The 72,089-nt window shown below is 38.2% G+C and overlaps 1 protein-coding gene across 1 annotated transcript; it reads left to right on the forward strand.

Annotated features, from left to right (window-relative positions):
- Nucleotides 1–5,918: 5,918 nt before the first annotated feature.
- Nucleotides 5,919–59,723, forward strand: Btc (betacellulin). The gene is made up of 6 exons (XM_070013025.1): nt 5,919–6,280; nt 35,656–35,754; nt 48,218–48,335; nt 52,981–53,127; nt 54,543–54,653; nt 56,460–59,723. Exons 1-5 carry the CDS (start codon nt 6,217–6,219, stop codon nt 54,649–54,651), a joined length of 537 nt encoding a protein of 178 aa, XP_069869126.1. The 5' UTR covers nt 5,919–6,216; the 3' UTR covers nt 54,652–54,653; nt 56,460–59,723.
- Nucleotides 59,724–72,089: the final 12,366 nt, after the last annotated feature.

Raw genomic sequence — 72,089 nt, forward strand, 5'->3', positions numbered from 1 at the left:
AGGAAAATGAACCCTTAGATGTGTATTTTAATGTTTTTTTCATTCATGCATGTGTTTCTAACGCATTTATAAGATTATCTCTTGGTTGCTTTGTATGTCCCTCCCCCACAGTATAACCCCTGCTTTCACTATATTTGATGTCAGTATAACTTGTGGAGGAGATGGGGAAAAACCAGTTGTTTAAGGATACAGGTGGACCTGTTGCAACAATGAGAAGTACAAGTTGTCATGTACAAAACGAGCTTTACAACGTCGGTGCGGGGGGGGGCAGAGGGGAAGGGGGGAAAGGAGAAGGATTGGGATTGGGGGGAGGGGGGAGGCTGGGAAGGGATGTGAAGGGTAAACAAAGGAGGAGGCTGCAATGCTTGGTAAAAAATGTACACATTATCCTGCCCATGTAATTGTAACTCCTCTGTACAGTATGTTCACAAATAAAATTAAATTAAATTAAAAAAAAAGAATAGGGTCCCCATGATTGTGTTTACAGCTTTATAAGAAGGAAAGAGACTCAACTAGCATTGCATTGTTATGTGACACTTTCTACCATAGGAAAAAAAGCCTTCATTACATGCTCCTCTCAAGCCCCATGTGCATTCAGCCTTCGGAGTAATGAGATAAATACAAATTTATTCTGTATAAGTTATCTAGTCTATGGCATTCAACTGTAAGCAACATAAAAATCTAACACATCCCTCAATAACATATTATATCCTGGGTTCTATGCTATCTTGGTCTTTAGAGTTCAAGGAGAGAGGAGAAATCGAAAGAATGGGAGAGCAGGGAGGGAGGGTGGCTAAGGAAATTTGAGGTAGCACAGCAATAAAACATCTGTGGAATTTTAGCCCAGTGTTACTTTCTTTCTTTTTTTTTTTTTGTCGGTTGTGGGACTTGAACTCTGGGCCTGGGCACTGTCCCTCAGCTCTTCAGCTCAAGGCAAGCACTCAACCACTTGAGCTACAGCACCACTTCCGGTTTTCTGGTGGTTTATTGGAGATAGGAGTCTCACGGTCTCTCCTGCCCGGGCTGGCTTTGAAGCGCGGTCCTCAAATCTCAGCCTCCTGAGTAGCTAGGATTACAGGAGTGAGCCACCAGCGCCCAGCTCAAGTGTTACTTTCTCAGGTGACCCTTGATCTGTGTATTTCCTTCCTCCCATTTTCCATACTAGTAGGAGAAGGTTAGTAGGAAAGCCATTCTCTTCTAGTGTTCTATGTATCTTGTAAAATTTAACAATATAACGATTAATTTATGGACTGAATAATTTCTAATGCACAAGATTATTTTTTCTTTGGTGATAGGTATGACTGTGATTAGCACAAAGTGTGCATGTCATTGCCATCCCGTATTATAGATGGGGAAACTTGAGACTCAAGAAGTGAGGAATTTGTGATTCAGACATTTGGTGACACAGCTCCAGTTTGAATGAACTGAACAGATTCCTAAACAAACATGATGCTCCTTCTCTGTTGTCCCACTGATGGGAATCTGGGACACAGAGGAAGGGGTGGAACCACTGTAGAAAGTGTATTACAAAAGGATGTTTAGGACCTTACCATTTTACAGAGTTAAAGTTGCGCCATTTTGCTTCTTGCTTAAACTTGGGCCATCTTTAACCAGTAGTTGTGTTTGAAGAATGTTTGTGTATGTATGAGTATGGTAAAAATAATCATAACAGTAAAGTGAAACTATCATTGAAACTATTATATTTAATATCCCACAAATGATTATCTTTGAGATTTATTAAATTTGTTTTAAGCTGTCATTTAAACAAGGTAGCAGGTCAAACAGATTGACCCAGACATATAAACCATTAGATACCCCAAACACTAAATAGAAAAATATCATACAATGGCAAGAAAAGAAAGCAAACTTTTTTTTTTATTTGTTGTGTTTCTGGGTTAAGAAAATTTTGGCCTGTGCCAAGGTACCCTAGAGTTTCTCCTATTCCTTCCTGTATTGTTATCAGGGTATCAGCTTTTACCTTGAGGTCTTTCATCCATTTGCAATTGATTCTGGTGTAGGGTGATAAATAAGGATCTAGCTTTAGTTTTCTACAGGTGTTTATCCAATTTTGCCATCACTGTTTGTTGAAGAGATTATATTTCTTCCTTCGTTCTTTTGGCTCCGTAATTGAAGATTAGGTGGCCATAGGTTTATGGGTTCATTTCTGGATCTTCATTTTCATTCCATTGGTCCTCAGGCCTGTTTTTGTTCCAATACCAAGCTGTTTTTTTATTACTATAGCTTTGTAATAGAGTTTGAAGTTTGGTATTGATATTCCTCCAGCACTGTTCTTTCTGCTAAGTATTGTTTTTGCTATTTGGGGTCTTTTATGACTAGGATAGTCCTAGCAGATGAGCAGAATTGCTCAATAGCAATGTACATATGGCCATATGAGAGGATGCTAAGCAAAATGAACTCCAAGGCATGGAAACAAGAGGTTTTTTTTTGTTGTTGTTGTTGTTTTTAATATATTGTGTGATTTTTTTCTTTTATGTTTTTTTCCCTATGTCTCATCCCCTCTTGTCACTGTATTTGATTTTGGTACCCTGGATTTTGTATATATATATATTTATCTGAATTAGTGAAGGAGAGGAGAACAACAAAGGACAGAGGACAAAGGGCGAATCAATGCAACAGCGATACTCACAAGACAATATGTTGGAGATGAACTGTACAACTTGGAGGGGGATTGAGGGGGAAGATAAGTGGGAGAAAAGAGAGGGAAGGGTAATACGTTCCACAAGAAATGTACTCACTACCTTATGTATGTAACTGTAGCTCCTCTGAACATTACCTTGACAATAAAATCAAATTAACAACAAATAAAGAAAATAAGAACAATAATAGCCTCTTTCTCATAGAAAAATTAGGTTTAAAAATAGAGCCAAGGGCTGGGAAGGTGGCTCAGTGGTAGAGTGCTTGCCTTGCATGCCTGAGGCCCTGGGTTCGATTCCTCAGTGCCACATAAGCAGAAAAAGCTGTGGCTCAAGTGGTTGAGCGCTAGCCTTGAGCTGAAGAGTTGAGGGACAGCACCCATGGCCAGAGTTCAGGCCCCATGACCAGCAAAAAATAAATAAATAAAAAAAATAGAGCCAAGTAAATACAGATTTTGAGCTGTGATTTTTTTATTGGTATTCCCTTAGAGACTACTTGGATAATTTCAAGTAGAATGTTTAAAAAATTCTCTGTATATATCACACACTATTAATTTTATTAATCTATAATGCATAATTTCTATCATTGCTATAAAATGCAATATGTTCTTAAAAGTTTTTCATTACTTTCATTCACTATTGAATTAAGTCATGTCAATGACCACTGGGTAATTTTCCTAAACTACTGATCTTATAGCTTGTAGTGATAATTTGGAGAATGTGTTGACCTAGAACGAATGCATCTAGAGTTTTCGTTTACATCATCACATGTGTATCTGTTGATGTATGTTGTGCCTCACAAATAACTACAAGCTTATTTTGTCCTTATTGGAGGAGAGGAAGGAATGACCCACCTGGAAGCTGCCTTTGTGTGGGAAGAGAAAAAGGCTGATGCTTAAAGGCCCTTCAAAGGAATCCACTTGAGCTTCATACCAGATTTGGAAGGGCTGGTTATACCTGCCTAATGCTGACACGGGAAATATACTACTGAGGCAATCTTTGTTTGGAGATACTGAGCTTAGAAGTTCTACTGTTGAATTCCACTGTAAGTCTGATTTGTTCCTTTCTTAATCTAAAGCATTAAAATGCATCTCAGTTACATGAATAAGGACATGGGAAGATCATTTCCTACTTGGAAAGTTCATTTTCTACTTTCAAACTTGGTGGATTTACCTTCTTTCATAAGCAAGTGGAGAGTAGGGGAGGGATGGAAAAAGGAGGGAGGGAAAAGGAAGTGGAGGAGGAGATAAGGGAAGAAAGGAAGGAAAGAGAGGAGAGGAGAGGAAAGGGAAGAAATGAAGGAAGAAAAGGAGAAAAAAGGGATAAAAGGAGGATAGAAGTATAAAAGGTAAAAGAGCAAGAGAAAGAAAGGAAAAAGAGAGGAAGAAAAAGGAAGGGAAGAAAGAAGGAAAGCAAGAAAGAGAGAAAGAAAAGGAAAAAGAGGAAATTCAATCTTGAAGGGATTGGATCTTTCTTTGGTGCCAGGAAACTCTCAGAATGCATACTTTTGTGACCACTTATTTTATTTCTGGCAGTAAATAAACCCCTCAGGGAAGATTTTAATTTATCTGGCTTATTCAGTATATTAAATTACACTATTTCATACTCTGGTGGCCTGAAAAAGTTAATTTAACATCTGAATGGTGTGAATGATGAATACTTACACGAAATCTTGGCACTTTACGATATTCAACATATATTTAATAGTTTTGCTTAGGTGTGTTTTATTTCTTATTGGTATCTAGGGAAAGGAAAGCAGAATTGAGTGTTGGGGTAACAGGACCATTATTGACTAAGATGTCATCTCATAGTAAGACATATTTTGACAAAGAGCCTTAACACTGGGAGGCAGAGAGAGGGAGAGAGAAAGAGAGAGAGAGAGAGAGAGAGAGAGAGAGAGAGAGAGAGAGAGAGAGAGAGAGAGAGAGACAGACAGACAGACAGACAGACAGACAGACAGACAGACAGACAGACAGACAGACAGACAGACAGACAGAGACAGAGAGAAAGAACATCAGAAAGGAAACAGAAAGAACAGAAGTCCTGAAAAAGAGACATATGCTTATGCCTTTTTTTATCTGGGGCACAGTGACTTTCTACCTCTTAACCTCAAATTTCTCAAACCACCATGTATACCTGCTCCAGCAATACTTTATGAGCTATTCTGGAAGGATGGAAATGGGGTTGGAAAATCAAGAACTTAGTTTTATTCTTCTAGATATTGTGGTTGTCTGGGACAGTAAAATAATTTGAATTGGTTTTGAAATGCAATATCACTTGTGGAAGAAAAGTGCATGACAATTTGTTTTAAACGATGGGATGGACAGAAAGAGGCAAACACCTGCTCTGCATTTTATATGTGAAATAAAGTCCATGGGACTTTTAGATAGGATAAAAACATGACTTCTACTTGCAGGAGGATACCTACACATACTTACATATATGTTTCTCTGTATCTGTCTGGGTGCTATCCTTTAGCTTTTTAGCTCAAGGGTTGCCCTTTACCACTTGAGCCACAGCTTTGCTTTCAGATTTTTACAGGTTAATTGGAGAACAGAGTCTCATGGGCTTTCCTGCCTGGATTTTAACTATGATCCTCAGATCTCAGCCTCCTGAGTAGCTAGGATGACAGATCTGCACAAAAACACTGGCGCCTTTTGTTTTCCAAGGAGGCAAATATATTAATAACATATGGTAAAATTGGGTGCTTCTTTGAGAGTGTGCATGTGTCTTTGTGTTCGAGAAATTGCTTGGTGCACAACCCCTAGATTTCACCTTTCCATAACACGGAGGTGTGGCTAAGCAGCAAAAAGGCCCTTCTTGTTTTTATAGCTCCAACTAAAACAAAATGAAAGTGAAAAAAGACAACAAGAACTCTTGAATTATCTGCCTGTGTAGCAGATAGGCTTGTAATGTGCCAGGTGCCTGAGGGTTGTTGCTAGTGAATGTTGGCTCTGTCTGTCCACTGGATCAGCTGAAATGAAGATGTGAGAGTTGTGGAATGCAGTTGACTCTCTGATTCTCCCTCCGAGGGAGGGATCTGAGAAGACTCCAGGCTGAATACAAGCCCATCAGGCCCATCTTAAAGCCCTGCAGGTACCTCAAGTCTACCAGGCCTTTTCCCCGGGGGAGGGGGGGGGGCGGGAAATGAACTGTGCGGTGCGACCCAGCAGGGGGAGTGGGTGAGCCGGGCCCCAGGGCCTCCCGAGTATATCCCTGGGTGTGGGGATGGGTGTGGGGCAGTTGGGGTGGGAACAGCCAGAAGGTCACCCCCTCTGAGTCTTGTGCCTCTTTGCTGGGGTGTGTGCCGAGGGATCGCGGATAAATAGGAGCCTCCCTCCTCTCGGTCCAAGCCCTCTGGCTGTGCGCCTGCCGGGGTGTTTCCCTGCCCGGTAGCCAGGGTGCCAGCACGGGCAGTAGTAGTTTCGCTTCCTCCTGGCTCCAGGGTTCGTTTCCAGGCACCCTCGCGGGTGCCCAGGGCCCGGGAAGGAGGCAAAGGAGGAGGAGGAGCAGGGTGTCTTGTCCTCTAGGGGCTGTCTGGGCCCCCCGCAGAGCCGGGTTGATGGACCAGGTGACCCCGGGCAGCAGCACCAGCTCCCTGCCACTGCTCCTGGCCCTGGCCCTGGGTAAGTGACCGCGCGCTGGGCACTGGAGAGCGCAGCAGGAAGGACGCCTTGATCCGCGCTGGCACGTGGACAAGAGGGCACGCTTGGGCTAGCCGCGCCGGGCAGACAGCTTTGATGGCTGAGAGAGGGCGAAGGTGCACCTGGGCTGCACCTGCTGGAGGTTGTTGGCCAGTGAGGGAGGCCTAGGGCGGAAGGGAGCCCGGGCCCAGCTGCTGGGGCTGCGCTCGGGTGGCACAGCGCCCGCCTGGGTGCGCTTGGGGCTCTGGGGGCCGCCGTGCAGGGGAGTGAGCAGCGCTGGGAAGGAAGCCCGCTAGAGAAGGCGCCTGGGAATCTAGCCTGGGGATGTGCGCGGGATCTAGAGGAAACCAACCCGGTGGAAGATCTTGGCGGGCGTGGGGGTGTGGGGTGTGTGCAGAGTCAGGAGAAAGCGATCTGTGCAACAGACTGGGGAGACGCTGACGCCGAAGAGACCAGCCATAGCTTAGGAGTGACTTATTTAAGGTGACTTATTCCATGTGATTCCGCCCCACCTCCTCCCCTGGAGCAGTCGGGGAGGACCTGGGAGGCAATAGACCCCACTTGGGCCACCTGATTCTCTAGCAAAGATAAGGGAGCAAAGAGAAAAGACAATACAGCTCAGGACTTCAGCAGTCAGTGCCTTCTTTTTGTAAGGGAGCATCGTGGAAGAGAAAATTGTCTTTTAGGGTGTAAACATTGGGTGAGAGAAGAGAGGTAGGTGGGTGGAGCAGGTGAGGGTCTGGTGACTCCAACCTCCGGGCCTTTTGCGGGGGGGGGGCGGGGAAGGGGAAAAGGGGGAGGGAGATTGAGGGAACTGGAGCTTTAAAGGTTGGTAGCACAAGGCTCCTTTCACCCCCTGAGGTAGACAGCAAGAAGGCCCTAGGTGGGCCAATCTACCACCTATGGTCTGCGTCATGGCTTGTGAAGTGATCTGTTGTGGTCTGAGCTGGAGTGTAGGGTCAGGTGATGGGAAGTAGGTTACCCAGCCTGAGCTACCATGATACTATGATATCTCCTGCTTCTAGGGACCACCACACGTGGGAAAAGATGGGACTGCCCCTACGGAGGAAAAAGAGGTGGCATCTAAATGCCAGTTTTCATTAGTCTTTGGAGTGAGAACCTGTTGTGAACTTGGTTGTAGATAGATCAGAGTTAGGTCCAAGGTTAGAGAGAAAGGACTGATTCATTATTCTTGTGGAGAAGAATTCAGTATCCACATAGTGATAAAGAGATGTGGAAAATGAAGAACGATCCACCAAGAGATCCATGCTTGGAAGCAGTGCTAAAACTTTTGTCAGCATCCCTGGGATGCAGCTGGCACTCTCCTCCTCTGTCTTGTCTGATTTGGCCAGCAGTGGAGGTACTCACCCAGAATCGCTACAGTCAGCAAGATGCTGAAGTATGTAGGAATGGGGATGGGGAGAGGATCCAAGAGATTCCTGAGATGTGATTCTTGCCCTGAAAGAACTTACATCACATTTGGGAATGTAAGACTGACAATAAGAAACAGCCAGGCAAGCTCATGAAACTAGAGAAGGTAGAAAAGACATGAGTGGGAATACCACTCCTGCATGGCAAGACTGGAAATGGAAGAGAAGGGTGAGACAGACAGGGGAACACATTTAGTAAGGACTGGTAGTGGGATGGAGATTTCTGGCCTACCAGAAAGAGGAATCTATAGAATGTAGATAAATTATGAAGAACACACAACAATCTAGATGAAAACTTTGTGGCAAAAATCAATCAGTACAATCAATCAATAAACATACCATCAGAAGGCTTGAAGAGGGAGAAATGATGCAAACAATGGGTTAAAGTGCATGAGTCTGGTAATGGGGAGAAATGTGGGAAGAAGGGAGAGAATTATGGGTCAAAGGACCTGACTGTCTCCTCAGTATTCTTCAGGCATGTGTTAATTAGGGCCCAATTAGGGTGCTGGGCCAGCAGAAGGTGGTAGGAAAGAAACGATTATTCAAAATCGATGGATATTTTGACCCCTTTATCTCACAGTCTTTATTCTACTTCTCTTCAAAACTTGTCAAGAAACAGACTTGAGGAAATAAAACAAAACTGGAATCCAGTGCAATTCATACTCGGCCTACACTAAATGTAGAACAACCTTGTGGAATGATTGGCTTGGGAGACTCAGGTCTGTCTGAAGTCCTCTGAAAGGCTCTTATTTCTTGCAAAATGCTAACAGGCATCATTTGCTGGCATCACGGTTTTCATTAGGTGCTCTTATTTCTATCACATGCGCTTTACTTTTAATTTCTCTTCTTAATGTAAGCCACATGTTATTTTATTTACTTTTGAAAAGAATGTGATCAGTGCAAGTGTGTGTGTGTGTGTGTGTGTGTGTGTGTGTGTGTGTGTGTGTGTGTGTGTGTGTGTGTGTGTGTGTGTGTGTGTGTGTACATGTGTTTGACTGTGAAAAATGCCCTGAAAACTGGCATTGGGTAGAAATGAAACCTCATTCCTGCTCTTCTGTTTAGTGACTCTGACCTACCTGTAAGTTACAACCTTTTGGGTACTGTCTTCCTTATTTGTAAAATGAAAGAATTTTAATAAATGATCGGGTCCTCATAGTCTTTTCAAAAAGTAAACAAATGACATATGACGTAAGTTAGGAATGGCATGTGTTTGTTATTAATGCAGATGCTCTTTAAACATACCTAGCATTTAGTAGATAGGTCTATACAGGCTAATTTTTATTCAAATATATGCAAATTATGCACTACTCCCTGTGGGAAATTTTCTGAAGGGAAAATTGGGCTTAAATATTAACACAAAGATGTATAGTAGTTGAAGATTAAGTTTATGTAATACACACAAATTTAACATAGATGCGATCCATATGTTTATATTATACTTATATATGCAACTATATGCATTTATATATGTTCATTATATATATTTATTTAGTGTTATTGCATTAGGACTTTTTATTTAAAGAAATTTTCACAGAAGAAATACTTTTTTTTCCCAAAACAGGACTTTCCAAAGAGAGCTTGCATGTCTCAACTGTATTCTCTTATTTGCTTATTAATCTAGTTATTAATAGAAATTGACCCCAGTATCTGATAGAGAACCACTGAAGTAGAGATTCCTGGTTGTTATGTTTTCAGCTTTGTTATGCATGAGAAATAAACCCATTAATATTATTTCCATCTCTGAGCATTATGGGTGATGGCCTTTAGTAGTGGAGATTGAATTCAGGGCCTTCCACTTGCTATGTAGGTTCTACCTCTAGAGTCATGCCCCCAGACTGGGATGTAGATTTAATTCTTCTTCAGGTAAGAGTGCAGTTCTTTTTGAATATCACCTCTTCCTTCACTTTTCCCCAGTTTCTCCTTCCCATCCTTACTTAGACTTAGTTTTTATCTGAGTATGATTCTTTAAATGACAAAGATGCTAATCCATAACTTCTTCTCTGCCAAAAGAAGGGAACACCCTGTAGTGATTTCATTCTGAGCCATATTTTCATGTGCTTGCTTTTTAAATGGCATACCATGAAATCCTAAGCCACGTTCCAGTAACTGAATATCTTGTTAAATTTAGTGATGGTAGTTTCTCATTTCCTTCTGATTTATTTTCTGATAGTAAAGGTTGATGTTGGATAGTTTGAATTTATATCACACACAAAAATCCTGTTTGATCAAGGACTGGGCCTATGTTTTCTGGTTAGTTCCCAAAAGCCCTTTGAAGATGCAATGTAAGAAGAGGATAAAATAGTAATAAGTTTATGTTGAGGTCTATAAGGAAATGCAAAGTTAGCAGAGAATGTGTTTGGTTTCACTGCTACACTTTCACAATAGTGGGCTTCTTCTCATCAGCAAGGACTTTGGAGGTGTGAGTGAGGTCATGTTGCTAGTGCATTCTCCTCATTCCACAGATATTTATTGAATATCTATTAATTTTTTTGGATGATGAAGCTTGAATAGATCTGCATGGCAGAAGGCACCTTTCAATACAGGTATTTATTGGACAAAATCAGGAGACTTTATGGGAGAGTGTAGGTTCTGACGTATTCCCGTAAGGTTTATAAGTCAGATGTTATCAGATCTGGCAAGTATTTGATACTACCATTTATACAAGCTTAAAAAATCTCATAAGACATCTACTCTAGCAAGGTCAAACCACTTAAAATGAAGTAGTACTTAGCACTCATTTGGAATGAGAGACTTCCTTCATTTCTGTGGAGCTACTAAAGCTATACAGTGCTTTTGTTGTCATGCAGCAAGTTGATTTCTAAGTTCTCTGATTCTGTTCTTACAGCTAAACTTGCTTTGTGCCTAACTTAACAACTATATGTTTGAAGTTTACCACATAGCAGATGCCACGGGTCTCTCAATGTAGTTTCCAAAGGGGTTTTACAACTAATTTGGTGAGTTTTTCTTCATGATCCAAGATTAGTTATATAGCTAGTTCTATTATAGACACATAGGAAACACTTTACTAGATGTGGTGTGTGCTTTAGGACATTAAAAATTAGTTCTCCTTTAGGGAATTAATTTTTTTTTTTTTGTCAGTCGTGGGACTTGAACTCTGGGCCTGAATGCTGTCCCTCAGCTCTTCAGCTCAAGGCTAGTGCTCTACCACTTGAACTACAGCGCCACTTCTGGTTTCCTGGTGGTTTATAGGAGATTAGAGTTTCATGGACTTTCCTGCCCGGGCTGGCTTTGAACCGCTATCCTCAGATCTCAGCCTCCTGAGTAGCTAGGATTACAGGCGTGAGCCACCAGCACCCAGCTAGGGAACTAATCTTTAACCCTTGATACATTTCCAGGAGGCAAATGTTACTTTGAATGACCCAATTTTGCAGATATAGAAACTAACACCTTGAGAGACTTAGTAAATCACTAAAGCAGATTTACATTGCTGGGATTCAGACTCCTGTCTGAAATCCTCTGAGCATTGTTTTTAATGCTATACTATCCTACCTTCATGCTTCATTTGTTGTTATTAATGGATTTTATGCTAGGACCCTGATACTGGATACATAGTCTGTAGATCAGATGGTCAGGAACGCTCTCAAGTCAAATTTAAGACAAAAGCAATTTGATTAAAATGGTATAGCTTTATATGGCTAATGACTAGCCTTTCCAGGCATACATGTACCTAAAAAAAAGAATTTTTTTTTTGTCAGTCATGGGGCATGAACTCTGGGTCTGGGCACTGTGCCTGAGCTCTTCAGCTCAAGTGAGCGCTCTACCACTTGAGCCATAGCACCACTTTCAGTTTTCTGATAGTTAATTGGAGATAAGAGTCTCATGGACTTTCCTGCCTGGGCTGGCTTTGAACTGCAATCCTCAAATCTCAGCCTCCTAAGAGGCTGGATTACAGATGTGAGCCAGGGGTGCCCAGATTTTTAAAAAAAGAATTTTAGTAGCTCAAGTGAATCTCTAATGGTGAGAATTTGAAGAAATAAGGAGTTATGCTGTATAAATGGTTGGTGAACCATGGACTATTTAATCTTCATTCATATCAATTTAAGCAATGCTACTTGATCAGCAAGGTCAAGTCAAGTAACCATGAAGTATTTTCATTCATTCTTCACATTTTTTCTAGGATATGCAATAATTATTTACTGACCTGTAGACTAAAGGTATTAATTACCAAACAGGATGGCTTCTCCTTTTGAAGTACAGAGTCAGTTGTATAAAAGAAGGACTTATTGTTAAATATTTTCCTCTTGGCAAAATTAAGAGTTTAGGGGCTGGGAAGGTGGCTCAGTGGTAGAGTGCTTGCCTTGCATGCCTGAGGCCCTGGGTTCGATTCCTCAGCACCACATAAGCAAAAAGAAAAAAGCCGGAAGTGGTGCTGTGGCTCAAGTGGTTGAGCGCTAGCCTTGAGCTGGAGAGCTGAGGGACAGCGCTGCCCAGGCCCAGAGTTCAGGCCCCACGACCGGACCCCCCCCCCCAAAAAAAAAATTAAGAGTTTATTAATTTTTTGGCCCTTTACTTTGAAAGATTGCATAGAAGGTCTGGCACATAATAGGAGCTTATGACATGCTAGTTACATGAATGAATGAATGAACGAATGAATGTGACTGTTGGTGAATATATCCGGCCACTAAAAAGGCAGCATGTTGGCAAAACAATGGCCTATGTTTCCGAGATGTTGTGGAAGGAAATGTTTCTTCATCTCTGTTGCATGGGCCATGCTGCTGACAGCATGAGAAATCTTTTCACCAAAGAACTTTCCTTTTTTGGTTTAAGTGGGGGAAGGAAGGATATAGAAGCAAGGTATTCTCCAATGGTTCATTAAAAAATGCTCTATGAGCTGTCAGATGATTTTCTCTCTAGTTTTTTGGTGCCAATCTTCGGGCTTGAACTCAGTGACTAGCTGTTCTGCCCAAGCTTTTGTGCCCATGGGTAGCACTCTACCACTTGAGTCACAACTCCACCTCCAGCTTTTTGGTGGATAATTGTAGAATAAGAGGCTCACACTTTCCTGCCTAGGATGGCTTCAAACTACAATCCTTAGATTTCAGTCATCTGGGTAGCTAGTATTACAGGCATTGATTAGAACTTTTTTAAACATAATTTTTTCACTGGTGGTGAGAAAATAATTTGTTATATCTATGGGTTTCTGTTTAGTATTACATAGAAACAAGCTTTTGATGTATCTTATAGACACTGAAATTGATTTTCTTTGGAGGCTGGATGATAGCTATCAGTTCTCTGGATTCTTTTTTCTTTAATTTAAAGTTTACTTTATTGTAAGGGTGATGTATGGAAGGGTTATGGTAACACAAAAGTAAGGTATTAAGCACATTTCTTTTCGAACATTGTTTAGTCTCCATCATTTTCTCCCATTTCCTTTCCCTTCAGTCCCCTCCCCAAGTTGTAAAGTTCATTTCCAACATAGTGTCTAGTGAGTATAGCTGTTGCATTGGTTCAGCCTTTGTCCTTTGTCTCACCATTTTGTTATTCCTCTTCCCTTCCCCAAACCAGATAAAATGATGCTAATTGAAACAAGCTCCAATATGTGGAAACAAGAGGGTTTTTTTGTTGTTGTTTTACTTTGTTTTTGTTTATAATGTACTGTGTAAAGTTATTTCTTTTTTCTTTAGTTTTTTTCCCTTTGGTTTATCCTCTGTTATCACTGTTTTTGATTTCATTACCCTGGGTCTTGTATATATGTTTATCTGGGTTCTGAAGATTAAATGCAAACCCTTGACACACAGCTCCCTGTTCTCCATCTTTGTTTTTTTTTGTTTTTTGTTTTTTGTTTTTTGTCAATTGTGGGGCTGAACTCTGGGCCTGGGCGCTGTCCCTCAGCTCTTCAGCTCAAGGCTAGCACTCTACCACTTGAGCCACAGCGCCACTTCTGGCTTTTTTCTTTTTGCTTATGTGGTGCTGAGAAATCGCACCCAGGGCCTCATGAATGTGAGGTTAAGCACTCTACCTCTGAGCCAATTTCCCAGCCCCTGTTCTCTATCTTTGAAGTGAGCTGCATGATGGAGACTTCTCTGGAATAGGGCAGACCAGTGGCCTCTGCTGTGTAGTACAGAAAATCATGTTGCAAGACTAGGATGTTGTCTTCAGAGTGGAGTGAAGCAGTATTAGGGCACTTGGACTCGAATTACCCACGAGTGCCTTCCTATTGAAATGTCATCTGGAATTTGGCACCTGATTGGTTTTGTCTCCCAAGGTGACAGACACAATCTTGCTAGGTACTTAGATACCTGCTTGACCTACATTATGGACATAAAAGTTCCTTATGTTTTAGGAATCTTCATGAATAAGTATTTTTACATCTAGTATCTAATTTATATTCACAATAAAAATAAGAAAAGAGCAGTTGTGCAGTGTGGAGTTAGGCACTGTACAAAGATGCTAAAAGTTCATTTCAAAGCTGGACACCTGTAGCTTCTAATTCTGGTTACTCAGGAAGTTGAGATCTGAGGATCACAGCTTGAAGCCAGCTCAGACAAGAAAGTTCCAGAGATCTTTATTTCCAATCACTAAGAAGCCTGAAGTGGCGCTATGGCTCAAGTGGTAGAGGTCTAACCTTGAGCACAAAAGCTCAGAGACAGTGCCCAGGCTCTAAGTTCAAGCCCTAGACTAGTGCTCTCTCTCTCTCTCTCTCTCTCTCTCTCTCTCTCTCTCTCTCTCTCTCTCTCTCTCTCTCTCTCTCTCTCTCTCTCTCTCTCTCATTCTCTCTCTCTCTCATTCCTCTCTCTTTCTCTCTCTCTCTCTCTCTCACACACACACACATACACACAAATGCAAACACAAGCATATGTCATCTGTCTACAAGCTGCTTCATTTGTCATCTAAGAGTTAGAAATCCTTATTATTCCCATTTAGAGAGAAGGATAGGAAGCAAAAATGGATTGTGTGATTTATGTCAATTTCAATCCTAATTTTCTGCAATGAAGAGCTTGGAGCACTTGCTTGACATTGATATTAGACATAAAAGTCAGCCTACAGTTTCAGCATAAAATAAAATATTTAAGAGATGATTTTAATATTTGAGTTAATCTCCCCAAAATTTCATTGTCTCATTTATTTGAATTATGTAAACAATTAACGTAATTAAAAAGAAATGGAACTATCATTTTGGAAGAATGGATGAGGATGCAATGTTAAAATTAGTTTCTAAATATGAGAAAAATGGAAACTAAATTGATTTTATTTTAGGACACAAACCACTTTTTTCACATTTCTGAAAGTGAATGGTCCTGCATAAATTGTTCCACAATAATTCATTGTAACATCGAGATGATTACTGAACCTCTCTAGATTTCATTCTCTTGTCTATATGATAATAATGATAATAAATGTCATCAAGGGACCAAGGGAGATGTTGAGGACAAATTGAAATAACATAGGAAAAGATTTTATTAGACTAATTGGAAAGTACATATTTGGTATAATACTACTAATCTCAACTTTGTGAACTTGTAGATAACTTTAAAATTACTTCCTAGCTATGATCTAATAAAGAGAGTTAGAATCACTGTGTTGACTAAACCAAGTAAGTTTTGGAGGCTGTGTTTTTTTTTTTTTCTTGCTTGCTATTTTTTTTTAATTTTATTTTATTTGAGAACATACTGTACAGAGGGGCTACAATTACATGGGCAGGATAATGCATACATTTCTTACCAAGCATTGCAGCCTCCTCCTTTGTTTACCCTTCACCTCCCTTCCCAGCCTCCCCCCTCCCCCCACCCAATTATACCCCCCTCCCCCACCCACACCGACATTGTAAAGCTGGTTTTGACATGACATTTTGTACTTCTCATTGTTGCAACAGGTCCACCTGAATCCTTAAACGACTTGTTTGTCCCCATCTCCTCCACATGTTATACTGACATCAAATATAGTGAAAGCGGGGGTTACACTGTGGTGGAGGGACATACAAGGCAACAAAGAAATAATCTTATAAATGCGTTAGAAACACATGCATGAAAGAAACGAAAACATTAAAATACATATTTAAGGGTTCATTTTTCTAACATCACATTATCTGACCTTTTCCGCTTGACTCATACCTATACTAGATATTGCAAATAAGGGAAACCATGGGACTTTTGCTTCTTTGGGCCTGGCTTACTTCACTTAATATAATTTGTTCCAAGTTTTTCCATTTCCTAACAAATGGGGAAATGTCATTCTTTCTGATGGAGGCATAGAATTCCATTGTGTATATATACCACATTTTCTTGATCCATTCATCTACTGAGGGGCATCTGGGTTGGTTCCATATCTTAGCTATGGTAAATAAAGCTGCAATAAACATAGTTGTGCTGGTAGCTTTAGTGTGGTCTTGTTTGTAAACATTTGGGTAAATGCCCAAAAGTGGGATTGCTGGATCATAGGGGAGATCTATGTGAAGTCTTTTGAGGAACCTCCATACTGCTTTCCAAAGTGGTTGAACAAGTTTACATTCCCACCAACAATGAAGTAAGGTTCCTTTCTGTCCACATCCCCTCCAGCATCTGTTGTTGTTAGACTTCTTGATTTTTGCTGTTCTAACTGGAGTGAGGTGATATCTCAATGTTGTTTTGATTTGCATTTCTTTTATGGCTAGGGATGTTGAACATTTCTTCATGTGTCTATTGGCCATCCTTCTTTCTTCTTCAGAGAAGCTTCTCTTTAAGTCTTTCGCCCACTTATTTATTGGGCAGTTGTTTCTTTGAGGATTTGTTGTTGGGTGGTTTAATTTTTTGAGTTCCAAGTATATTTTAGATATGAGACCCTTGTCCGTTGTATGGCTAGTAAAGATCTTCTCCCAATCGGTGGGCTTTCTATTGATCTTGCTAGTATGTCATTTGCCCTGCAGAAGCTCTGCAACCTTATGCAATCCCATTTGTCCAACCTTTCTTTGATTTGTTGTGCTTCCGGGTCTCTATTCAGAAAATTTCGGCCTGAGCCAAGGAGACCTAGGGTTTCTCCTATTCCATCCTGTAATGTTTTCAGAGTGTCTGCTTTGAGTTCAAGGTCTTTGATCCATTTGGAATTGATTCTGGTGCAGGGTGATACATAAGGATCTAGCTTTAGTTTTCTGCATGTAGTTAACCAATTTTGCCAGCACCATTTACTGAAGAGGCTGTCTTTCTTCCATTCTATTGTTTTAGCTTCCTTATCGAAGATTAGATGGCTATAGGTCTGTAGGTTCATTTCTGGGTTTTCAATTCTATTCCATTGGTTCTGAGGTCTGTTCTTATGCCAATACCAAGCTGTTTTGATTACTATGGCTTTATAGTAGAGTTTGAAATTTGGTATTGATATTCCTCCAGCAGTGTTCTTTCTGTTGAGGAGCGTTTTTGCTATTCGGGGTCTTTTATTGTTCCATATGAATTTTTGGATTGCCTCTTCTATTTCCTTGAAGAATGAGGGTGGAATTTTGATAGGTATCGCGTTGAATTTGTAGATAGCTTTGGGAAGTATTGCCATTTTCACAATGTTAATCTTGCCAATCCAGGAGCATGGGAGGTTTTGCCATTTTTTAAGTTCTGTGTTGATTTCCTTTTTCAAGATTTTAAAGTTTTCATCATAGAGGTCCTTCACTTCTTTGGTTAAGTTAATTCCTAGGTATTTTATTTTTTGTGGGGCTATTACAAATGGAGTTGCTTTCCTAATTTCAGCCACACTTTTCTCATTGTTGGCATATAGAAAAGCCATTGATTTTGGGGGGTTAATTTTATAACCTGCTACTTTGCCAAAGTTTTGAATCAGCTTGAGTAATTTGGGAGTGGAGTCTATGGGATTCTTTAAATACAAGATCATGTCATCTGCAAAGAGGGAGAGTTTTATTTCTTCTTTCCCTATTTGGATCCCCTTTATGTCTGCATCTTGTCTTATTGCTAGGCATTCTAATACTAGATTGAAGAGAAGTGGAGAGAGTGGGCATCCTTGTCTTGTTCCTGAGTTAAGAGGAAATGGCTTTAGTATTTCACCATTGAGTATAATGCTGGCTGTAGGTTTGTCATATACAGCCTTTATTGTATTGAGGAATGATCCATGGATTCCTAATTTTTCCAGAACCTTCATCATGAAGGGGTGTTGGATCTTGTCAAATGCTTTTTCTGCATCTATTGAGATAACCATATGGTTCTTATTCTTGCTCCTGTTGATGTGATGAATAATATTAATTGATTTGCGTATATTGAACCAGCTTTGCATCCCTGAAATGAATCCTGTTTGATCATGGTGTATGATTTTTTGGATGAATTGTTGAAGTCGATTGGCCAAAATTTTGTTGAGAAGTTTTGCATCAATGTTCATCAAAGAAATGGGTCTATAGTTCTCTTTCTTTGATGAGTCCCTGCCTGGTTTTGGGATGAGGGTTATGATGGCTTCATAGAATGTGTTCGGTAGTGAGCTTTCTCTTTCAATTTCATTGAAGAGTTGGAGGAGTATTGGTGTGAGCTCTGCTTTGAAGGCCTTGTAAAATTCCGCTGTAAAACCATCTGGTCCTGGACTTTTCTTAGCTGGGAGGTCTCTTATTGCTGTTTCTATTTCAATGCTTGATATGGGCCTGTTAAGCTGGTTTAACTCATCTTGGTTTAGTTTTGGCATGTCAATATTTGCTAGGAAAAGGTCCATTTCTGTCAAGTTCTCAAACTTATTAGCATAAAGTTTTGAGAAGTATTCCCTTATAATGTTCTGAATCTTGGTTGTTTCCGTGGTGATATTTCCATTCTCATCTCTGAGTTTATTAATTTGGGTGTGTTCTCTCCTTTTTCTGATAAGGTTTGCTAAGGGTCTGTCAATTTTGTTAAGTTTTTCGAAGAACCAATTCTTTGTTTTGTTGATTCTTTCTATAGTTTTTTTGGATTCTAATTCATTTAATTTTGATTATTTCTTTCCGTCTACTGGATTGGGGTTTATCTTGCTGCTCCTTTTCAAGGAGGTTTAGATGTGTCATTAAATTGTTAGTTTCCGATCTCTCCAATTTGTTGATGTAGGAGCTCAGAGCTATAAACTTGCCTCTGAGTACTGCCTTTGCTGTGTCCCAGAGGAGCTGGTAATTTGTGTGTTCTTTTTTGTTGAATAGCATGAACATTTGAATTTCCTTTCTAATCTCTTCCATGACCCACTCATGATTCAGCAGTGTGTTGTTCAGCCTCCATGTGATACCGGACTTTCTTTGGTGGCTTTTGGTGTTGAGTTCTAATTTTATTCCCTTGTGGTCAGAGAGAATGCAAGGTATAACTTCAATGTTTCTGAATTTAGACAAGTTTGCTTTGTGGCCTAAAATGTGGTCTATTTTAGAAAACGTTCCATGTGCTGCTGAGAAGAACGTGTATTCTGATGCTGCTGGGTGAAATGTTTGGTAAATGTCTGTTAAGTCTAGTTGATCTATGCAGCTGTTTAGATCTGCGGTTTCTCTGTTGAGTTTTTGCCGAGTTGATCTATCTAGTGGGGAGAGTGGTGTGTTAAAATCCCCAACAATTAATGTCTTTGGATCTATATGGGATTTGAGGGAAAGTAGTGTTTCTTTGTGGAGGCTGTGTTTTGATCAAAGGGAATTGGCACATTATTCACCCCTAGAGGCAAACACAGGGTGGTGGTGGGGGTAGGGGGGTAGGGGGTGGGAGAGTACGCATGTGTCTCCACAACCATGACCTTGCTTTCAAAATTATTTTGGACAGTTTCTCTAGAATGTAAGCTCCAGGATGGCCAAGGATTTGTCTTTCCTGTTCACAATTATATTCTGTGTCTGAAATAATCCCTTTCTGTAGTGTGTGCGCGCGCGCACACACACACACACACACACACAGAGCTTTGACAACCAGAGCCTTAAAAACCCCTTCATTTTATCTCACAACTCCTTATATTCCATCTTTCATGTCTTCATATTTGCTAACAATAGCCTATTGTTTGGTAGACAGCTCTTGACTGAGACATGGCAGCTGAACCTGGTCTACAAAGTAGGCTGGTCTGGTATCAGATTGGCTGATGAAATGTAAGTTTCTACCATCATCAGCAAGATGCTAATGCCAGTGGTGGTTTCTATAAGGAATGTTTCTACCTTTCATGAAAGATTCTACCGCCACTACTCATAGTCCTGTTCATACTCTGAGACCCTTCCAGAACAACAGCTCAAAGATGTAATGAATTGAATGTATTAAGTCCAGCCTCCTCACAAACTTTTACAGAAGGGGTTAGGAGGGTTTTGCTTGAAAACAATCTTACTAGCTTCAAAACATAAATTAGATAGCCTCCTTATGTACATGTGTTAAAATTGTTTCTTTAGTGCACAAATTAGTTTCAGTCTTATGTGCTATTTTGCTTTTTGTGCCTGAAACAAATTGCAATTCAAATTCAAAGCAGCATTTTAAGAAAAAATAAATGGTTTTGCAATGAAAAAAAGACTAACTTATCTAAAGTGGGTTTCTCTTGCTCATGGCACAGTACTGGTTGTCTTGGTGGAAAGTACTTTCATTATCTCTAAATCATATAATGATGAGAAAAATCTAAAATTTTTTATTATTAAAATTTTTGGTATTTCAAAGTATTCTTAGTACTATTTTGAAGTATGTCTAAAGCTGTTAAACATCAATGACTTAATAAAAATTGTTGAATGACAAATAATTGTCCTCCTTTAAAGAATTTATGGCATATAGATTAAATATTCATTACACATGAAACATTGAAAAATGATTGATTCATGATTTAAGGAATTGCATAGTATAAATTGCATAGTATAGATTAAATAATGAATTTAGATAAGGGGAACTTATTATGGGCTGGAATGATGGGAAAATTCCATGAATGAATAGTGACTTAATTCTTCCATTATAGGTAGTAGAGGAAAAAAAATGGGGGAAGAATGGAAGAATTTCTATGTAACAGCAAGTGCAGATCCCTGGTATGCACAACAAAAAGTTAGTTTTGTATAGTACTAAGGGGAATGTTGATTGAATTAAGGGATATTTTCAATAGTCAGGATCCTGAATTCTTGATGTGATGCCATGTCTGGAAGATTCCCGAAGAATTAAAGCCTAATGATTTTTATAATCATGATAAATGCATGCTTTCATAGCAAAGGCAAGTTTATTTGACAATATTATATGACCTCTTACCTGAGAGATTTGTTTATGGGTTTAGTTCAATGGTCTCTATAGATTAATGATGAGCTAGTCTCACATTTGTCCAAGGTCTAGGTGACCAGTCAGTTTCATGTTTCATGACTCTATTTATCATCTGTCTGTCTGTTTGTCTTGTCTGTCTGATTATGTAGCCCATACTGGATACAAACTTAAAATTCTCTGTCTCTAACTCCTGAGTCCGGAGAATACAGATGGGCACCACTATTCCCAGCTTTTTGGGTGCTTAACCACACATTGCTAAGATTTGTGAGATTGAGGGTGGCTTATCATGAGAATGTAGCTTCATCTTACAGTACCAAAAGCACCTGTTAAAAGAGAATATGTTAATATCAGAAATTAAAATGATTTAAATTTAATGACAAATTTAACAAAATGGGTCTGTGACCCCACATTATGTAGAAAAGGGAAAGAATACTGGAATGAGCTTCATGCTACACCCCTCAAACTTTGCCCTATCCCACAGAAGCTCCATTGTCCAAATATAACGATATGAACACTGCTTCTACCTCCTGTCAGAGACCTCTGTTGAAAGCACCAATAATGAGTAATGAGTGACTATTTTGATGTTTTTTTAAAATAGAATAGTAATCCAGTGAAAATGATTTTAGCAATTTTAACGTTGATTTTAGCAAATCTGGAATGATAGAAGGGAGAAATGCAGTTACTATTTCAAACCAAGAATTTATTGAATATAATGTAAATTATGTATAAGGAAAAGGAAATAAAAAATTAAAGCTGTCTCCAAGACTGATAATCTGAGAGAAAAGGATTTTATGCTACAGCGTAGAACTGTAGAGGTAGATGTGAAATTAGAACAGTAGAACCCAAATATAGCTCTTCTCCCAAGGCATGTCAAAAGTACACAATATCACGCCTCTTCCCAGACATACTAAAATCTTTTCTGAAAGAATTCCTAGGAGAAGAGCCAACATTTTATTGTGGAATAATTTAAATATATTATTTAGACAATGTTCTCTCTGGGAGGTGGAGTTTAATTCTTTACTCCTTTTTAGTGTAGGCTTGATTTAGTAACTTGCTTTCAAAGAAGTGTATGATATTGAAACAGCAGCATTTCCTTTTTGAGGACTGAATGATATTTATTCCGCTTTATAGACCTCATTGTCTTTATACATTTGTATGCTGATGGGCATTTATGTTCTGTCTGTACCTTGGCTTTTAGGAATAATGCTGCAATAAACATTCCAAATAGTGTTAGGCCACGAGACCCATAGTAGTAACAATGCCATATTATGAGAGTGAATTATAACCTGCAATAGAAGGTAAGAAGAGGATTGTAAGCTTGATTTGAATCTAGGATGAAACTAGATCAATGTCCCATGTCCCACTTGTCTTGGCAGAAATCTAACAAAAAACATGCTTCTTGTTCTTTCTTTGATATCTACCCAGTAGCAGCTAACATCATAAAGTTCTTATTGAGCAATTCTCTAGACTAATTGAAGTCACCATTGGGAATGTGCTTCGAGGATGTTGTAAGCAGGCATTGCAGAGTGTCAACTGGTGCTGTGACTGTTTCTTAATGAGTTTTATTTTCATAGGTCACAGAAGAAAATCAATGGAATCATTTCACTCTATACACATCAAGAAGGCCCTTCATTCTTAACACTTTTTTGACTAATTCTTCACTTCAGCTGGACAGCTGTATTCATTTTCTCCCAAACACATCATGTTCATTTCTTTGTCATTGTTTAGGCTCTAGCTCAGCTCCTGACTTCTTGATGAAACTTGATTGTTTCTTCGGCTTAATACATTGCTTCTCTTGGCAATTCCAATAAATTTGTTTTCTATAGTACCTGACACTTCCAATATCCTGTGTAATATTTTTCTTTCTTTATATTTTGGTCTCTGGAAATGGTTATATTGTTAAAGATAATAATGGGCTAATGCCAAATTGGGTTGGCTTACCTTAAGTCCTTTACAAGACCTAAATTCTGGAGCTTTTTCAGGTTGGGTAAACATCTACCTTGAGATCTGTCTTCTTTACTTTCCCATTATTAAAGTCTGATGATTGTTTTCTTACGGGTCAGGAGCTACGTTATCGCTGGATCCAGAGGCCAACTCCATATGCTGTCTCACTTTTCACTTGGATAATCCTCCTTGAAAACAAATTGTCTTCTTTCCTGCTTCCTTTTCCTGTTCGCTGAAATATGAAAATTCAGGGAACTCAGAGATATTTTTATTAAAAGTCTTACACAGTCTGACAGCTTTGGTCTTATCAAAAAGAAATAGCATTCAAAAAGTCAAGTTTTGACAACTGATGAGCTAACAAACTACATTATTGTGGGGTTCCCATTCAATTTAGTCATTCTTCTCACACTTTTAATAATGGCAACAGTAAAACTTAAAAAAGGAGGTTGATTTACTGGCAAAGGGATTATTGTGGTGTTGACAGTTCTCAGATATATGAGTTATTTTGTAATTGACAAGTTGTTAAATTGCTTCTCTCTGAGCTTTAAAAATATAAACTTGTAGAGCAATTCTATCAGTTAAAAATAGCTATCATTCTTAGCCTACATTAAAGACAAAGAGTTTGTTTCTTCCATTTGGAATAGAGTTTCTTGGTGGAGGAAGGAAAAATTCATACTGAAGACCCTGTTACTTTTTTCCCTCTGACTTTCTGAAAAATACAGTGGTATACTTTATATTCCACTTAGTTGTTAGATAGTGTGGTCTCAGATCTGCCTTTCTAACTATATTTATACCGTTGACTCACAGAACCAACCAATCGAATCAGTAATCCCAATGGGCATTAATGGTGAGCTGAATCACTCTACTGAGTGGACAAAGAAACCACAGATGTGTGGTTGTCATAGTTCTCCTAACCAGTGGAGGCAGATTAGACTCATGTCTCGTTCAGTCTGGTAGAGAGAACCAACACACTGGCAATGTGCATGACTACACTGCAGATCACACTGCAGAAATATGATATGTATGGGTATACACATATATTTATGGTTTGTAGTCTATGTTACAAGTCTCTTTTATTCTTAAGTGAAATTTCACTCTAAATACAGAAATTTGTCAATATCCAGTTTTGTTTGAATCAGAATGAGTATAATTGTATCATATAGCTTCTGTTTTTGTTTGTTTTGTTTTGTTTTGTTTTTGAGTACTGGCCCCATACAGAACATTACCACTGAAACTGCATATTTTTGCCCCTCTTTCTTTTGGGACACAGCTTTATTACAGACAGGTGAGTTTGCTCTTGTAGCTTCCGTTTACAACATGAATTCTACAGCTCAGTGATTGAAGAAGAATCAGAATCTCCTATCTTGTAATTAAAATTCAGATTCACGATTCATACCCAGCTCTAGTTGACTACAAAGCAGTTCTTTCCCCTTATACTCTAGTTAACAATCCTTCCAATTTCTGTTTGTGTTCATGAATTGATCAACTCTCCTTTGTTTTACAAGTGGGTTTTCCAATTGGCCACACAGTGTGGTTCAGATCTTAAACTGGGAATGAGAGGGCAGGAAATTATTGAATGTAGTTTATATAAGTAGCAGTTTGCAGTATATTTAAGATGTCCTAAATCATTAGAATGGTGACAAATGGACATTTTGTGATAATGTTGTATTTATTCTTAAAATGCAAAATGTACTTGGCTTTAAACATGGAAAATTCAGCTCAGAGATGAGGCAAATACAACGTACGTGGCTGTTTAAGTTGGTCACATCTGATTTTTTTAAATAGTTGACCCAGCTGGTGTAGCTCTTACCTCAGCACTAGTAGTGACGGGGTGATGGCTTGTCATGAGCCTGGTCAGGCTACTTCTTTTTGAATGCTTGTATTGTTCACTCTGACTTCATCCCCCATGCTAACTGACAGGGATAATACTTTAATACATTCTGTAATTATTAACTTGAGAATCTCAAGTGCATAAAAGTAAATAGAATTTTGACTCACTGGAGTAGAATTGGATTTTGTTCCCCACCTTTTTTTTCATGAGTTTTATGAGTGAAGTTGATGTGTAGAAACTAACATTAAAAATAAAGATTCAAGTTCTAGTTAGTTAGCAAATGAAACTAAGAAAATCCCTTGGCTGTATTCTGTCTTTGCATCTGAGACATGCTATAGATTGTGCAAAGTGGGGAAAGATGGATGATAGGTTAAATGAAGGAATCAGGAATTAACAAAATTGTGAAATATTTGAGTGACTTTTAAGAAGGAAAAAGTGTTAAAAACATCTGCTTAGGTAAAAAAATAAGAATGGAAAGAAAACAGAATGATAGCAGAGGGTAAAAACAAACATCTATGCATTATTTCCCAACAGTATGAGAACTTTACAAGCTTCAGCTTGTGGTAGTTAGGGTAAAACCTCAGTGTTTAATGTGACAACTAGAGAAGGCTTGCATGCCAGGGGGCCTCATTTCTAGAAATATGGCAGTTGAGCCCCGCTCTTCTTTCTAGGCCAGTCCACATGGGATGACACTTTACTTCAGCCTTGCATTTAAAGGAGGATGCAGGGTCTTAATCCTGTTCAAAAAAATGTAGTTAAAGGAACCAAGATGTTTAGTTGGGGAAGAAAAAGCATTTCAGGGAAATTTAGTAACTGTCTGACTTCAAATATTTGAGAATCTTTTAAGGAAGAGAGAGCTTATGCTTATTTACAGGGAAAATCAACTCAACAAAATGAAGCATTTACAAAGATTTAGAAATAGGTGCTAAATATATTCTTTGAATGAATAAATGAATGACTGTGGTAGAAAGAATGGATGGTATTCTTGAGATGGCATATCTTGGAGGAGACTAGTCTTTTTACTGCAATTCTAAGTGTGAGTTTGATGAACTCTTCTAAGGGATAATGTTTCGGGAGTTGAAAGGTGGCTTGTTAGGCTATTAAAAAACCTCTAGCATTCTTAATATTTCTGATTTAATATAATTAGTGACTCTTTTGAATAGAACTCTTTTGTCTTCCACAAATAAGTACCATATTTTCCATAAATACAATTCATTTTTCTTCTGATAAAGATAATGATTATTTTAATGGTATATGCTTTAGAATTTGTATATTTTTTCCTTGATTTTTATGAGCTCGGTAATGGGATGGGAGGAAACCAATTGGAGCTTAAGTACTCTTGAGAGAAAAGGTCAGAAACATTTGTTATTTCGCTATAAGCCATGTAATGCATTAAAGGGCAAATCTGTTCATCTTTTCATGAGATAGTGGTACTTTTCCTAAAAGTGATTTTTGAAGAGTCACAATTTGACCCTTCAGAAGATTGCCTAGTGACTTCAGCTTAAAGACATATTCTAAGTGAAAGGTACCTTTTAGATTAAAAATATGTAAAAAAATAAGATACAGAAAATAACATTGGTCCTAACTGTGGGCAATCCTCCTAACATCTAAGGCTACTTGACAATGCCCAGCCATTTTCTACTGTGATTGGTTGGCAGAGGAGTAGAGGTGCTATTAGTATGTGCGAGGTTAAAAGCCAAAGATGCTGCTAATAATCCTCTATTGTACAAAAGATGAATCCAGCTCAGAGTGTTAGTAGTGAGACGACTGAAAAAGGTTTTAGATGCTTCCATTCATTTTAAACCAGGACTTAGATTTTCTGGAATAATGGAAGTCAGATGTATAAAATATAAAATAGGCTTAAACACTAATTTTCCATTTTCTCAAAATAACTATATTTTCCACAACAACTACTTCTGACAGTAAATGATTATGCATTGCACAAGAAGCCCTTTTGGATGAAAATTTCGGTTCCTATTCATCTCTCCAGTAACATTGGCTTTTCCGTCAATTATCTCTCATAAAAAAAGATCCCCTCCTCTCTCAGTATATATTAACTAATTTCCCTCTTTTTGGTCCAATATCTTGAAAGAGTAATCTACAATTATTTTCATATTATTTTTGCCACTGTGATTTCTGATCAGCATGGGAGTTTTGATCTGCTCTGTTTCCGACCTGGGCCAGTTCACCCCTCCGTAGGCAACCTGGTGTTCCCGGCTCCTGGGAGGTCACCATATTGATGCCGAACTTAGTGTGGACACCCAATGGGCATGGTGCACTGCAGCCCAGAACTCCTGGACTCAAGCGCTCCTCCAGGCCTTCCGAGTAGCTGGGATTACAGATGCGCACCACAGAGCCTGGCTGCCACTGTGATTTCTCTAGAAACATATCACAAGTGCAAATCCAATGCCCACATTTCACTTCTCTTTAGTAATATTTTATTATATTGTAAAGGTGATGTACAGAGGGATTAGTTATATAAGTAATGAAGACATTTCTTGTCTAACAGTGTTACCTCCTCCTCCCTTGATTTCTCCCAGTTTCCCTCCCCCTCCCTCCCCTCCCTCCTATGTTGTAAAGTCCATTTTCAACATAGTGTCTTGTGAGTACCGCTGTTGCATTGGTTCACATTTTGTCCCTTGTCTCATCACTTGGTTATTCCCTTTCCTTCCTCAAATCAGATAAGCACATATATAAGACACAAGATACCAAAATCAAAAACAGTCATAACAGGGATAATTCAAAGGGGAAAAAAGTAAAAAAAAAACTTTACAGAGCATATAAAAAAAAATCCTAAACAACCTCTTGTTTCCATGGCTTGGAGTTCATTTTGATTAGCATCATTTTATATGGTCATAAGCACAGTTATTGAGCTATTGTGATCCTCTGCTAGGACTATCCCAGACATATACTAATTATTACAATAAGGGAAACCATGGGACCTAGGTTTCTTTGGGTCTGGATTACTTCACTTAATATGATTTTCCCTAAATCTTTCCATTTTGTGATGAATGGGGCAATGTCATCCTTTCTGATAGAAGCATAGAATTCCATTTGTGTATATATACCACATTTTCTTGATTAATTCATTTACTGAGGGGCATCTGGGGTGGTTCCATATCTTAGCTATGGTAAATAATGCTGCAATGAACATAGTTGTGCTGGTAGCTTTAGCATGGCCTTGTTTGTAATCATTTGGGTAAAAACCCAGGAATGCGATTTCTGGATTATACGGGAGCTCTATGTTTAGTCTTTTGAGGAATCTCCATACTGCTTTCCAGTGTGGCTGAACCAGTTTACCTTCCTACCAACAGACCTTGAGGTAAGAGCAAACATCCTGAAAATATTACAGAAAGGGATAAGGGATACATTAGGGCTCCTTGGCACAGGTCGAAACTTCTTAAATAAAGATCCAGTAATACAACAAATCCAAGAAAGGTTGGATAAATGGGATTCCATTAAACTATACATTTTCTGCATAGCAAAGGACATAGCTTGCAAGATAAATAGAAAGCTCACAGGTTGGGAGAAGATCTTCCCTAGCTACACAACAGGCAAGGGCCTCATGTCAAAAATATACCTAGAGCTCAAAAAATTAAAACCCCCATTAGCAAATCCACAAAGAAACAACCACCCCATTAATAAGTGGGTTACAGAATTAAAAAGAGACTTCTCTGGATAGGAAATGAGAATAGCCAATAGACACATGAAGAAATGTTTGACATCTCTGGCCATAAAAGAAATGCAAATCAGCTGGGTGCTGTGGCTCACACCTGTAATCCTAGCTACTCAGGAGGCTGAGATCTGAGGATCACGGTTCAAAGCCAGCCTGGGCAGGAACATCCATGAAACTCTTATCTCCAACTAACCACCAGAAAACTGGAAGTGGTGCTGTGGCTCAAGTGATAGCACACTTGCCTTGAGCTGAGGAGCTCAGGGACAGTGCCCAGGCCCAGAGTTCAAGACCCACGACTGCCAAAAAACAAAAGTTAAAAAAAAAGAAATGCAAATCAAAACTACATTGAGATTCCACCCCACCTCAGTTAGAATGACCATTATCAAGAAAACAAATAATAGATGCTGGTGGGGATGTAGCCAAAAGGGAACCCCACATTTTACTTCTTATCTTTATCTGTCAATTACATTGTATTCAGTTTCTTTTGAAAAGTCATACTTCTTTAGGCTGTGTGGCTCAGTCTCTGCAGAACTCTTCTCTTTCTTTCTTCCTTTTTCTTTTTTTTTTGCCAGTCCTGGGGCTTGAACTCAGAGCCTGCGGCACTGTCCCTGAGCTTCTTCTGCTCAAAGCTAGCACACTACTACTTGAGCCACAGTACCACTTCTGGCTTTTTCTGTGTATGTGGTACTGAGGAATAGAACCCAGGGCTTCATGTATGCTAGACAAGCACTCTACCACTAAGCCACATTCCCAGCTGAGCTCTTCTCTTTCTTCCATTCTGTCTTATTAGTATGCTTCAGGATTCCATTTTGATCAATTTTCTTCTTTTCACTTTTTTTTCTGAGCAGTCTGTTCCCATGGAATTAAATGCCAGCTTATTTCCTATAACCCTCAACTATAGAATATGTATCTTTGACTTCTTTCTCTAGAGTTCTGAATCTACAGATCCAACCCCTATCCTGTGTGTCATTGACATCTCAAATTCAATATCCCATACAAAATTTTTCTCTCCACATCCAACCTATATTATCTTCCTGTAGACCTACTATCCCTGGGACTGGTCATGATATAGCTAATTATCTAATTTCCAAACTCTAAGATCCTCCTTCATCATCACTTTCTACCAAGTTGTTTACCTTTTACCTTGAGAATCTCTCATATTCATTTCTTCTCCTTATCTACTGCTGCTATCTTGATTTAGGTGTACCTAAAGCATCCATTCTGATATCAGCATCATCTTTCCAAAATAGAAAAGGATGATTATGTTGTGTCTTACTTAAAACTTTCCACTGACCCATTTTAGCTGCATCACAAAATCCACACTAACACTCCAGGTGGAATAAATTTTTTTTGGTACTGACTTGCTGCCTGCCTTCCCTTTCATTATTATTCCCCTTCCAATCATCCCATACAGCATGCAGTTTCATGCCAAGTTTACTTACAAGCTGGAGCATTTGTTTACAATGCTCTAGTGGTACTACATTATTTTTAAAGTTAGCTCTATTCATAACAAGGAAGTAAACATACAGAGATTTTGAAAAATAAACAATTTCCCTAGAGAAACAACGTTTGAGTCTTTTAGTTATTCCTTCTGTCACTTATCACCTTTCTGTTGTTAAATAATTCGCTTATAATGCTACTTCTTGACATATCAAGTTCAGATCTTACCTACTGAGGTAAGATCATAATTCCAGTAGTCACTTACAAGACTGATACTCAAATTATGTAAGAAATGTCATAACACAGACTTGGATGAATCACTACCAATTTCCCCAGACAGTGTATGTGGGCTAATTACTAGCCCTAATTTTAATATTATGTTTTTGTTAAATTATCCTTATTAAGATTAGCATAATCATATAAATATCATTCACTTTTGATACAAATAATACACTGTAATTATCTTGCTTGCACATTTTTCCAAGTTATTAATTGATGCTTTAAAATAATTTATTATCCATTAAAAGCTCATCATCCTTCAACTTCTCTGTGAAGCCTTCAACACTAAGCAGAGTTGATTCTACATTTAATGTTCCTGCACTCAGTGAATTCAAATTACATGGTATCTTGAAGATCTGGGTGTGTATCTTACCAGAATGTGAGCTCCTTGATGTTGGTGATGCTATCTTAATCACCTAGCCTTCAAGGTCTTGTACCACTGCCAAACATATAGTGCTTAATATGTATTTGTTGAGTTATAGCTGGAACAGGAGGGCTCTTTCTCTACAAAGTACTTTGTAGTATTTGGTAGCTGGCTTTGTGAACAGATCTCTCATTTAAGAGTCACTTCTTCCAGACTACAAACTGAAATGCCTGTGAGGGTCCCAGCAGGTAAATGAGTACAACAAGCATCAGGGTGTTGTGGTATTTAAAAGATCATCTGCGTTTTTTTAATTGCCAATTGTTGTGAAGAAAACATAAGTTACTAAACTTTCTATTGCAATAGAAGCAGAAAAATGAAAGTTTGGCCTGAATTGCCTTCATTGAGTTTTTTAAAAAAATCTGTTCAGATCAAGAAAATGGTTTTTCAGACTAGATCTGATGTATACTCACCTGAATATGTTCAGGTAGGCATTAGTGGGTGTGGCTCCAGTGCCCTTACTTCGTTTGTCTGCTGCTTTGATCTGAAGATGCCTGCACCTCTGAGTACAGTAGCATTCTTTAGACAATGGATACCAGCATGTGGAAGGAAACTTAGCAGAAGTCACCCAGGCCATAAGCCAATCTTGTCGCCTGTCAGAATGTTTTGGGAACTAGATAGGGTTTCTGTATTTTCAAGTAGAAATGGAAAATAATGAGTTAAATTACAAGCTACGGTAGGAGACAAAGCAACTAAAGGTAATATTAAATAGAATGTGTCAAGCCATGTGATTTTTCTTATACAACATATTTTCATATTTCTGAGAAGATAGTTCCACCTCCCAGTTGGTATATGTTGCATCTTTGAGATTTAACATTTTCTTTTCTTTTAGTTCTACTTTCAGAGAAGATTAACCTTACATTTGAGGATTTGTTCTTTTTACCCATGAAGAAAGCCTGTATACATAGTTTTAGAAATGAATGAATTGGTTTTTTTTTCATTTTCCACTAAAATTGCTACTGGATTTTTTGGATTTGATGTTCTTATCAGCTTATAGATTTATTCTTTATCTATTATGTTTTGTATTGGGCACTGGGATTTAAAAGATGAGTAGTATACAACTCTTATGTTCAAGAAAGCTCCAAATCATTGTTTGCTTCTGTTTGCTGCATAAGATCATATATAATGATGTTTATCAAAATGAACTCCAAGAAATGGAAACAAGAGGGTTTTTTTGTTATTTTACTTTTTGTGTTTTTTTCTCCTTTGTCATTGTTTTTGACTTCAGTACTTTTGTCTTGTATGTAAGTTTATCTGTTTGGGGGAGCTAAGGAGGAGCACAGAATAGTGGGAAAAAGGGTAAAGTAATGCAGCAGTAATATTCACTAGACACTTTGTTGAAGATGAAGTATACTCAAAGTACTTTTAATCACGTACAAGTATAATTATTTGTTTTTTACTATCCATTGGATTAACTTGTAGATTTATAGACATATTCTAGCTATTACAAATCAGGGAAACCATGCAGTATATTCTTCTTTGGGTCTGACTTACTTAGCTTAATATAATTTTTTCTGTCTTTCCATTTCCTAACAAATGGGTCAATGCCATTCTTTCTGATGGAAGTATAGAATTCCATTATGTATAAATACCACATTTTATTGATACATTCATCCACTGAGAGGCACCTGTGTTGATTCTATATCTAAGCCAGGGTAAAGAATGCTGTGATGTGCATGGTTATGCTAGTGGCTTTAGTGCAGGCTAGTCTGTGGTCATTTGGGTAAATGTCCAGGAGTGAGATTGCTGGGTCATGGGAAAGCTCACGATCAAGTAAACAGTACTCTAAGCATTCACACAGTGAGAATAAAGGAAGATATCCTTAGGGGAGGATCATAATGGCTTAATAGCTATGTGCATATGATCATATAAAATGATGACTATTGAAAGGGACTCCAAGGAATGGAAATGAAGTTTTTTTTTATTGTACTATTTTCAGTTCTTTCTTTCTGTTTGTTCCTGTCTAGCTTATTCCCTGTTGCCACTGGTTTTATTTCTGTACCCTTTGTCTTGTATATAAGTTTATCTGATTTGGGGAAGAGAAAGGGAATCACAGAGATGGTGGGACAATATGTGAACCAATTCAACAGTGATACGCACTGGACACTATGTTGGAAATGAACTTTACAACTTAGGAGAGGGAGGAAGGTAGGGAGGGGAAAAAGTGAGAGAAAATGAGGGAAGGGGCAACACTGTTCAAAAAGAAATGTACTCATTACCTGACTTAAGTAGCTGTAACCCCTCTGTACATCATCTTTACAATAAATTTAAATTTAAAAAAAGAAATAAAAAAGAAAATGAATTAAATAACTTGTGGGATGGGAGGGGATCAGGAGGGAAAGAACTGGGAGAAAACTAGGGAAGAGGTGACACTGTTGGAAAAGAAATGTACTTACCTGACTTATGTAGCTTAATCCCTCTGTATAACACCTTTGCAATAAAAATAAAAAAATGAAAAATAAAGTACAAATAAGAAAAATTAAATGAATACTCTCCTCCTAACCAGGGTGAAAAATTCTGTGATTTGCTTACAAACCTTTTGACGGTATTTTGGAGGGGAACTTGCAGGCCTGTAAGCCATATAAAACCCTGGAAATCATTTGGTGTATGACGAGACAGACATGAAATGTTTCTTGTCAGTTGTTGAGGGAAGAAAATAAATTATCTATATTATATATAAACAATGGAAATGTACTTTACACATATAAATACATACTTATCACACTAAATTACCAATCTATACTTTTTTTCCTTAGAAATATGTTGAAATGTTCTGTTACTATTTGAACATACCTTTATAACTGAGTAGTATTTTATTGCATGAAAGTAAGCTAAATGTATTTAGTCAATCCTGCTGTTAAATATGAAAGTATTTCCTAGCTTTGTAATAATTTATGCCATATAGAGAGCTTTGTTACTAAATCTTTTTGACTATCTTGACTTAGTTCCTTAGGAAAAATTACATGCAATATAATTGTTAGAAATAAAGCTTAGTATACCTTTAAGTTACTTTTGCTTTTATGTTCTATATTGTGCTAAGCTGCCTTTCAGAAAAATGGGGAAATTTTACCCATCCTGAGTTTACCCATCCTGAGTTTCATTCTTTATGCTTTCTAACATTTGATACCTTTTCCTTCTTAAAAAAAAACACCTTTCTATGATTGATAAATGAAAAAAGTCTTCTCTTGTATAAATACCTAGCTAGTTTTTTTAACAGTAAGGGTACTTTGTATCATAGTTCTTTGGTTGGCTAATTATCTGCCTTCATAGCTTCAGAGCAACCTGAGAGTCAAGTATGTCCTATTTGCTTGTATGGTCTTGGATGCTCACAACTCCTTCTTGCACTGAATTGAATTGGAGGACATATGTTGCTTAGAATCTCTTTCCCAGATGTACAATTTTCAATACACTCAGTGGGAGATTGTTATTCCTGTCAGTTGCACAATAACGAATGATTTGTATTGAGCACTGGTTATATGCCAGCACCATTTTTAATGCTCTGCATCCTTAATACATTCTGAGCTTACCATTGACAAAAACTGTCATTGAACTCAGGACTAGCCAATTGTCAAGTAATTGTTTTCTTTTTCTCCCAGCTCCTCTCCTCTCCTATTTTCTCTCTTCACTGTTAACATTTTAATATACACTAACTAGAGAAGACAGAATAATCTACCTTGATATAGCCAACATTTATCTTCAACAGTTAGTTACATGTGGTCTATCTTCTTTCATTTATGACTTCTCTTCATCACTTGGAATCTTCATTCCTATGATGGATTATTTTGAAGCGTATCTCAGGGCAGGAGTAGGCAGGGGTAGTGTAGGGAGATGTAGTTCAATAGTAGTGCCTTACCCTGCATACATAGTCCTTGTGTTGGATCCATAGCATTGCAAATTATAATAAATTACTGGTTCTAGTATTAACTACTAATTAACTTATTAGTTCTATTATTCTATCTATTAATTATGTTAGTAGATAATAGTTCTCTGTGTACCTATTACCACTACAAATAATAAATATAAAGCTATTATCAGATACACTAGATAGATAGATAGATAGATAGATAGATAGATAGATAGATAGATAGATAGATAGATACATCATGGACTTGTTTACTGAAGACCAAAATGTCATTATTATACTTTAAAAGTATACTGATTTTTATGATATCCTATGTCTAATCAGTGCCATATTTTCTTAATGATCTCACAATGACTATTTATGTATGATTCATAAGAATCTACATGAATCACTTATTGTGTTTTGAATTATTCTAACCACAAAAGTCCTTTCTCCTATAGAAGATTTGAAGACAATTTCTCTGAGATAGAGATTCTTAAGTGGAGAAGTCTAAAATTCTCAAAGAATCTCCACAGTTTGAATATCTATTTCATATCTCACAGGAAGGATGTTCACTTTATAGTGAACCCCTGAGAAGCACTGAGATCCAGTCCCTTTTCTGCTCTGCTTCTGTGATGACTCTATCACAAGATATAGCAATGTCAGCTTCCATCCTTACCTTCCTACCTGCCTTCCATCTTCCCTCCCTTGTTTTCCTCCCTGCTTCCCTCCTTCCCTCCCTCCCTCCCTCCCTCCCTCCCTCCCTCCCTTCCTTCCTTCCTTCCTTCCTTCCTTCCTTCCTTCCTTCCTTCCTTCCTTCCTTCTTCCTCTCTCCCTCCCTCCTTTGCTCCCTCTCTCCCTCCTTCCCTCTTTTTCTTCCTCCCTCCCTGCCTCCCTTCCTTCCTTCTTGTGCTGGTCTTGGGGCTTGAACTTTGGACCTGAGAAGTCCTTGAGTATTTTTGTTTAAGATCAATTCTCTACCACTTGAGCCACAGCTCCACTTTCAGATTTTTCATAGTTAATTGGAAATTAAGAGTCCCACAGACTTTCTTGTCTGGGCTGGCTTTGAACCATGATACTCAGATCTTAGCCTCCGGAGTAGATAGGATAAAAGGTGGGAACCAACTGCACCTGTCTAATGTCTCCTTTCTCAAGAGAAATAGTTATTAACGGGTGCTGGTTTGAAAATTCTCTGCTTAGCACTGAAATATTGTCCTCTAGCAGGAAGCACAACACAAACTGGATCCTACATCCTTGGGAATAGAAGCAAATCGCTTGCTATTTTCCTAAGTGGGTCAGGACTTTGAGTGGATATTTAAGCTGAGCGTATTTTAAGTTCTAATTTTCACTTTTGGTTCTGTTTTGAACTTGAAGGTCTAATCATCCTCCATTGTGTGGTGGCAGATGAAAATTCAACTAGAAGTCCAGGAACAAATGGTCCCTTTTGTGGAGATCTTGGGGAAAACTGTGCAGGTAAATCTTAAGCGTCATATTCAACCCCAGAAAGTTATTCTTCCTAAGTCATGATCTTTGGTAACTATTTATAATGCTTGGTAGTTCTCTGAGTGCCTACTGATGTAGAAGGTACTATATCAAGTGCTTGACATGCAATAAATCATTCATTCATCATACAAGTCCTCTGAAGAAGATGCTATCGTTAAATTTTACTTCAAGACAAAACTTAAAAAGATTAAATAACTTGTCCAATGTCACATGACTAAATAAATCTGAGATTCAAATTCAAGTCTTTCTAATTCCAGTGGCTACACAGTAATCATTAGACTAGTGTCAGAGATGTATGCTGAAACTCTGGTGAGTGGTATGTTAGTCTGTGTTCAAAGAAAGTTGGTCCATTTCCCCTCATGTTCTCTTTATACCTTTAGAAAAGAAGATTTAACATCTTTTTCCTTGAATTCATGTTCTCAAAGTTATTCATTTATGGCAGAAGTTTCAATAAAAAGTTACTGTGGGACTGAATGGGCCTCCATTTTCAGATTCTTGGTCTAAAATACTGTTGGTTTTAGTTAGATTTGGTTATCTAGTCTTCTGCCAGGGTTGTTTTGGATTTTAGAAAAAGACCCTCCCCCAAAAATATGTAGGCCAATGTCAAATGTATGATGTAATGGAGAAGTATGGGCTACATTCCCTTACAACGTCTGTGGGCTGGGAAGAGCATGCTCACTCCTTTCCTAGTCCCCTGGGAACACTGTCACCCAGCCAGGAACATGGTGAACAACTCTCCCTGATGTGATTCATCAGCTCCAGCCCAGTCTTCCTCCTTCCTCCTCTCAGCAGTGGGTGAGCTGCTGGCTGTGCACAGCCTGGGAATGCTGGTGTCTTAGGTCATGTTTATGGGGTTCCAGCCTTGTCACCCATGTCAAGAGAATAAGACCACTTTTTATGATTGTGTGTTTTTCTTCAGTCTGGTTTCACATGTTTTAAATGATGAGATTTTCCACGTTTCCCTTGGGAAATTATTCTACAACCTGATGAATAACTAGCCTGATGATGGACAGGGTTTGAAAATCTTCCTTGTCATCATCCTAATTTTTATTTTATTTGTTTTCAGTATTGGAGTTTGAACTCAGGGCTTCTGTACTTGCTAGACAAACACTCTACAACTCGAGCCATGCCTCCAGCCCCTGTATGTAGTAGCTTATTCTGCATGTAGCATGTAGGGTCTCATGCTTTTGCCAGGTCTGATTTCAGACTATGATTCTCCACCATCATGACCTGTATAGCTGAGATTATAAACATTTGCCACTATTTCTGCATTACTTTTTTTGTAATAGATTTTTTGAGAACTCCCCACTCACTGGCTGACCTCAAACTGCAATCTTCCTATTTCCACTGTCTTCATAGCTGGGAGGTTATGTGTATATCACCATGCTCAGCCTAAATATGCTTTCTAATTTTTTTTTGTTATACTGTGAACATTCAAAAAATCTACCTTTCAAACAACTTTTAAGGTGGTCAATCTAGTTTTGCTATAGGTATGATATTGTAGAACACATTTCATATGTCTGTGTGTGTGTGTGTGTGTGTGTGTGTGTGTGTGTGTGTGTGTGTGTGTGTGTGTGTGTGTGTGTGTGTGTGTGTGTGTGTGTGTGTGTGTGTGTGTGTGTGTAGTGTAGGAGTCAGTTCTGGGGCTTGAATTTAGCTGTCCCTTAGCTTTTTTGCTTAAGGCTAGCACCCTACTACTTGAGCCACAACTCTACCTTCAGCTTTCTGCTATTAAATGGAAGTAAGATCCTCACTGATTTTCCTTCCTGGGGGTTGGTTTTGAACCATGATCCTCAGATCTCAGCATCCTGAGTAGCTAGGTTTACAGGGATGAGCCACTTGTGCTCAGCGCTGGCTAGAACAAAATTCTTGAATTAATTTATTTTGTAAAACTATTGTATCTGTTGAATAGCAGTTCCCAAGTTTCTCCATTTCAAAGCCCCTCGCAGCCCATTCTACTCTCTGCTTCTGTGAATTTTGCTGTTTTTTTTTTGTAGTTCCTCTAACCAGATCACACAATATTTTTCCTTTTGTGACTGACTTATTCTACTTGGTGTAATGTCCATTAAAGCTCATTCAACTTGTCATGTATTTCAGAGTTTTCTTCAGTTACAAATCCGAATATTATTTCATTATTTGTGCAGCCTACATTTTATTTATCAATTTAGTTTCCATTCATGTGTCAATGGACACTTGGGTTACATCTACTTTTCCTTTTGATTCTAAGGAGTAATACTACAATGTATATGGAATATACATTTACATGTGTTAATATCTATAAGCTCCTTATTTTTATACATTTTTATTGTAAAAATACTGTACAGAGGGGTTACAGTGACATGAGTAAGGTAATGAGTACATTTCATATTGAGCACTGTTGCCTCCTCCTTTGTTTTTCCCCTACCATCCCTTCCTTCCCTACCTCCCCAACTCCAACTATTCCCCTCCCTCCCCCCACCCCCGCGGCCAAAGTTGTAAAGTTCGTTTTCAACATAGTGTCTTGTACATCTCATTGTTACAATGGGTCAACCTGTATCCCTATTTAAGCATTTTGGTTTTTCCCTTCCCTTCCCCAAATGAGAAAAGTGTATATACAAGATGCAGGGCACCGGAATCAAATACAATGTAAACAAGTTATACCATGGGGGAGGAACATACAAATGGAAAAATATCATATAGTACATTATAAGTACATTAAGAAGAACAGCAACAAAGATAAAACCTCTTGTGTCTCTGTCTTGGGGCTCATTTTGCTTAACATCATCTCATATAGTCAAATGTCCATAGCTTTTGACCTTTTCTGTTTGTCCTATACATATATTAGTTATTGCAAATAAGGGAAACTGTGGGACCTATGTTTCTTTGGGCCTGACTTTCTTCACTTAATATAATTTTTTCCAAGTCTTTCCATTTCCTAACAAATGGGGTGATGTCGTTCTTTCTGATGGAGGCATAGAATTTTCTGGATCCATTCATCTACAGAGGGGCAACTGGGTTGGTTCCATATCAAAGCTATGGTAAATAATGCTGCGATAAACATAGTTGTACTAGTATAAGCTCCTTATTTTAATGCTAATAGTACACAGGGGTTCCAATTTCTCCACACACTTCTTTCATTCCATCATTTGACTCTCACAGTAATCCTGATTTGGATTAGGTGACCTGTTTTTTAAAATTAATGTACATTTATTGGACTAAGTAAGGAATTTCCCTTGGCCATCTCTCTACATACATATAAGATACTTCAATCATATTCATTCCTTCTACTATTCTCTTTAAGTTGATCTCTGTCATTTTGATTTCCCTTTCACTGAGAAGTTATAATATTGAGAATCTTTTGTATACCTATCAGTCATTCTTTGGGAAGTTATTTGTTCAATTCCTTAGTCCCATTTTTAAAATTGTATTATAAGAGTTTCTTATATATTTTCAATATGAATCCTTTCTTGTATATGTAATTTGAAAATGATTTCTTACCTTCATAAGTTGCCTTTTTAGTCTGCTAATTGTTGTCTTTCCTTGCAGAAACCTACTTTGATGTCATCCTACTTGTTGAATTTGGCTTTAGTTGCCAGTGCTTTTGGTGTCATTCACCATAAATCGTAACTAAGACCAATGTCAAGTTTTCCCTTCTATTTACTTACAGCAATTTTAAAGTTTCAGACCTTACATTTAAGTGTCCATCTGACCAGTTTTGAGTTGACTTTTGTTTATAATGTGAGAAATGTCTAGTTTTATTCTTTTTTATTAATAAGTTTTTTTAATTGTGAAAGTACCTTACAGAGGGGCTACAAGTATATGAGCAAGGTAATGAGTACATTTCTTATCAAACATTGTTGCCTCCTCCTTTGTTTCCCCTTACCAACCCTGCCCTCCCATTTTCCCCCCTAAAACCCCCCTCATCAAAGTTGTAAAGTTTGTTTTTCAACATAACGTCTTGTACATCTCACTGTTGCAATGGGTCCACCTGTATCCCTATTTCAGCAATTTGTTTTTTCCCTTCCCCTCCACAAATTATACCAACATGAAATACAGTGAAAACAGGGGTTATACCGGGGGGGAGGGGAGGACATACAAAGCAACAAAGAAATCATCTTATGAATATGTTAGAAACAATAGCAAGAAAGAAAAACAATTTCTTTCACATGCTAATGTACACAGTTAAAGCATCACTTTTTGAGGAGACTATCTTTTTCTTCATTTTGTACTTAGTACCTTTGCTGAAGATGAATTGACTATATATTCAAAGATTTATTTCTGAGTTTCCTATTCTGTTCATTTATTCTCTATCTATGTATATCTCTATCAATGTCTGTCAATATATGCATACATATATGTGTCTGTGATGTGTGAGAGTCTTCATAGCATTACCAAATTGTTTTAGTAGAGCCTTGTAATGTAAAATTTTTAAATTAAGATGTATTGATGCTTCCAGTTTTGTTCTTGCTCAAGTATTTTGGTTGTCATCTTGGTGGTACCTTATTAGTTTGAGACTTGTCTTTCCATTTCTTCAAGAATTTGAATTTTGAGTGATATTGTATTGAATCTATAGATCACTTGGGCCAGTATGGGCATTTTAACAATAATAAATCTTTCTGTCCATGATCTTGGAATGCTTTGTGTCTATTGTGCAATCTTTAATTCGTTCAGCTTGCTTTTTTCTAGGAAATTATTATCATCTATAAGATTAATGAGAAGCCTCAATTATAATAAAGTTCTAAATTTTATATGTCTTTAAGGGCAATATGAATTTCTGTTCTCCTGTCTCAAGGAGATAGTTGGAAAAATAACAAGATAACTTAAAATTTGGAAAGCTTTCATCTTTTCCTTTTGACTTAAAAAGTTCTAAAATTAAGAAATCCCTACTGGGAAGATATATGAAACCAGTATATTAAAGTCTTTAACTCTACTTCATACCTTAGGCACAAACTTCTCCAAATTCGACTCTACTTGGGCTCTTTTCTGCACACTTCTTTATTTCCATGTATTGTGTTATTTCTGTTCTTGTTAGATATATGTGTGAGGGGATGAATTTGTAGTAATTTCCTTTCTTCCTCTAACAATGGTGGGACTTCTTCAAATTGCAGTATTCCGTTTTATTCTATTTCACAGTGTTAACTCTGCCATGAACATGCTAGAGGTACACTATGAGCTTATAGTCATTTTAATAAGTACTACAAAAGTATTGTAATATAAATTGAAATACACATTGCTCTTAGAGTATCTTCATAATTGAGTTGCTAATACTGACGTCATTTAAAAATCATTAAATGTATTTTTAATAGGCATCATTGGAATAATGAGAATTTTATGAAAAAATATAGTGAATGAAGATAACTATTCTGAAGAGTCTTGGTCACAAGGGAATCATAAAGTCTTTTTCTTCTTAAGATTTAGAATTATAGACACAAAGAGGAATTGTGCCATTATCAATCAACACATCCATTGGATTTGGACAACTGTGCTGAAACTCAGATCTTCTCTGTTCTTCTAACCTTGGCTTAACCAAGACAACCTGTTACATCTCCTCTAACTCTTCATATGACACAAGGAAGGTGACAGACTACTTTTTAATTGCCCAAGGTACAAAGACCAAGGTAGTCTTAGCCAAGTGATGATGGCATATACCTGTAATCCTAGCTACTCAGGAGGCTGAGACCCAGAGCATCTCAGTCCAAAGCCAATCCAGGTAGGAAAGTCTGTGAGTCTCCATCTGCAATGAACTGCTAATACAATTCTACAAATTATTAGCTCAGTTTTTATGTATACTAGCATGTAATCACCTTAATAGTTTTCTTTTTTATCTTAAAAAATGTTTTAGCTGGGTGCTAGTGGCTCACGCTTATAATCCTAGCTATTCAGGAGGCTGGGATCTGAAGATTGCAGTTCAAAGCCAGCCTCTAAAGGAAAGTCCATGAGACTCTTTTCTCCAATTAACCACCAGAAAACTGGAAGTGGTGTTGTGGCCCAAGTGGTAGAGCACTTGCCTTGATCTGAAAAGCTCAGGGACAGTGCCTAGGCCCAGTACAAGACCCACGACCAACAAAAAAATTTTTTTTAAATTTTAGATGTAGTGCCCAATTAAAAAAAATATATTGTCTGTAGCACCCATCCACCTTGGAGTTTGTATTTTGTCCTGGCCAACTGGTGGATATCATTTTCCTAGGATTTTTTCCCCTGCTTTTCTCATTCCCAGGGAATTCCTTCAATTTGTAGAATTGTAGAATTTGTAGAAATTCTTTCCCAATGGAAAGAATAAAATATGAGGGTAAAAAAGCAATTAATTTTTATCACTCCCCAGGATTGTGGGAATTTTACTGTTTATTATATTTTTGATACCATTCATGATTTATGAACACACTAACTGTCTAAAGGTATTTGATTGTGATAGTTATGTTGTAATAGTTATATATATGTAATATATATTATATAATAAAACTAAGGAAGAGAGGAAGTTAAGAAATAGTATATATAATACTTCTCTATTACTCACCCCTCCTTAGTCTTTTCTTTCTCACTCCTCCATCAACTGCTTCTTAGAGTCCCTCTTTTGTAGTAATGGCATATTATTATTATTATTATTATTATTATTATTATTATTATTGTATTTAGATTCCACACATGAGTGTGAAATTGAGTGAAAAATTTCTTTCAGAGATTGACTTATCTCACTATGATAATCTCGTTACTTCCATCTTCTTGCATATGACATGTTTTCATTCTCTTTTATGGCTGAATAATAAACTACTGTATCTATATCTATATTTATATCTATATCTACATTTTCTTCTCCAGCAATTGGTTGTTGGGTAACTAGGCTGATTTCCAACAACTCTATTATAAATAGTACAGGTATCTCTCTTGATTTAAATTCCTTTTGTATGTGCCTATGAATGGTATAACAGGATCATATGGTCATTCTACTTTTAGAGTCCTGAGGAAACTCCGTACTTTTGTCCATAGTGACTGTAGTAATTTACATTTGTACAGTGTCTGAGGAGTTCTTTTCTCTTCTGGATCCTTGTTCCATTTTGTTGCTTGTTTTCTGGATTATTGCCATTCTGACTGAGGTGAGATGACTGATTTGCATTTCCTTGATGGCTAACGATATTGGACCCTTTTTCTTATATTTATTAGCCATTTATACTTTTGAGAACAATCTGTTCAGATTATTTACCTATTTCCTAACTGGATTATTGGTTCTTTTACTGTGTAGTTCTTTGAGCTCTGAATATTTTGAATATTAATCCTCCTTCCCTTGTGCAACTCTGGAATGTTTTTTCTCCTTCTGTGGATTGTCTCTTAATTTTGGTAATTCTTTGAAATTTAGAAATTCAAAACCATGTCTTTCACTTTTCAAGAGAAAACAGTGGTTGGGAATAATATGTGGTTAACTTTTCTTTCTCTCAATAAATCTAGTTGGAATAGAAGGGGAGTTTTTGCCATCTTCTGTCCTCTCTCATAAGGTCTCAGGATGTGTAGAAAATATTTAGCCTCACACTAGTTCAGTTTTGAGAAAACATAATTTCAACAGATGCTGGGTGGGAAACAACTTGAATTTTATGTGCAGTTTGCAAGGGAGAATGCTCTAGTTTTCTCATGTCTAGTAAAGAGAAGGAATGACCCCATCTGGCTGTTTTGTTTCAGATGTCAGTATGTGTGATTTATTTTTCTTTTGCATTTGAAAGTTCCGGAGAGAAATCACTGGCTATTTTCTGCCTGGTGGCGTGAAAATGTTTTTAAGTCCAAATAATGCTGGGAATATTTAAGAACATATTTTTTTGGCAAAACGATCTCTTTTAGAGATCAAAACAGGATCTGGCAGCCATTTTGCTGGCATAAATATACTTTGCTTGGATGGGCCAGAGCTGATCAAATCATTGCACCCAGCAGCTGCTGGTTAATTTGCCTTTGGGAATTACCCTCTCTGTGGTATTTGTTCAAAGTGTGGGTGAATTTAGAGGGGAATTAGCGATGTTTAGGATGCAGAGCCAAATGGATAATATTTAGAGTGAAGTAAGGATTGCAAAGCAAGAAAGACTTTCCGTAACATTCTAGATTTGCCATTAACTCTTGCTGCTTCTTGAATTCATCTCTTTGTCTTCCATTCCCTAGTCCAGGCCCCAATCTTACTAATGTTCAACCTCAGATCTCCCTGGTTTCTCCTTGTGCCTAGCAAATTTTTTCTGCAATCCAGTCTGCACTATTCTATTTAATGCACTGACAGGCTATTTTGCAGTCCAAAGCATTTTGCATCATTTAATTTCATTGGTTAGAACCATCTTCAGGTCTCTTTTGTTCTCTTATGTTACTTCAGCCTTCTCACATTTGTGCTTGCTTACTCTGAGCACAGCCATCATTAGCAGCTACCCTTCATTACTCTCCCATTTCAGTTACATCTGCCCCCCCCCTTTTTGCATTAAGCGTTTATAGTCCTGATTATGCTTTGCTCCTGGAATTCTCCATCATTAAAGAATTTGCTTATTGCCCCTAAAATGTACATTTTCCAAAGACTTTTTCTTTGCATACATAGGCACTTTCAGATGTGCAGACTTTCATGGTTCTAGACCAAGAACACTTTTTTTTTGAAATCTTTTATTTATTTATTTACTTATTTATTTTTTGGGTCCAATCATGGACCTGAACTCTGGGCCTGGGTGCTGACCCTCAGCTCTTCAGCTAAAGGCTAGCACTCTACCACTTGAGCCACAGCACCACTTCTGGCTTTTTTTCCTGCTTATGTGGTGCTGAGGAATCGAACCCAGGGCCTTATGCATGCAAGGCAAGCACTCTACCATGCAAGGCAAGTGCTCTACCACTGAGCCATCTTCCCAGCCCCCAAGAACACTTTCTGAGGCCTTTACTCAGTCATTCTGCTAGGAACTTCCAACTTTAATTTTCAATTTGTATCTCCAAACAACCTTTTTAGGGAGGTGTTATCCTCTTCAATTTACAGATGAGGAAACTGAGGCTCATTGAACTCAGTTAAGCTTGTTCAGTCTCACTCAGCTAGTGAAGAGCAGAAGTAAAAATTAAATGGTAATTTCCTTCCTTCTAACTCAGTGTTCTTTCCACTTTCCAGTGTACTGTGGATGTTTTGACTGATTATTGTCATTGTTTATAATTTTTATTGTGTATAATTTGTTCTACTGCACCAATTAAAATAGTTGGGTAGAGTATCTTTTATCTATTTGATTATTATTTAATTTATTTACCCTTTATTTATTTGATGCATTTCAGTCTATGGTCATACCACCTCAGATATGGTCACTTCTTTCTGATGTCTTAAAAGGTTAGCAAATCTCTTACATCTTGTCTGTGTCTCTTAAAGGGTAAGAAAACACACAATCAATTGGAAGTTGATTAATCAGATCATTTGTCAAAATATACTTTGATACACTGTGCAGTTATTTCTAGGAGAAATTTCAGAGCTTTTGATGAGTCCCACTTACTGGCAGTCTGGGAGCAAATGTCTGGCATTTGTGCACAAGCAGTCAGCCTGGGAGGAGAGCAAGTCACCAACCAAAACCAGGCCAGCCAGTTTCTCAGCAGCATTCTTCCATGCCCTGAAACTCACACAGTAGCCCTCTCTATATGGCTTTATATCAATGGATTCATCCAAATTGAGGGTCAAAACTACTCCACAAAATGGATTTGTACTGATGATAAAGTCATTTCTTACCATTACTTTTTAACAATACAGGATAACATAATGGTTACATAGTATTCACCTTGTGCTAGGTCTTACGAGTAATCTAGAAATTCTTTGAAGCATATGAAAGGATGTATACTTTGATATGTAACCATTACACCACTTTATATGAAACTTGAGCACACTTGGATGTTGGTATTTGCAAGGGATCCTGGAAGTGATTTGCTTTGAAAACTGAAGGATGACTATACTAACATCACAGAAATTTGCAGTGTATTATTAATTTATGAAAGCAACGTATGATTCTTTTTTGAATGCCGCTCTCTGGTCTCCCTATGCAATTTTATGTCCACATTTCATAGATGTAAAAGTTTAGCAATCATTTCTATTAATATAAGGATCATTTACTGTCATTAGGATGTTAGGTGTCATATCAAACCCAGTGTAAAATGTTCTTCTGAAGTGAGTATTGTCTGGGCTGTCTGGCTCCACAGGTGTCTGAGTCCTACAAGCTGTTGATTATACTGCGAATGCGGAAGTTTCAACTATTGGTTGGAGCTGTGTATTAATTGTTTTCTCTGGTGTAGATATCTATCAGTTGTGAATCAACAAATGAGATAGCTGCTTAGCTAATTGTCATTATTCAATTTTTATTTGTGACTGATGGGGAAATTGTTACATAATACTATCTGTAGTTGAAAAGGAAGGCAATCAAAAATGTGAAAAGGTAAGACAAGGAATTCAGTTCAGGATTGAGATCTAGGGCTCAACCCTTCCAGTGTTTTCCTTCTCCTTCAGAGGAAGAGGAAGCATCCCCGGGCACTGAGAGGCCCCAGCTCACAACTGGGCAAAGCTTGACTTCTGGGTGCTGATAGTAGATGGGAGACACCTGCTGAACAGCTGGCTTGAAAGGGTGCCAGAGCGTGATAAGCTGGAGCATGGGCTCTAGGGGAAAACTAGAGGTCTAAGTCCCCAGCTCTGTCACATCTAGCTGTGTGATCTTGGAAGGTGACTTAATCTCTATGTATTGTGCTTTGCTCATCTGTAAATTGGAAATTCTAATGGTGTTCAGCTCACAGGTTTATTATGAGCACTAAATAGAGGTGAATATAGTAGAGTATGTTATACATATGTACGACAATAGTACAATCAAATCCACCAAAATTGTTTCAGTAGGAGATGGGGTTAAGAAAAAACAAGGAGAATAACAAAATGCTGAAACAAGACACAGGATGACCCACTGCAACGACGATGCCCACAGGACAGTATATTGCAAATGGACTTTACAAGTTTGGGTGGCAAGGGGGTAGGGAGGGATGAGTGTGGGAAGTGGGGGAGGGAAGGGATAGTGGGACAGCAAGTAGGGACAACAAGTCATGTACTCATTGCCTTACTCATGTAACTGTAACCCCTCTGTACATCCTAACAATTAAGAAAAACAGAAAAGTGCCGGGCGCTGGTGGCTCACGCCTGTAATCCTAGCTACTCAGGAGGCTGAGATCTGAGGATCGCGGTTCAAAGCCAGCCTGGGCAAGAGAGACCGTGAGACTCCTATCTCCAATAAACCACCAGAAAACCGGAAGTGGTGCTGTAGCTCAAGAGGTAGAGCGCTCGCCTTGAGCTGAAGAGCTGAGGGACAGCGCCCAGGCCCAGAGTTCAAAGCCCCACGACTGACAAAAAAAAAAAAAAAAGAAAAACAGAAAAGTCAAAAAAGAAAGAATAATAGTGTGAATTTGATCTAAGTATATTACATGCATGTATGTAACCTCTTTTGTAACATATCACAATAAAACATTTGTACAATAATTTATACAAAAATAAAAAAGTAAATAGACTGGTATCTTGCACTCAAAAATGCTATATAATCTTCTCACTTCAGAAAGAATACATAAGGAATATCTGGGATGTGGGTACTAGCAGCGGGACGCAGGAGAACTGAGGGGGAGAAGAAGGTGAATATGGACAAAATACTTTATGTACATGTATGAACATGGACCAGCAAGGCCTGTTGAGAGGAGGGAGAATGATTTAGGAGATGAGTCTTATCATGATACATTGTGTGTCCATGGAACACCCTATACAACTAATCGATGCTTATTAAAAATGTGAGGGCAAAAAGGTGGAAAAAATAACCCCAATAGCAACAAAAACAAAATCAAAACCCAAGCCCCCCAAACAATCAACTGCTTTCTCTAGCATGGTTCTGATCACATTCATGGAAAAAAGTCTCCATCATTTTTCTATTTCATCTATTATTTTTGTCAGCCATGGGGCTTGAACTCAGAGCATGGATGCTATTCCAGAGTTCTTTTTGCTCAAGGCTAACACTCTACCACTTTAAGCCACAGCTCTACTTCTGGCTTTGGAATGGTTCATTAAAGATAAGAGTCTTATAGGGACTTTTCTGCCCAGGCTGGCTTTGAACCGTGATCCTCAGATCTCAATCTCCTGAGTAGCTAGGATTACAGGCATGAGCCACCAGTGCCCGACCCAATATTCTTATATTTTACCCACTAAGCGACACTTATTTCTAAGAGCTAGCTTGTCCATAAATCCTAACTGTAATGTGAGACAGTTCTATCATTTTTTTCCTCTCTCTAGTGGTAGGACCCTCAAAAGTCTAACTCTGACCCTAGTATGGAGAGAAAGAGACATGGGAGATTGAAGTATATTGGAATATAGTCTACAGGAAAATTGGCAGTAAAACAAGACATGTGATTTGATTTACACATAAGCAGTTAAAGCAGTTGATGGACTGTGAACTTTTCCTCCTTTTTCCAGCGACCACCACACAATCCAGGCGGAAAGGCCACTTCTCTCGCTGTCCCAAGCAATACAAGCATTATTGCATCAAAGGCAGATGTCGTTTCGTGGTGGCAGAGCAGACGCCCTCCTGCATGTAAGTGGAGCGCCCTGAGCCACTGAGCCGAGGGGTGCAGCACTGTGCCCGCCTGGAGCTTGACAGCTGGAAAGTCTGAGTTAACCATATCATCTGTCCCAATGCAGTTGCTCTTGGTGCTGCCCTAGGCCACTTGTTTAGGGCCCGCTCAGCTTAGCAGCTACTTATGGAGAAACTGACGCACATTTTCTTCCCGAAATAGGAGCGTGTGACAGCCTAGCTCCACTTCCAAGCTGGGCAGAGTTCTCTGTTGCCTTGCGCAAGCAAAACGGATTCTGTCCAGTGCTAAAATGCTTTTCAGCTCAATCATCTCCTGGGTGGTTCACATGGAAACACATTTCTTCTGGCATGTGGGAGGTGGTTCCTGGTTAACATAAATATGAAGGAATTCCTGCCAAATTAAAAGCTACTTTTTGCAGGTATCAGTTAAGTGCAAGGAAGTCAGTTCTGTTTATAACTAGATGAACAAAACCGGTTTAGTACAGTAGGGAACTCAGAGAAAAATTGTCTTTCTTGCTCTTAGTAGCTGATAAGTCTATGTTTAATTTTATTCAGGTGCACTATACTTTTTTGCATCTTTTTAATATTCATTTTTGTCTAAAGGAATGCCCCTGTAGAGTGCTTTTTGGGGATCTTTCCTAATAAAGAGAAGCAAGGTATTCTTTAGGTACTATTTGATTTGAAGTTCACAAAGCATTTATGCTCTTCTGCAGTTTTTTCTGTAGTATGCATTTGTTTTTCTCTAAGGATTTCAGAACAGTTTTTCTAAACTGCTTTGTGGAAACCTTGAAGGTCTCAGAACTTGTCAAAATGTAAGTAGAATTAAATTCTTTAAAGAGAAAAAAATACCTATATGGGAATAACAATAATCCCCCCGATTTGCACATTTATTATATGCTAATAAAACATGAAAAAGAGAACATGCATGCATAATGCTTAGAGGATAAGAATAACTAGTATAAAAAAGCAAAGGAAATTGTGTGTGTGTTTGTGTATGTATGCGTGTGTCTGTGTGTGTGTCTGTGTGAAGTAGGATAAAGCTGATTTTTTAAAAATTAAGTGTTTACATGGAGGCATGTTGAATTTAACATATGAATGCCCTTTAACCCAGCACATCTTTCTAACTGGCTTCTAGCCACAGATTTATTGTTCTTAATACTGCTGCCTGCTAAAATCCAAACCACAGCATGTAATCTACCTGCCTCAGACTAACACACAGCTTGTCCCATTTACTTTGAAGTGAAAACTCATTTCACTGGCTTCCTTAGCACCTCTGATCCTGGCTTTCACCTGGCTCTGCTTCTAACTTTCATCATATTCCCAACTATTCCTATAGAACCTTATAGTCCTTTTCATCATTTATTATGCAAATGCCTCTCGGAGCCTAAGAGCTTATGTCTACTAAGGGATTATGGAACAACTGAAGCATCCTTCACTTCTTCCTCTCCAGAAACACACAGGTGTGAGGTGCATGTCACTTTTCCAAATCCTAGCCACACTCCAATGAAAGTTCTTAATAAACACTAGAGCATGACTATTTCTTTGCCTGTCCCTCCTGCGGCTGTGAGTTCCTGGGGGGCAGTTTTCATGGCTTGCTCACTTTTGTACTCCAGTGGTGAGTACAGAGTCCAAAATCTAATAACTGTGAAGAAATGATTGAAAAATGAACGAAATGTGCTTTTGTCATGGTCCATCTATTACCACGTGAGACTGAAAAACCAAAACCTTAATTTGAATCAGAAATACCTTCTTCATAGAGGAATGACATAGAACCAATAGCATGTAGTGGAGAACAGGAGTGAGGGCGCAGATTTTAAAGTCAGACTGACCTAAGGTGAGATTTTATTTTCATACATTACAAGCAGTGTTAATCATTGGTCAAGTTTTCCTTTCAAATGTTGAAGCTTAGGGAAAATAATAGGAATCACTTCTGATGGTACCTAGTTCCAAGTAACACCAAGATGAGTGGCAGATATTATTAACCTAGGACTGACCCATTAGGTGACTTGGTGAGGCATGAATTCAACCCAAACCATCTTGAGCCAGTGATATCACAATCTTGACATACCATAAATGCCTCAGTTTCTTTGAATTCAGTTTATGGGCCCTTGCTTTTACACACAAGACCAAAGTACATTTCAAATAATTCAAATCCCTTATTAATTTTCTTGGTTTTTATTTCCTTAGCACATGGAGAATTTGTTTCTAGATACACAGTTTACATTTATGCATCAAAATTCACCTACTTGCTGGCTAGTGGATGAACTTGGGAGTGAAGCTGCTTGTGATTGAATCCTAGGCTTACTTACTTAACTCTCAGAACCTTTCTTCCTTCACTTGAAAAACACAGTTAACATTATTGCCTTCTTCAAAGGGTAAGACAGGGTTATGATGGAATCAATACTTACATGTCTCTTAAAATGGTGTCTGGTGATAATTTCAGAACAGCGATCTCAAGCATTCCCTCTGGAGTCCTTAAATCTTGAAACATTAGTTTCAATTTTGTTTTATAAGATGTTTGTTCAATAAACAACAGACTAGGATTTTGCTCCCATTGTCCTTTTTTCTCCCATGGAGAAGATAGACTCACTGAAAAATGACAAACTGCTGATATGCTATTATTTGTAGAAATGTGAACTAATATGAAAGCCATTATAAACGTGTCAAGAGTTGGCCATCCGCTGTGACTACATTTGGGTTTCAACTTGTAGGACGTATTGATTGCTTTCTGAGAAATGTAATTAAAGCATGGCTTAGCCACTGAACCCAGAGCACATAATTTTGATGAAAAAAAACCAACACTTTTTTTTTTTTAAAAAAGCAACCACAAATGGCTATGTGTTTTTATGGATACAACAATTGTTTTAAAATGCCATATTTAGTGAATTTGTTGAAAAAATAAGCTAATTGGAAGAGACTATATATATTCATAATATTTACTTTCTTGACAGAACTATTAAAGACATCTTCCTCTTGCATGTAATTAAAAAATGATTCCCCCCAGAGTTTCAATTGTATGTGTAACACATTTCTGATGTTTCAAGATATTTTTAAACCCGATTCCTGTATTTTGACCTTGAAATGACGATGCCTAGCTATCTTGCAGGAAGCAATTTTCTCTCATTTATCCTGGGGTCCTGTTGCAATAAATGATATTAGATGGGTTTCTCCTTTGCTTGGATTGCAGCTCACCCTCAATTGAGATAGTTCTAAGCTTAATTTTTGTTTGTTTTTCTGAAGCATTATGTATGTCTCAATATTAGTATTAAGGGATCTTCTTACTTGAGAAAAACAGGCTTTGTGAGAATTAACTGCCTTGGATTTCTGGTCAAATAGAAGCTGTAAAACAGCCTAGTAATAAATCAGTTCTTCAAGAAAAATGAAGTTATATAGAAATGTTTCCAGGATGAAAAATTCATCTTTTTTTGACATTTACATAATTCTGTCTGGGTGGCATCTCCTTGTGTTTGAATGTGGCTGAGATTAGGGAAAATACTTATTAATGCAAAGGTACTGATGCTTCAACAGGTAATATTGCTTCAGATGTCCTTAGACAAATTTTTATGTGCCTTTTAAGCTTCTGACACAATTCATAGAATTCTATGAGGGTAGTCTATAAAACCTTGAGCCGTTAGTTAACTATGCTGGTGTGGCTCAGGTAAGTCCTAGCTTAAACAGATTCGTAGATCTGACTGCAGATTTAGGGCATCTGCTGAGCTGAAGTATCTCCTAAACTTTTGTTATCGATTTCAGATACTGAGGGAAATAATGGCCCTACTTAGACAGCTGCGTAGATTTGGTTTTACCACTGAAATCACACCATGGAGACTCTCTAAGGGATGTGGCCACTTCAGAGGAAAGTGGAAGGAATGATGAACGCTTCTGGAAATGTGGCCTTCCAGAAACCAAAAAGAAAATGGCTAGGACAGGACTTGTTGGGATGCTGTTGGCAAGGTGTTCTTCATAGGAGAAGAACATTACCTCATTTATAAGCTCCCAAACAGTAGAACAAGAACCAAAGGACAGCCGTGGGTGGGTGGGGGAAACAGTCAGATACTGAGTAGAATGGAAAGGAGGAAAGAAATGGGGGGCGGGGAGGAAGAGTGGAAGTCAGGGGAGGGGAGAGAGGAAGGAGATTGAAGGAGGTGGGACAGAGAGACTCTGTGGAAATAATATTACACAAATTCTACATTTGATCATTGAGTTATGGAGCTTTCACAACACTACTTCTTGATTCTGTGAAGCAATGTAATTTTTAATCAATGTATAAGAATGCTTTGGCATACTGAAACTGTTCCTATGGCCCTATGTAAAAGGGAAAAAAATCCTAGAGAGTTTTGAATTCCTTTCCATGGAGCGATTTGATCATCCCCTCCTTTCCCAACTTGGAGATTAAAATTTTAAAACAAATTGCAGTAAGTTGTCATTATCCTTGTTTATTGGTGTTAGACATGTTAACGATAAGCTTGGGGGATGGCTGACTTTTCAGCCAAGAATAGACAGTGAAGTTATTATCAACAGAGCAAGGACAGGTTTTTTTCATTTCTAAGTAGATGAACTGTGGTCTTGATTAATTTCAAGTAATGAAAATGAATTTAATCTCTTTCCGAAGTGAGGTTTCGTTTATCTGGTTTTGTTTTGGTAGCTGTGATGAAGGTTACACGGGAGCAAGGTGTGAGCGTGTGGACCTGTTTTATCTAAGAGGAGACAGAGGACAGATTCTGGTGATTTGTTTGATAGCAGTTATGGTTATTTTCATCATTTTGGTCATTGGTGTCTGCACATGCTGCCAGTAAGTATTTTTAAACTTAATTTTAAATAAACACGAGAAGTTGTATCTTTTGTTTTTATTTTATTTGTGAACATATGAGAAGTTGTATCTTGCCCTTCGAGCTTTCATTTTCTTCTTTTCCCCTAGTTCCTACCTTTCCTTTTCTCTTTTGCTTCAATTTAAAGAAATTCACCTTTGAAGATTTACCATCATTGATACTGAAGCACAATACATGATTTAAAAAATCATGTTTAATGGAAATAATTATTAGAACTTTGAACACAGTTTGTCTAAACCTATTTAGAAATGTCAATTGTTCAGTCCTAAAAGCTAATGTATTTTGTGTTGTTTTAGTAGTTACATAAGATTTCTTTTTTCTACAATTGTGCAATGGCACAAGAAAATTAAAATACAGGAACAAAGACTTTTTTTGGCTGATTACATTCAAGTAATTTATCTTATATGCAAATCATGATTACACTGTTTTTCCTATATTTTAATTATATACCACACTTAGGGATTAAAGAGTTTCTTACTTATTTTTTGAAATAGGGGCTGAGGGCAATTCTTAAGTTAGTCCTTGTGAAACATACCATTTTTTTATGGCAGGTTAAGAGGCATTTTGTTCAAGTATTGTCTTCTTGTTTTGTCTTGAGTAGCTACCAGCTTTCAAAACTATTTCTGTGCTATGGTTCACATACAAAAAAAATGGTGGGAGAAAAACACTAGATATATAGCCTTTGATCCCCCTCCCCCCACACCACCCCTCCCCTCCCCAAGCCCCAGCTCTGTCATTTTGTACTTAGAGTCTTCGGACACATTTCTTAAAGTCCTCAGACTTCAATGGCATTTTCTGTAAAACAAAGGTATTAAACCAGATGATGTGTAGGATTCCTTCAAGCTATAAAATTGAAAAATGTTTGTGAGTTTAAGTACTTTATGGTAGAAAGGAATATTTATAATGCCAGGATTGAGGCAGAGCTGGGAAATGACTCATTTTATTACATTAATTTTGAACTGTACTTTCAGGAAATTGGACTGTAGTCTAGAAAAACTAACCATTTCTTCATTAATGTGCCTAGAAACTCAATTAACATATCCAGAGGTGATCATCATCCTTTCCCCAACTTCTTCTAGTGTTAATGATTCTAGTTTGTGAAATAATTTTGCTTGGAAAATTTTCTCAAGCTCACTAACCTCTAATCAAAATCAGCAGGCACATGCTTGCTATGTAGAGAACTATTGTCTATTTCCAACCCTGTGGACTATTAGAGCTCACATTTGAGTCTACAAAAGGAGATGGGTTAAAAGAGAAGGAAAAATCATTCCAAAAAAAGCAAACTTTTTAATGGTCCAGAAATGAGATCACAGGCTCTCTTATTGAATAATTTTTGGATTTTCATGAATGTTCAGGCTCATGTTAATTTCTTTCTAAGTCCTCTTCAGAAGCATCATAGGAAAAGGAAGAAGGAAAAAGAAATGGAAACACTGGGTAAACATTTAACCCCTACAAATGAAGACATTCAAGAGACACATATTGCCTAATGGTAAGTGTGATGAATTTGGTACATGGGAAACTGTTTGGGTGACCTTAAGGGACAAGGAGAGGCTTAATTATGTCTCACAATAATTTCTTGGAATTTGCAAGGCAAGCGCTCTACCACTGAGCCACCTTCCCAGCCCCCTGGAATTTGCTTATATTTTAACTTAGCATAATTATCTAAAGTACATATAAAACATCTAAAATAAATTGACTTTTTCATAAAGCCTAAGACCTAAAAGAATACTTTCTTCTGCACGTTAGTACAGAGATAGGCATTCGAAGCCTTTATGCTTGTGGTGCTTTTTTCTTCTCTATGTTTGGATATACTGAAGAGTTTTGGTTTTAAGGATTGTTGTTGTTGTGTTTTTTGGTGCTGGTTCTGGGGCTTGAACTCAGGACATAGGCATTGTCCTTGACTGGTTTTGTTCAAGGCTAATGCTCTGTCACTTCAGGCACAGCTTCATTTCTGGCCTTTTGGTGGTTAATTTCCTGCCTGGGATGGCTTTGAACTGTGATCCTCAGATCTCAGCCTCCTGAGTTGCTAGGATCACAGGTGTGAGCCACTAGTGCCCAACAAATGAAGAGGTATTTTAATGAAGACACATTACACTGAAGACATAACAAGCTATAAATACCATTGTAGTAGCAGGTACATTGATTGGACAGTTCCCATATTCTAAACTCCTTAGATGTTTTCTCAGTCAGCAGTCTGTAGGATTCTGGAAATTATCTTGAGTGAACCAATGAAGAGATTTTGAAGAAAGGACTGTGAAGATAGGTTTAAGGGCGCATACGAAGAATGTCATGGCTCCTTGACACAAGCGTAGAGAGCTGTTACTCTTCCTATGTTGGGCAGCCTGGATTAAGTGTTACCTTAGCATTTGAAGAGCTCTGGAGAAGCACCTGTAACCAGGCAACATTGGGTAGTGTGGAAATAGCTACTTCTAGAACGGAAATGAGGATGGGGGGGGGAAGAAATAGTGGAGAAAAACACAAACAAAAACAATCTTTTCCACTTTCACATCTTCAGTCCATGCTTTCTCCTAGCCAAACCCAGCCAGAAGTGGTCAATAGAGTACCTAGAATGGGAACTAGGGGGAATCCCTGCAGAAAGGCTACAGCAGGGCACACAGAATGGCCTAAAAGAATCAGGCTGGATAGAGTTGATTGTAAGAACACAAAACTTGGAACTGGCTGTAAGTGAGTTGGTATATTGCTTCACAAGAATGGTGGTTGAGAGGTAAGGTATATTTCACACGGAAAGGAAACAGATTATTTCTTTCCTGCTTTTCAAAGAAGTAGTTTTATCCTTTTAGATCAGAAGGGAGGCCATTGTGGTCAGACCACACACTTCCTTCTTCACATTCACCATGAAAAAGTAGTGACTTTCCATAGCTTTCTCTATGTACAGTCTATCCTTGCTGAGCATGGTAATATATACTTGTAATACCAGCACGCAGAAGTCTGACACAGGAGGATCATCAGTTCAAAGCCAGCCTATGCTTCATAGCAAGACACTATCTCAAAACTCTCCTCCCTGCTCCAAATCAACAAAGAAATAAAAACAACTCAAGAAACTACAAAACTCTCTACTTTGCCCAAACGTCCTAGTAATTCCCTAATGGAGTAGGTAGTAAATGCCCATTAATTGATTATAATAGTTTCCTAATTTATTGTAAGGACAACAACAATAAACCAAAACAGAAATGCTGCTTCTGGATTTATGATGATTATGATTATGATGATTATGATTATGGTTATTACACAGTACAGAGCTTTAAAATTTCTCTTCTTTCCTTCATTCTTTCAGGCTATTAAGGTACCTCCGGGCTGGCGGGGAGTTACAAAGTGTGCATTACTCATTTGAAAATGGACAGAACATGCCTCAGGAAAACAGCTAGTAGAAATGAATTTTGAATATGTATTTTACTTTTGTATTTTTATTTGTAATATTAGTTTGTGTTGTTTGTTATTATTTTTAATAATAATTTTATTATAGTCTAGTAAAAAGTACATGTGTAGGTAGCAGTCATAAGAAGGGACATTTCTACAGATTTTCTCTGAAATTGTATCACCAGGATTACATATAAAATTTAAAAAGTGGGCAGGGATTTAGAGCTTAAGGACTGAATCAATAATAAAGCTACCATGTTCACATACTTACTATATGCTTAACTTGAAATATAGTATTTCCTTTCATCTCTGTTTCCCACACAGGAAAGAATCCAAAGAATTTAGGCATTCTAACCTGGATTTGGAGAGTTAGGAATTGGTAGGGCCAAGATTTGCCCAAATTAAAAAATGGTGCTCATTCTTATTAGCTTCTGTTTGTGGATCTTAGCTCAGTAATAAAATCTGAGGTTTTCTACAGAACTGTGTTTTGCTAGGATTCTGAGATGTGCAGGACATTTTTCTGCAGAAACACAGAAGACAGAGACCCTGTCAGGTTTGCTGATCATATCGTGTGTTGTATGGAGTTGACTTTTATTGTTTCTTTGTTCCCTCTTGAAGTCTCAGTGATATGAGTAATATCTTACACTACTAGCACAAACAGATTTTTGCCCCAGTGCTTGGTTAATGAACAAAGACAGAAAAGTAAATGCTTGACATTCTTCACACCCTGAGTAAGTATTTATGCTCAATAAAATATAAATAATGGCCCTGGAAGAGGCTGTGAAAGGCAATGACAGCACTGTAGACCTCAGGCAAGCAGTGGTTATGACCTTACCTTCATTCATTTGATCTTAAAGCAACAGCAGCAGATCTGGTTCTCTCAGGTTGATTTTGGTACCGCAAACTCAGGATCATCCTATCTGTTACTTGAACCATTTTGTCAACTACTCCATCAGCTATACAGTGTGTTTAGTAAGGACTGCATTAACCTGAAAATCTACATTTAGTCAACATTCCACAGAATATGGAATTTTTAAACCTGAATTACGAGACTCACTTACAAAACGAAGTGACTGCACATAGTGTCTGCCAGCCAAGAAGCTTCTTTTTCAAAATATCTGTAAATTCTTCTTTACAACGAAGAGTCCATAGTCACATTGAAATAGGAAATTCAGACAGAAAATGAGATTGTTGTAGCTTCTTCTAGCATACGTAATATCGAGTAAAACTGGGTTGGGAGGAAGGGTCTAATAGTACAAATTTTGCTTACCTGTCAATTAAGAGCCAAGTTAAAAATCTGACAGTTTTCCAAATAAAATTTTTCAGACTTGATGTTCATCTATTAAGGATCTCTGTATAACAAGATTATAAATAAATTATTCATTTTGTGTATGCCTTATTTTCAAGTGTCCTTTAACTCATTTTTGTCTTCTCTACTTTCTGTATCTTCCTTGATACTAAAAGTTCTTGGGAAAAATGTTCATTAGATTATTTAAAAACATGAAATAATACTATTCTGAATTGAAGTTGGCTGGCCAATAATATCTCTCCTGCTGGGTCATAGGGGAGCTCTATGTTGAGTCTTTTGAGAAAACTCCATACTACTTTCCAAAGTGGTTGAACAAGTTTACACTCTCACCAACAGTGCAGTAGGGTTCCCTTCTGTCCACATCCCCTCCAGCATCTGTTGTTATTAGAGTTCTTGATTATAGCCATTCTAACTGGGGTGAGGCGGAATCTCAATGATGTTTTGATTTGCATTCCTTTTATGGCTAGAGAGGTTGAGCATTTCTTCATGTGTTTATTGGCCATTCTTATTTCCTCTTCAGAGAAGTTTCTCTTCAAGTCTTTAGCCCACTTATTTATTGGGCAGCTGTTTCTTTGAGGATTTGTGGTTGGGGGATTTAATTTTTTGAATTCCAAGTATATTTTAGATATGAGACCCTTGTCCGTGGTATGACTAATGAAGATTTTCTCCCAATCCGTGGGCTTTCTATTGATCTTGCTAGCTATGTCCTTTGCCATGCAGAAGCTCTGCAATTTCATGCAATCCCATTTGTCCAACCTTTCTTTGATTTGTTGTGTTTCTGGGTCTCTATTGAGAAAATTTCGGCCTGTGCCAAGGATACCTAAGGTTTCTCCTATTCCATCCTGTAATGTTTTCAGGGTGTCTGCTTTGACTCCAAGGTCTCTGATCCATCTGGAGTTGATTCTGGTGCGGGGTGATATATAAGGATCTTAGTTTTCTACAGGTGACTAACCAGTTTTGCCAGCAGCATTTACTGAAGAGGCTATCTTTCTTCCATTCTATTTTTTTAGCTCCCTTATTGAAGCATTTGGGCATTTACCCAAATGATCACTAACAAGACCATACTAAAGTTACCAGCACAACTATGGTTATTGCAGCATTATTTACCATAGCTAACATATGGAACCAACCCAGATGCCCCTCAGTAGATGAATGGATCGAGAAAATGTGGTATATATACACAATGGAATTCTATGCCTCCATCAGAAAGAATGACATTGCCCCATTTGTTAGGAAATGGAAAGACTTGGAGAAACCTAGGTCCCATAGTTATTTGCAGTAACTAGTATATGTCTGGGATAAGCAGAAAAGCTCAGATAAGATGATATTAAGTGAAATGAACCCTAAGATAGGGACACAAGTGGTTTTTTTTCCTTGCTATTGTTTCTAATGTATTTATAAGGTACCATGTGATTTTTTTTGTTGCTTTGTATGTCCCTCCCCCACGGTATAACCCCTGTTTTCACTGTATTTGATGTTGGTATAATTTTGGGAGGGGAAGGGAAAAAACAAACTGTTTAAATAAGGATACAGGTGGACTCATTGCAACAATGAGATGTACAAGACATTATGTGGATAAGGGAGATTGGAGGGTGGAGGTGTAGTTGAGGAGGTGGGAGGGACAAGATGGTAGGGGAAAAACAAAGGAGGAGGCAACAATGCTGGATAAGAAATGTACTCATTACCTTGCTCATGTAATTATAATCCCTCTGTACAGTATTTTCACAATAAAAAACTTATTTAAAAAAATCTCTCCTGCCAATTCAAGCTTGGGAATTTTGTACTGATCTTGAAACTTTAGTGGTGTCTTTTACAACTCTGATATCAAGAAAGAATTTTACAGACATTTGTAACTTTTCAAAAAGTGTTTTATAATTATTTTCACATACTAATACTTGTCTATGTAAACTGTCAATGTTACCATGGAATAAAATAAATTTATTTTTAAACAAAGCATACATGTTTGTATTTGAGGATTTTCTATTATTACCATGAATTGCTAATAAAATAAGTTTGAACACCATTACTTAAAAGTAAATTGACATTTTACAAAAAAATGCTCATTTATACTTTTGAAATAGCTCATCTGGGCTATGTGCTTGCCTTAAAGCATTGGAAAGGGTGGTAGACACCTATGGACCTTCCTGTCCAATGTTCTGGCTTTATCTCTGACTCCACTTTTAGTCCTATCTGGTTGGTGTAAGGTGGGATTTTAAAAACCAGGATACACAATTTTTTTTCCTGCAGCCTTGATTGTCAAAACTACAGGCTCTCCAGCCTTTGGACTCCAGGATTTACACTAGCATCCACGTAGTTTCTAGGAATTTCAGCCTCAGATGGAAATTTATACCATTGATTTCTCTGGCTTGAAGTTTTTGAATGTAGGCTGGCCCATAAGGATCTCTACCTTGCAAAAGCCTGTTGGGTGAACTCTTCAGTTATCTTTCACATTTTCCACTCCATTCTATTGCCCATGGTCGAAGCAAATGACACAGACATTGGAGTAGGATATTTGGGCCAATTAACATGTTTTGTTCGTTTGTTTTTGTTTTGACAAGATTTTCTACGTAGCTCAGATAGCCTCAAACTTACAATCCTCCTGACTTAGCCTCTTGAGTCCAAGAGACACATACACAATGCCCAGCAACAACATGTTATTTAAATAACAAACAGCCTGAATACAAACTTTTGTAAAGAAAGTCAAAGATATACTCAGTACCCATAGCTTTTGGACCAAACTTTTCTTAAGAAGACCTTTATTTTAATATAATCTGCTTATAACTGGCCTTAATATATTCGGAGCATTGTTCGTGTTCATTCATTCAAACAAAACATTTATTAAGTACCTATTTCAGTGCCAAGTATGTTAGGTGATAGAACTATACAAGTTATATAAAACAGTTGTGTTTAAAAAAACAACAGCAACAACCAAAAAGCAAACCCTGAGCCAGGAGCTGGTGGCTCATGCCTGTAACCCTAGCTACTCAGGATGCTGAGATCTGAGGATTACGGTTCATAGCCAGCCCAGGCAGAAAAGTTCCTATGAGAATCTAATCTCCAATTAACCACCCACAAGCTGGAAGTAGAGCTGTGGCTCAAAGTGGTAGAGTGCTAGCCTTGAGCAAAAAGAGCTCAGGGGTAGAGCCCAGGCCCTGAGTTCAAGCCCCAGGGCTGACAAAAAACGAAAACAACATAAAACAAACCCTGACACTTCAAGAGCTTATCTTTTAGTAAATCTATATTTTGATAGCATGGAATTTAAAACCAAATTTATTCAAGAAATTATGTCTCCCAAAAGGCATTGTTGTCAGTAGTTTAACCTAACTAATAATTATGAAACATGAAACTCAAGATAACCCTCACAGAGGAACCTAGCATATGGTAAGATTTGCAGATTTCCCTTGGCCCTGAGTAATTAGTAGGTTTTAGTAGCAACTGTCAAGAGGACAAAAAGTATATCTATATTTCCTTGAAATAAAATTTGTGTGCATGGGTATGTAGGGGTGGACTGGTCATGGGGCCTGAACTGAGGGCCTGGATTCTTGTCTCTGAGCTTTTTTTCTCAAGGCTAGTGCTCTACTACTTGAGCTACAGCTCTACTTGTGGAGGTTTTATGATTAGTTGGGAATAAAAGTCTCATGGACGTTCCTGCCTGGGCTTACTATGAACCATGATCCTCAGATCTCAGCCTCCTGAACCACTGGTGCTGGGCTTAAAGTCTTTTTATGCTGTTTTTTTTTTCTCTGCTTGGTTGGTAAATATTGTTTCGTATGGGAGCATCTGGTCTTAAAAAAACTCTTTTATGCTTCAAAATATTTTTTTCTCTGTGAAGGAAGCTGTTCCCATGTGATCATCTGTCAGCCAAGCATTAGTTCCAGAACATAATGTGCAAATATTCTACCCTACCCTGCATGTATTACTGACTCCTAGGATTGTGTATCTTATAATAGCATCTAGTTGGCATGTCTTGAAGCTTCTCATTCTTCCCTGGACCTGTCGGTGAATGGTATTTAAAGTAGTCTGAAATTCTTTATTAAGAAAATATATAGACGATAATGCTTAAAAATAATATCCTAAAACCAGTAATTATTCAAAGTGATACATAATTGGGATTCTTTTTGGAACTTTCCACAGGTTGGTTCTGCAGTATGTTTACTCCACATCTATGGTTAGTACTTATATTCTCAAAAAAATATTGATCAACTATACTTTGAAGGTGAATGTTTTCTTTCCATATTTTGTTATTCTCATTGAAGTTTAAAATTCCAAACATAAATAGATGTGAAGCAGAGATATTCCCAGAGGCTTAAAAATGTCCTTTGTCATTTCTCTTCAGCTTACCTAAAAGGAATCAAATAAGCAAAATTCTTCACAAGCACAGACCTCCTCCTTAATGTTGCTTACTGTAGTAAGTATAATTATTTTTTTGCAAGATGTATGCCAAATAAGAAAATGTTCAGGGGCTGGGAAGGTGGCTCAGTAGTAGAGCACTTGCCTTGCATGCTCGAGGCCCTGGGTTCGATTCCTCAGCACCACATAAGAAAAAAGCCGGAAGTGGTGCTGTAGCTCAAGTGGTAGAGTACTAGCCTTGAGCTGAAGAGCTGAGGGACAGCGCCCAGGCCCAGAGTTCAGGCCCCACGACCGGACCCAAAAAAAAAAAAAAAAAAAAGAAAATGTTCAGACACTTTGAGATACATGCTAGATAATGATGTGCCATGGTTTGACATTTATTAAAAAGCAGAAGAAAACCTTGTGTCTTACTTGCTCTTTAAAACCATTTTAAAAGTATTTCCAGGTGTACACTAATTGAACCTATTTCTAATATATTATTTTAAAATATTTTAAGAACCTTTTTGTCTACTCAGTGAACCACAAATAGTACTTCAAAAACATCTCCTCTCTCTCTCTCTCTCTCTCTCTCTCTCTCTGTCTCTCTCTCTCTCTCCTTTTTAACTTGTTTTATGCCTGAAGAGAATCTGCTCCTAGATAGTGTACCACAACTTATCTACCTCTCAACTCTTAACTGGATTTTAAAATATCTGAACTGGTAGCCAAACCAGTGTTCTTGAGGATGGAGAGAAGACTTGCTTCTGATCTATTACAGTGCAAAGGTTATGAGTTTAAAATTTTTTATTCAGCAGGGCGCCGGTGGCTCACACCTGTAATCCTAGCTACTCAGGAGGCTGAGATCTGAGGATCACAGTTCAAAGCCAGCCGTGAGACTCTTATCTCCATTCAACCACTAGGAAACCGGAAGTGGCGCTGTGGCTCAAGCGGTAGAGCCCTCGCCTTGAGCTAAAGAGTGCAGGGATAGCACCCAAGCCCAGAGTTCAAGCCCCACGACCAACCAAAAAAAAAAAATCCTTATTCCAACAAGACCTGGACTTCAATCCCAGAGCTTCTTCTTAACTGTGAGGCTGTGTACAAAGTGTTTAGCCTTACTATGTTTCCATCTACCAAGTCAAAATAAATAATAAATAGGGTGAGTTAAAAGGATGAAATGAGGGCTGGGAAGGTGGCTCAGTGGTAGAGCTCTTGCCTTGCATGCCTGAGGCCCTAGGTTCGATTCCTCAGCACCACATAAGCAACCGGAAGTGGCGCTGTGGCTCAAGTGGTAGAGCGCTAGCCTTGAGCTGAAGAGCTGAGGGACAGTGCCCAGGCCCAGAGTTTGGGCCCCACTACTAGATCAAAAAAAAAAATTAAAAAAAAAAAAGGATGAAATGAGATTAAACCAGTATAATGCCTAGTCCAGCATCTGGAATAATTTAGGTACTCTCCAGGTGCAGGTCCTAATAAGTATCATTATTAAGATCAATGTTAAAAGTGGCAGAGAGTGAGAAAGAGGAATATGTTTCCTAACCACTCGTGTGAAAATGGAATTCTTGTTGGAAGTTGAATTACTGCATTGATGTGAGGCTTCAGGATGTATGTGTCCTATGGAAAATAATGTTTCTATTCCTATTGAAACCATATTTAAGTAAGGAATTCCACCTCATTGACTAATCCTAGGAAGATGCTTTATTTATTTCCCTACATTCTTTCTCTCATCTCTACTGCTTTCATAAGAGCACCTAATAAAAACTTAAGGAAAATCTATTACAATACTGTTGAAAATAACCAAAGGCCCATTAATTAAAAAGTTATGTTGAAAAAGAGATTATTTTTTTATATTTTTGTTTTTGTATGCTCAACAGCATACAAAACAGCATCCCTCCCTCTCTCCCTTCCTCCCTCCCTTCCTTCCTTCCCTCCTTCCCTCCTTCCCTCCTTCCCTCCTTCCTTTCTTTTTGTGCTGGTCCTCGGGCTTGAACTCAAGACCTAGGCTGAGCTTTTGCACTCAAGGCTAGTGCTCTATCACTTGAGCCACAGTGCCTCTTTCAGCTTTTTGGAAGGCAGTTTATCAGAGATAAGGGTCTTATGGACTTTCCTGTGCAGGCTGGCTTTAAACTCAGACCTCAACCTTTTGAATAGGTAAGATTACAGGTGTGAACCCCCATTGTTTAATTTATTTTTTATTATTTTAAAGTAGTTGTACAAAGAAAGGAGTTGCTATTTAACAGTGTAGTTTATGAATACAATGCATCTCCATCAATATAAAATAACTTGAGCCAAACAGGGAATAACCTCTCAAATTTGTTGTTTACAGTAAACATTTACAGTGTTATATGCCATTTCCTAGGTAAAGAGGGTAGGATGCTTTCATACCCTGATGAAAATCTTGCTGCTTATGTACCATTGTCTTCTGCCTATTAGCTTTGGTATGTCCAACTTTGGAACAAAAGTTTACCGAAATGATCTACCTTGCAAATGGAAAGATAAAGAAACATTATGAATTTTGCCAGTTGGTTAAATAAATGGTTTCAAAGTTCTTGTAGTGGACCAGTCTTGGGAATAGTTTAAAAAGTGAAAGGAATAAGAACCCAAAATTCTGTAATTGCCACCAGACTTTTCTAAAATGTAACCTTTCAACCAGCTTTAATAGGCTTACCTATTGTTCCTTAAGCCTATAGAATATCTGAACTATGAGAACAGGGTGTGGAGGAGGTACATAGAGATGAGGGAGCACGTTATGCACACAAGTTGAGGAGTGCTCCCAGGGAAGGGTAGGAAAATGTGCTGGAATCAAAATACTTCTTTAAAAAGTAGCTAAGCATAGGAAGAAGTAAAATTCTGAGAACACGTTTGGTTGTGCCTGTTTGGTTGTGCCTGAAGATTTAGTAACTAGTAGAGTTTCATACAAATTAATACCATTAAAAATACGCTCCATGTAGTTCTAGTCTATTGAGTTCAGTGCAACAATCATTCATTTAAACTCTGGGATGAAATCCATAATGGAATTATTTCATCATTTAGGTATGGACTAGGTAGCTGTTTGCCTTAATGATAATTAAACATTAGCAACTTTTAAAAACACCTCAGAGGGGGTGTCGATGTTATGAACCTTTCCAAAGCATAGAAAATGGTACTCAATCAGCAGTCATGTTATTGGCTTGGCAATATCATCTCAGGTGACACTAGTTTCATGTGTAAAATCAAATATGTCATTTTTATAAACTTCCTTCAGATTGGAATCTAATGATTAGAAATTACTGAAAGCTGACCTTGAGAAAACACACACACACACACACACACACACACACACACACACACACACACACACACGCACACCTTCTAAGTGTGAGGGGAGGGGTAAATAGGGAGAATTGATTTTTTTCCAAAGGGAAAGAATACATGCACGAGTAGTTATCATAAAAAGCTGCACAGATCATTTATTCACCTAGTGATTATTTATTCACTTCACACATAGCAAGTGCCAAGTATTGAAGATACAAAGATGAACTATATTTAGACTGTTCCAAGAGTTTTATTCTCTAGTAGAGAAGAGGAGAATTTTACATGTATAAGTAATACCTAAAACCTTTGATTATAGAGGCTTGAGATTGAGAGGATTAAGGAAGCCTTCTTAGGAGAGTAGCATGCAACTTCGGTTGGGAAGAACCATGAGTGTGATAGTTAAGTGGAAGTTAGAAGACATTTAAATGTCTAGGTTAATGAGGAGAAGGACATAGGCTTTTTTTTTTTTTGTCGATTGTGAGGCTTGAACTCTGGCCCTGAGCACTGTCCCTGCTCTCTTCAACTCAAGGCAAGCACTCTACTACTTGAGCCAAACCACCACTGCCGGTTTTCTAGTGGTTTATTGGAGATAAGAGTCTCACGGAATTTCCTGCTGGCTTTGAACTGTGATCCTCAGATCTCAGCCTCCTGAGTAGCTAGGATTATAGGCATGAGTCACCAGCCCCGGCTCCCAGGAGTTTTAAACTAATGGCGAAAACAAGCAAAGGCTATAGCTTTACATCAGGTATCTAAGGCATTACTTTTATGCTATATTCAGATGAATAATAATGAGTAAAATGCTATCCAAATGGGATGCTTGAGTACCTATTACCTAATGAGTCAGAATATTCTTTAGAATTTGCAGGACAGAGTTGGTGTATGTCACTTACTTTATGCCATGCCGAGTATACCATAAATGATGGGCATTATGTAAATTATGTAATTACATAATGCTCTTGAGCATCAAGAATGTAATTAGTTCTTAACAGTGCCATTCTAAGCCATAATGAAATTGAAGGCAAAAAAGAAGGCTGTGTGCCACTACATACTGTTACAGAAAGATTCTTAGGTTTAAATCAAGTAGAAAACATTAATAAAAGTTCTATAATTTAAAAACAAATCATTTAAATAGGGATACAAGTGGACCCATTGCAACAATGAGATGTACAAGTCGTTATGTCGAAAGAACTTTACAACTTTGGTGGGGGGGGGGAGCGGGGAGGGTTGGGTGTGGGGGCGGAGGGAGGATGGGAAGGGATGGGAAGGGGGAAACAAAGGAGGAGGCTACAATGCTTGATAAGAAATGTACTCATTATCTTGTCCATGTAATTGTAACCCCTCTGTACAGTATTTTCACAATAAAATAAAAGAGAAAAGAAAATAAAAATATCATGGCTACAGATAAAGCTCTGCATCATCTACTCTGTCCTAACTTGTATCAACCTTCATAAACCTGTGCTGCTGGGGACTTGGTAGTCACAGAGGAACTGCAGCTGGACTGGAAACAGAGAACTTCACATAACAATGCAATGTTGTAAAATAACCTACCCCAGCCCACCTTTATTATTTTGATATATTGTTTACCACAGCTTTTGTATGCATTTTAATTGTTTAATTTAATCTTGATTCTTAATCTGATTCTTTTTTGGCATCCTCCTTTTCTTTTTGTCAGTTGTGGGGCCTGAACTCTGGGCCTGGGCGCTGTCCCTCAGCTCTTCAGCTCAAGGCGAGCGCTCTACCACTTGAGCTACAGGGCCATTTTCCTACCCCAGTCCTGAAGTGTAGACAACATGCAAGCTAGGAGATTCAAAACAGCAGGCTCTGTGTGATATGCTTCCTGCCCCCCTCCCTCCCTAAACAACATCAACAGCAGAACTCAACGCATTTTGCATCTTCATTCTTATCCACCTGGATTCTGGAGATTTCATTTGAAAACCTGTCAGTTGAATTATAATGTGAACTTGACTGCTTGCTATGGGTACATTGTATAAATTTACTCAGCCTCAGTTTCTTGACTTGTCTTTTTAGTATCCTAGTCCCCACCACACATGTGAGTGCTAAGTGTATAGTAGTCTGTGGTTAAAGTTGGCTTTATGAGCATGTAACCTGATAGAGCTTTGTACTCTTAAAATTCTTAATGTTTGAACAAGAATCTCAGCATTTTCACATGGCACTGAACCACACAAACTGGTCCTGGCTATGCATAGCAGAGTGCCCTCAAAACTTGAGAGAACCTGCTCAATACAGTAGCTTTGTACACCTGTGCTTGTGGAATATGCTCCTGTACTTGACTCATGAGGATCTGGAGTTTAGGCAGTCCTGAATTTGTTAAGATCATTACTTTTCATAAAAGGGAACCAGAATAGGAGGGAGAGACACAACAGAGAGCAGATAGGAGTTGACTGATTGTTGGTGACTGAATGAAATTCTGTTTGAGATAAAACAAGCCTTCCTCCCCTGTCTGAATATTTTATAACTATTCTGGAGACAAGCTCAGTCAGAAAGGAGGTCTTTGGGCCTCAGAGATATGTCTCGCCATCTACTGAAGTAGAATCCTCTCTGTCCAGACCAGGGAGACATGCTCTTTTGCATTTGTCTTCAGTTCTTCTGCACTTCGACTACCCAAGATCAAATTCAGCTGGGCAGCCGCTCTGACCTTCCAGGCCATCATGCTCCTACTTCTAAGCGTCATTAGTCAGCACTAGCTGTGGGCTGGGACCTTCACAGGGGTCCCTTGTTCCCTGATCCTTTTCCTGGTTCCTGGCAATCAGCTGACAGGGATGCTCTCACATTTTTCAACTTCTTAAACACAAAAAGTCCATTTTCTTCACTTTATTTGACCATAAAAGTGAGTGGAAGCAAGACACAGAGTCTTGCTTATGATTTCATCAGTGTGATCTCTCATTCCTCTAGCAACTTTCTCTTTTCAGTAGTCAAACAGCAAACCAGATCATCTTTCTGCCCAAATGGCCCAAGGTGTAGGAATACAAAAAAGCTGCCTAATCCTGGGAAGGAAGGAACACATATTTATGCATTCTCTAGTACTAAGTTTGTTCGATGTAAATCCGGAGTGCAAATTTAATTTCCCAATGACATCCTCAATAAATCCACCTTCTATGTAAAAATAAAGCAGAGGTATTAAGCGCTTACACAGAGTTGTCTGTACAGTGCTTTGCAGATTTCCTGACACTCTGTGTCTTTGGGGCATGTCATGAGGTTTCCTAGGGAGGATTAGGTCAGGGTTCAAGTGGACCCTTTCCCTATTGGGCAGATGCTCTCAGTAGCCCTTTAACACTCCCACTCCCAGGAGAACTGTGATGGCTTGTATCCAGAACATAGGGGGAACACTTTCCTCCCAGTTCCAGATGCTCTTTGCACACTTTCCCCTAAAGCAAGTGTGCACTGGGCACCTATGGAATAACCTCTGTCACCTCTGAAGAGAATACAGTGACTGTTCATTAACTAGTTGAGAAGGGGAATGGAAGACTTTGAACCTCATCATTTAAGCCTAGGCCTTTGGAAGGGCAGATTCATTCTCCAGCTCTTCCCCACTGCCTCCTTCTCTAGGGCATTCTCCTTGAAATCATCTTTTCCTCAGGCGCCCGCTCTCTTGCCCATTCCCTGGGATCTTTCCTAATCAAAGCTCATTCTCATCATATCCTTCTGGGACCTCATCCACTCAGCAGCTACGAAGGTGGAGAAATATGGAGAGTTTCTGTTATTATCTTACTAAGTATCTAATCAAGCAAACATGGTCCCTAGAAGGACCCCATTCTCTACCACGCTCCAAAGAGAAATCCACAGTCTTTTGTTGTGTGAATTTTAAAGTCTGTTTCTGGAAGAAGAATACCTGGATATTAGTATGCTAGGCAATATTTTCTTCACCCCCACTTTCACCTCTTTGAGTCATGTCACAAAACATTCCATCCCTGATAGCATGTTGGGGGCAGGGAGAGCGAAGTGATATGTTCACCTTATTACAGCATTTTAGACAAGGCCTCTCCCATGAGAGAAGAGGAGCTAGATGTTGTCTATTGCTAAGAAATCTGTGGGATGGATGGGAAATCAATAGGTGAGGGAATAGGGTAGAGAATTCCATTTAAAGAGAACAAGCATTACAGATAAGACCAGATAAGCTTGTAAATGTGGGATACATTTGGAGACTGCTATAAAGATCAATGTTGCTGGATAACTGACCTGGTTAAATGCGAATGTCTCATTAACAACTAATACTATGTTAGTATAGGTAGGCTCCAAACATGGCTGTTTCATTAGGTATCTCCTGTTTTTAGTTTCTAAATCTGACCATCCTCATGTGAAATAGTGGGACACAGGATATGAGGAGAATGTGCTAGAAATGAGGCTGTCAAGGAGGGCAGAACAAGGTATTAGTGAGTCTGATATGTCACACTAAGATCTATTCCCTTACTCGATGGAGAAGATAAAAAGATTTTGAGCAGACAAGTGACATGATAAAATGTGTAATTTAGGAAGATGATTCTGTAGGCATGGTGAAAGGCAAACTAGAGAGTTGTTTAAATGAGAAAGCTGTTAAGGCAGAAGAGATGATAGGAGGTAAAAATGTAAAGACTGTAATAGACTCAAGAAATGGTGGAGAAATTTAACATGATTTTGTAATCTGCAGAATTGGGGATGGGAGAGAGGCAAGAATATTAAAAAAAAGAATAATAGCATGATATAGATGACCATGAAGTTACGATTCATTGAAATGCAGATGTGAAGAAGAAGAGTGAATCGGAGAGGAAGGCTTGGTGAGGTGGCAGAGATAATAACTATGTGTTAAAAAAAAATGATGTGAGGACTCTGGGAACATCTTTGTAGAGAGATCCAGCAAGTAAGTTTTGAGTAGGGCAAAGACATCTGAAACTCCTAAGAGAATGATGAATGAGTACAGTATCATTCACTTTTCATGAGTTTAGTTACTCTTAGTCAGCCTCAGTACACATATATTTTAAATTAAAAAAATCTCCAGAAATAAACAATTTGTAAGTTTTAAATTGTAAGTTTTAAATTTTAGGAAGTGGGAAGAAATCTCCCCTGTTCTGGTCTGGCAGTGCAGGACTGTGAATTCCCCCCTTAGACCATTGTATCCACTCTGGGTATATTACCTGCCCTAATCTTTTCCAGGCTTTTTGGGTTATCAGATGGGAAGTTGAGTTTCACAGTGTTTATGTTCAATCAGTCCTTATTTTTCCACATACTTGCATGAAGGAGCCAAAACAGCAAAATGGCAATTGGTATGCTAAAGAAAGGCTTAAATTGAGTAAATGCCCAGAAGTGGGATTGCTGGGTCACAGGGAAACTGTATGTTTAGTCTTTTGAGAATCCACGACACTGCTTTCCAGAGTGGTTGGACAAGTTTACACTCCCTCCAACCCCTCAGTAGATGAATGGATCAAGAAAATATAGTATGTATACACAGTGGAATTCTGTGCTTCCATCAGAAAGAATAACATCGCCCCATTTGTAAGGAAATAGAAGGACTTGGAAAAAATCATATTAAGTGAAATAAGACAGACACAAAGAAACATAAATCCCATTGTTTCCTTCATATTTAATAATTAATATATATCTGGGACAATCCCAGCCGATAAGCAGAATAGCTCAATAACTATATACATATGACCATGTAAGATAATGCCAATCAAAATGATTTCCAAGATATGGAAACAAGAGGTTTTTCTTTGTTGTTTTTGTTTTTAATGTCCTATGTGATTTCTTTTTTCTTTTGTGTTTTTCCCTATATTTTGTAACCTGTTATCACTGTATTTGATTTTGTTATCCTGTGTATTATATGATTATCTGATTTGAGGAAGGGAAGGGGAACAACAGAATGGTGAGACAAAGGACAAGGGCAAATCAATGAAACAATGATACACACAAGACAATATGCTGGAAATAAACTGTACAACTTTGGGGGGGAGGAACAGGGGAAGGAAAGTGGGAGAAAAATGAGGGAGACATTAACAAGTTCAATAATAAATGTACTCACTACCTTACGTATATAGCTATAACCCTCTGTACATCACCTTGACCAGAAAAAGTTAAAAGAAGTAAATGTAAGCAAAATGACATAGAGTTGCAGTTGAGGCTCCAAATTCAACCCTCAGTACCAACAAAACTTTCAACTTCCTTTTATAAAATTATTTTATTTTATTTTATTTTATTTTATCTTGCCAGTCCTGGGGCTTGAACTCAGGGCCTGGGCACTGTCCTTGAGCTTCTTTGCTCAAGACTAGCACTCTACCACTTGAGCCACAGTGCTGCTTCTGGCCTTTTCTGTTTCTGTGGTCCTGAGGAATCAAACCCAGGGCTTCATGCATGCTAAGCATGCACTCTACCCCACTGAGCCACATGCCCAGCCTATCAACTTTGTTTTTGCTTTAATTATTAATCCTAATGCTTATTGATATTATTTTGTGATACATGAATGCCAAGAAAGATATACCCCAATCTTTTATATTAACCAAAATATTAAATGTACCCAAAATATTAAATGTACCTAAACATCAGTTTTGATTCGAGTATTTGGGAGCAATTATTATTTAAAATCCAATTCTAAGTTATAGATGAGGAAGAGAAGATGTTGAGGAGGGCCTAGAA

Source organism: Dipodomys merriami, unplaced genomic scaffold (genome assembly GCF_024711535.1).
Source record: "Dipodomys merriami isolate MVZ:Mamm:240054 unplaced genomic scaffold, mDipMer1.0.p SCAF_9, whole genome shotgun sequence".
In the NCBI taxonomy this organism is placed as follows: Eukaryota; Metazoa; Chordata; class Mammalia; order Rodentia; family Heteromyidae; genus Dipodomys; species Dipodomys merriami.

Coding starts and splice junctions, on each gene's coding strand:
- Btc (XM_070013025.1), top strand. CDS start 6,217: ATGGACCAGGTGACCCCGGGCAGCAGCACCAGCTCCCTGCCACTGCTC. Junction 48,336..52,980: donor GAGCAGACGCCCTCCTGCAT/GTAAGTGGAGCG, acceptor TTGTTTTGGTAG/CTGTGATGAAGGTTACACGG. Junction 53,128..54,542: donor GGTGTCTGCACATGCTGCCA/GTAAGTATTTTT, acceptor TTTCTTTCTAAG/TCCTCTTCAGAAGCATCATA.